Source organism: Castor canadensis, chromosome 9, assembly GCF_047511655.1.
Source record: "Castor canadensis chromosome 9, mCasCan1.hap1v2, whole genome shotgun sequence".
NCBI lineage: Eukaryota > Metazoa > Chordata > Mammalia > Rodentia > Castoridae > Castor > Castor canadensis.
The window spans coordinates 32,331,056-32,402,741 of NC_133394.1; the positions used below are offsets into that span (position 1 = coordinate 32,331,056).

Here is a 71,686-nt window from a genome sequence, read left to right on the forward strand (position 1 = left end):
TGACAGTTTCTTTACTATTTGTATTCCTTTTATTCCTTCTTCTTGCCTAATTGCTCTGGCTAGGAATTCCAGTACTATGTTGAATAGGAGTGGAGATAGTGGGCATCCTTGTCCAGTTCCTGATTTTAGAGGGGAGAGGTTTGTATCAAACGGCAGAGCATTCTCATTTTACACACTGAATAAAGTGCAATAATTTGGTCAATTTTATGCACAACAAATTTACATAAACAAGATTATGTACAATTCAATGTTCAACTTTACAAGCACAGTAAGACAGAGGAACATCATCAAGCTTTTAAAGTGTATACTTTCATCTTTCCTCACCTTGTGAATGGCTTAGGGTGAAAATCCATGTAGGAGGGCCCACTGCCTAAAGGGCATGTATTAAAAAGTGTGTCACAAGCTAACCCTGAATTAGGTGCAGATTTTCATTTCATATTCTGCTTGCCTACGTAACTTCGTCCATTCAGAAATATAGGGCTCAATCTAGGGGAGGGAAGATAGTGAAGAAATGTGAGGGGAAGATCCTTTCTTGTAATACATTATTTAAAAAAATTATGTCCTTGGGAACAAAAGTGAATCTTTACCTAAATATTTAGCTCATAGCAGTAGCCTCAAAGTGTCAGTTGATGGAACATGTATACTCTTTCCTGGAAAGATTCCATAAAAAAGCATGTGTTGCTCAGAGAATCAAGAAGTCAATGATGTGTCTCTCCCCAGACCTCAAAGGCCAGTTTTTCCTAGGGCCAAGGCATCCAGACAAAGGCAAGCATGAGAGTAATGAAGACCTTCCCTTCCTGGAAGTGCCATCTCACAGTTCATATCTCCATTCCTGGTGAAAATAAAACTCTTGATTCATAGGTTCTCCATATCCTAAGGAGGTAGTATATGCAGGTACCTAATACTCATTCAGAATCAGGCTTAGATTGCCTCTGAGGATTGAAGTTAAGACACAAGTCCCTATTAGGAGAATTTGTTTTTCATTCATCTACAGAGAAAATTGCTCTCTTATTTGTATCCCAAGAGCACTTTGGAAAAATAGTTATGTATGTCTACATCTGTGTGTCTTATTAGAAGATGCTCTCTTGAGGTCTGGACTCTCATATCTTCCCCATTGCTGGTTGCAGTCATCATATGGGGCCAGAATAGTCATGACAACATGACCTAGACACACTTGAAATCTTGAGTAAAAAGCTGTAGTATTAAATGGAATCTCTTCTTAGTCTGAAGGGTCTTTGTGATTCTAACCTGTATTCAGTTCTAAATCTACCCCATGGCCAGCTTACTTTCTACATGTGCTTCAGACATACATCTAGAATTGGACTGAAGTTCTCAATGGAGAACTTTTGAATCATCCTTCTTGCCACTTTCTCCCTGAGATATTCCAGTGCTTTTGCACTGATATTTCTCTCTTTGATACAACTGTGTTATTAATTTAGGATATATTTAGGCTAGTACAGAGTTTTCCCTTATTTTATTGTTGTCACTTTTCTTGTATAAGCACACAGTTTATGATTTTTACATTTTTTCATACCCTGAATCAAGCATGAGGAATCCATTAACCTAATTTGCTCTAGACTGTTGAAGACAGGCTGAGTTTCTCTGCAGTTAGGTTGTTTTATCAGCCCAATTTTATAGCAATCACATGCACTTTCATTCATTACAGAAACAATAAGAATTCTCCAATCAATAATATGCATCACAAAAGGCTTATCTAAGTGAAAATATTGAGAAAGTATTGGACTTGGAGTTTACTCTGCTGTCAAGTCTTTCCTCATACTATAACTGCATATTATATCTTTGTTTCAAGGGACAGGGTATTAGTAATATTATTTTTCATATGAAGAATAAGAGAATACATTTGGGTTATTTTAGAAATAATAGCATTGGAGACCCCAGGTAGAGTATAACAATTCAACCTGTGTATTTACATTTATAGTCATCAAATTTTGTATATGTTAACATACACGAATATGCTCCAGGATTTTAGAATGTATGCGCTTTTTTCTTTCCTAACTTTTGAATTGGAGGGGATAAGTATAACAGGCAGAGAGGTGGCAATGTTTGTGCCTGCATGCCATCTGGAGGCTGCTATCTGAAAAGAAGAATAGGGTAGAGCTTGCTTTGCAGGAAGAACACTGCAGTCTCAGCTGCCTTAAACCATCTGAGTTAGGGGTAAACTTAATTTCATCAAGAATACTGTGAACCATGCCTTGTTCTAGGTGTATTGGTAATATCCTTCAAGTTAAACTGATGATTTGAATCAAAAAGAGTCTTGAATAATTTGTCCAGGTAAGTGGCAGAAACAGAAACCCACACTAGCATCACTGATCCAGCCCCACAAGCATTGTCCCCATGTTTTTATACATAGCAGATCCCAGAAAAGCCAAGAAAGCAGCTATTTTCTTTTCATTTATTCATATGTTCATAAAATGTTTGGGTCATTTCTCCCCCTTACCCCTGCCCTCTCCCTTTTCTCCCACCCCCTTCCCTCTTCCCCCCACACCCTCACTTCCAGGCAGAAACTGTTCTGCTCTTTTCTCTAATTTTGTTGAAGAGAGAGTATGAACAATAATGACAAAGCATTTTTGCTAGTTGAGATGAGGATAGCTATACAGGGAGATTCCTAGAATTGCTTCCATGTACGTATGTGTTACATTCTAAGTTGATTCTTCTCAAACTGACCTTTTCTCTAGTTCCTGATCCCCTTTTCCTACTGACCTCTGTCACTGTAAGGTTTCTGCATTAGTTCCTTTGTATTGAGGATATCAAATACTATCATGTGTTTTGGGTTTCTTACCTATCCTCATACTTCCTCATGTGTGCTCTCGCCTTCTCATGTGGCCAAAGTCCAATCACCTTACTGTATTTGCCCTTGATCTAAAGTCTGCATATGAGGGAGAACATATGATTATTGGTCTTCTGAGCCTGGCTAACCTTGAGAGAGCAGCTATTTAAACATATTTGGTCAAATGTCAATCATCTTGCAAATCTTGGCCTATCTGTTATCTTTTAAATATTTGGTATATGTTACTTATTTAATAAAATATGAAGGTACCATGTTTGGAAAATTTTATAGTTAAGCAGTAGAAACATTGGACTGAGGTTTGAAGACACACTTTATGGTGAAGTAGCCAGAGACTTACTGAGAATTGACTCAAGCAGGCTTTGTCATTAAGGGCAGATGCTCTTTTGATGGGGTACAGTTGACCTTGGTTACATGATTTGAAAGTAGATTATGAGACTGCTGAAATTCCATACCAAATAGTTTTAGCTTTCAAAATGGGATATGACATGTTGACTCAGCTGTCATACTTAACTTCCAGGAATCTTTTCCAACAAGGTGTGAATGGTCTGATGATGCAATGTTGCAGGCCAGAGACAAACTCTCTATGATGCATTCACATGGGAAAAACTAAACTGAGTCTGATCAGGCCACTAGCTCTAACCACCAATTAATTGGTTTTGACAAAGAATATAATTACAAGGCAATTAACAAGTTTCAGAATGTGGGACATTTACAGTATAAATGACTTAGTTTCTCTACTATGCAATGCTCCTAGCACATTATAAAATGAAAATGGTGGGAACAAGGTGAAATGAATGAAACAACTAAAGGTTATAATAATCTCTCTTTTTCCTTTGATTCCTGGTCAACCTCAGATAAAAGAAGATGCTCATTCAGGAATTGGACATTTCGCCACCGATCTAGATCCAACCACAGCAACTTGGGTGAATCCCCACCTACCACAAGGACAGGACTACACAGTGGAGTTTCTACTGTGAATATTTGTGAGAATGACAATTCACCATCTCCAATTCTGGGGAAAAGAGCTTATTGCTACATAATACTTTTAAAATTTTATGCTCCCAGGGTGGGAAATTCTATTCATTGCCTAAAGATTTAGTTTAAAAAGCTCAGGGTAAAAGCTCAGGCTGAGGGAATATGTGTACTATTTAACAGAAAGATTCCAAATGTAAGAAAGAAACCTTCACACATGAATAGATAAATGAAGTGTCTAAGAAAAAAATGACCATAACTCATTCAAGCAGTACTGTTTAAGAAAAGTTAGGTTTCTATCACTTTAGCTTCATTTATCACCTCAGATTTTTATGACAAGAACATACACCTCATATATTCATGATGAAATAATACAAATTATTTGATCACATAGGCAACTAGGATTCTTGCATCAAATAAAATGCATCACCAAAAGACCCAGCAGAGTCTCAAAATATATGTTAGAAAGTACCAGACTCCATGATTGTTTGCACAGTGACATTCTTCAATGAATTGCACGACATAGAGGTTTTTTTTTTCTTTTTTCTTTTTTTTTTTAGAGATGTCCTTTTAACATGCAGCTTGGACACAGCTTTGGGTTGGTAGAGAGAATTTTATTTCATTTATTTTTTTAAATTTTTATTGTTTTATTATTCATATGTGCATACAATGATTGGGTCATTTCTCCCCCCTTCCCCACCCCCTCCCTTACCACCCACTCTGCCCTTCCCTCTCCCCTCCACCTCCTCGATAGCCAGCAGAAACTTTTGCCCTTATCTCTAATTTTGTTGAAGAGAGTACAAGCAATAATAGGAAGGAACAAGGGTTTTTGCTAGTTGAGGTAAGGATAGCTATACAGGGAGTTGACTCACATTAATTTCCTGTGCATGTGTGTTACCTTTTAGGTTAATTCTTTTTGATCTAACCTTCTCTCTAGTTCCTGGTCCCCTTTTCCTATTGGCCTCAGTTGCTTTTAAGGTATCTGCTTTAGTTTCTCTGCGTTGAGGGCAACAAATGCTAGCTAATTTTTCAGGTGTCTTACCTATCCCCACACCTCCCTTGTGTGCTCTCACTTTTATCATGTGCTCAAAGTCCAATCCTCTTGTTGTGTTTGCCCTTGATCTAATGTCCACATATGAGGGAGAACATACGATTTTTGGTCTTTTGGGCCAGGCTAACCTCACTCAGAATGATGTTCTCCAATTCCATCCATGTACCAGCAAATGATAACTTTTCGTTCTTCTTCATGGATGCATAAAATTCCACTGTGAATAGATACCACATTTTCTTGATCCATTCATCAGTAGTGGGGCATCTTGGCTGTTTCCATAACTCGGCTATTGTGAATAGTGCCACAATAAACATGGGTGTGCAGGTGCATCTGGAATTACCTGTGTCATAGTCTTTTGGATATATGCCCAAGAGTTGTATTGCTGGATCAAACAGTAGATCAATGTTTAGCTTTTTAAGCAGCCTCCAAATTTTTTTCCAGAGTGGTTGTACTAGTTTACATTCCCACCAACAGTGTAAGAGGGTTCCTTTTTCCCCACATCCTTGCCAACACCCGTTGGTGGTGGTGTTGCTAATGATGGCTATTCTAACAGGAGTGAGGTGGAATCTTAGTGTGGTTTTGATTTGCATTTCCTTTATGGCTAGAGATGGTGAGCATTTTTTCATGTGTTTTTTGGTCATTTGAATTTCTTCTTTGAGAAAGTTCTGTTTAGTTCACTTGCCCATTTCTTTATTGGTTCATTAGTTTTGGGAGAATTTAATTTTTTAAGTTCCCTATATATTCTGGTTATCAGTCCTTTTTCTGATGTCTAGCTGGCAAATATTTTCTCCCACTCTGTGGGTGGTCTCTTCAGTTTAGAGACCATTTCTTTTATTGAGCAGAAGCTTTTTAGTTTTATGAGGTCCCATTTATCTATGCTATCTCTTAGTTGTTGTGCTGCTGGGGTTCCATTGAGAAAGTTTTTACCTATACCTACTAACTCCAGAATATTTCCTACTCTTTCCTTTATCAACTTTAGAGTTTGTGGTCTGATATTAAGATCCTTGATCCATTTTGAGTTAATCTTGGTATAGGGTGATATACATGGATCTAGTTTCAGTTTTTGCAGACTGCTAACCAGTCTTCCCAGCAGTTTTTGTTGAAGAGGCTGCTTTTTCTCCATCATATATTTTAAGCACCTTTGTCAAAGACAAAGTTGGTTATAGTTGTGTGGCTTCATATCTGGGTCCTCTATTCTATTCTGTTCCACTTGTCTTCATGTCTGTTTCTGTGCCAGTACCATCCTGTTTTTATTGTTATTTCTTGGTAATATAGTTTGGAGTCAGGTATCGTGATACCTCCTTTAATGAATGTCATTGGAATTTTGATGGGAATTGCATTAAACATGTAGATTACTTTTGGGAGTATAGACAGTTTTACTATGTTGATTCTACCAATCCATGAGCATGGGAGATCTCTCCACTTTCTATAGTCTTCCTCTTTCTTCAGAAGTTTAGTTTTTCTTGTAAAGGTTATTCACATCTTTTGTTAGATTTACACCTAGGTATTTGATTTTTTTGAGGCTATTGTAAAGGGAATTGTTTTCAAATATTCTTTTTCAGTTTGTTCATTATTAGTGTATAGAAATGCTAATGATTTTTCTATGTTGATTTTATGTCCCGAGTAGAGTTTTTTGGGTCTTTAAGGTATAGGATCATGTCATCTGCAAATAGGGATGTTTTGACAGTTTCTTTACTATTTGTATTCCTTTTATTCCTTCTTCTTGCCTAATTGCTCTGGCTAGGAATTCCAGTACTATGTTGAATAGGAGTGGAGATAGTGGGCATCCTTGTCCAGTTCCTGATTTTAGAGGGGAGAGGTTTGTATCAAACGGCAGAGCATTCTCATTTTACACACTGAATAAAGTGCAATAATTTGGTCAATTTTATGCACAACAAATTTACATAAACAAGATTATGTACAATTCAATGTTCAACTTTACAAGCACAGTAAGACAGAGGAACATCATCAAGCTTTTAAAGTGTATACTTTCATCTTTCCTCACCTTGTGAATGGCTTAGGGTGAAAATCCATGTAGGAGGGCCCACTGCCTAAAGGGCATGTATTAAAAAGTGTGTCACAAGCTAACCCTGAATTAGGTGCAGATTTTCATTTCATATTCTGCTTGCCTACGTAACTTCGTCCATTCAGAAATATAGGGCTCAATCTAGGGGAGGGAAGATAGTGAAGAAATGTGAGGGGAAGATCCTTTCTTGTAATACATTATTTAAAAAAATTATGTCCTTGGGAACAAAAGTGAATCTTTACCTAAATATTTAGCTCATAGCAGTAGCCTCAAAGTGTCAGTTGATGGAACATGTATACTCTTTCCTGGAAAGATTCCATAAAAAAGCATGTGTTGCTCAGAGAATCAAGAAGTCAATGATGTGTCTCTCCCCAGACCTCAAAGGCCAGTTTTTCCTAGGGCCAAGGCATCCAGACAAAGGCAAGCATGAGAGTAATGAAGACCTTCCCTTCCTGGAAGTGCCATCTCACAGTTCATATCTCCATTCCTGGTGAAAATAAAACTCTTGATTCATAGGTTCTCCATATCCTAAGGAGGTAGTATATGCAGGTACCTAATACTCATTCAGAATCAGGCTTAGATTGCCTCTGAGGATTGAAGTTAAGACACAAGTCCCTATTAGGAGAATTTGTTTTTCATTCATCTACAGAGAAAATTGCTCTCTTATTTGTATCCCAAGAGCACTTTGGAAAAATAGTTATGTATGTCTACATCTGTGTGTCTTATTAGAAGATGCTCTCTTGAGGTCTGGACTCTCATATCTTCCCCATTGCTGGTTGCAGTCATCATATGGGGCCAGAATAGTCATGACAACATGACCTAGACACACTTGAAATCTTGAGTAAAAAGCTGTAGTATTAAATGGAATCTCTTCTTAGTCTGAAGGGTCTTTGTGATTCTAACCTGTATTCAGTTCTAAATCTACCCCATGGCCAGCTTACTTTCTACATGTGCTTCAGACATACATCTAGAATTGGACTGAAGTTCTCAATGGAGAACTTTTGAATCATCCTTCTTGCCACTTTCTCCCTGAGATATTCCAGTGCTTTTGCACTGATATTTCTCTCTTTGATACAACTGTGTTATTAATTTAGGATATATTTAGGCTAGTACAGAGTTTTCCCTTATTTTATTGTTGTCACTTTTCTTGTATAAGCACACAGTTTATGATTTTTACATTTTTTCATACCCTGAATCAAGCATGAGGAATCCATTAACCTAATTTGCTCTAGACTGTTGAAGACAGGCTGAGTTTCTCTGCAGTTAGGTTGTTTTATCAGCCCAATTTTATAGCAATCACATGCACTTTCATTCATTACAGAAACAATAAGAATTCTCCAATCAATAATATGCATCACAAAAGGCTTATCTAAGTGAAAATATTGAGAAAGTATTGGACTTGGAGTTTACTCTGCTGTCAAGTCTTTCCTCATACTACAACTGCATATTATATCTTTGTTTCAAGGGACAGGGTATTAGTAATATTATTTTTCATATGAAGAATAAGAGAATACATTTGGGTTATTTTAGAAATAATAGCATTGGAGACCCCAGGTAGAGTATAACAATTCAACCTGTGTATTTACATTTATAGTCATCAAATTTTGTATATGTTAACATACACGAATATGCTCCAGGATTTTAGAATGTATGCGCTTTTTTCTTTCCTAACTTTTGAATTGGAGGGGATAAGTATAACAGGCAGAGAGGTGGCAATGTTTGTGCCTGCATGCCATCTGGAGGCTGCTATCTGAAAAGAAGAATAGGGTAGAGCTTGCTTTGCAGGAAGAACACTGCAGTCTCAGCTGCCTTAAACCATCTGAGTTAGGGGTAAACTTAATTTCATCAAGAATACTGTGAACCATGCCTTGTTCTAGGTGTATTGGTAATATCCTTCAAGTTAAACTGATGATTTGAATCAAAAAGAGTCTTGAATAATTTGTCCAGGTAAGTGGCAGAAACAGAAACCCACACTAGCATCACTGATCCAGCCCCACAAGCATTGTCCCCATGTTTTTATACATAGCAGATCCCAGAAAAGCCAAGAAAGCAGCTATTTTCTTTTCATTTATTCATATGTTCATAAAATGTTTGGGTCATTTCTCCCCCTTACCCCTGCCCTCTCCCTTTTCTCCCACCCCCTTCCCTCTTCCCCCCACACCCTCACTTCCAGGCAGAAACTGTTCTGCTCTTTTCTCTAATTTTGTTGAAGAGAGAGTATGAACAATAATGACAAAGCATTTTTGCTAGTTGAGATGAGGATAGCTATACAGGGAGATTCCTAGAATTGCTTCCATGTACGTATGTGTTACATTCTAAGTTGATTCTTCTCAAACTGACCTTTTCTCTAGTTCCTGATCCCCTTTTCCTACTGACCTCTGTCACTGTAAGGTTTCTGCATTAGTTCCTTTGTATTGAGGATATCAAATACTATCATGTGTTTTGGGTTTCTTACCTATCCTCATACTTCCTCATGTGTGCTCTCGCCTTCTCATGTGGCCAAAGTCCAATCACCTTACTGTATTTGCCCTTGATCTAAAGTCTGCATATGAGGGAGAACATATGATTATTGGTCTTCTGAGCCTGGCTAACCTTGAGAGAGCAGCTATTTAAACATATTTGGTCAAATGTCAATCATCTTGCAAATCTTGGCCTATCTGTTATCTTTTAAATATTTGGTATATGTTACTTATTTAATAAAATATGAAGGTACCATGTTTGGAAAATTTTATAGTTAAGCAGTAGAAACATTGGACTGAGGTTTGAAGACACACTTTATGGTGAAGTAGCCAGAGACTTACTGAGAATTGACTCAAGCAGGCTTTGTCATTAAGGGCAGATGCTCTTTTGATGGGGTACAGTTGACCTTGGTTACATGATTTGAAAGTAGATTATGAGACTGCTGAAATTCCATACCAAATAGTTTTAGCTTTCAAAATGGGATATGACATGTTGACTCAGCTGTCATACTTAACTTCCAGGAATCTTTTCCAACAAGGTGTGAATGGTCTGATGATGCAATGTTGCAGGCCAGAGACAAACTCTCTATGATGCATTCACATGGGAAAAACTAAACTGAGTCTGATCAGGCCACTAGCTCTAACCACCAATTAATTGGTTTTGACAAAGAATATAATTACAAGGCAATTAACAAGTTTCAGAATGTGGGACATTTACAGTATAAATGACTTAGTTTCTCTACTATGCAATGCTCCTAGCACATTATAAAATGAAAATGGTGGGAACAAGGTGAAATGAATGAAACAACTAAAGGTTATAATAATCTCTCTTTTTCCTTTGATTCCTGGTCAACCTCAGATAAAAGAAGATGCTCATTCAGGAATTGGACATTTCGCCACCGATCTAGATCCAACCACAGCAACTTGGGTGAATCCCCACCTACCACAAGGACAGGACTACACAGTGGAGTTTCTACTGTGAATATTTGTGAGAATGACAATTCACCATCTCCAATTCTGGGGAAAAGAGCTTATTGCTACATAATACTTTTAAAATTTTATGCTCCCAGGGTGGGAAATTCTATTCATTGCCTAAAGATTTAGTTTAAAAAGCTCAGGGTAAAAGCTCAGGCTGAGGGAATATGTGTACTATTTAACAGGAAGATTCCAAATGTAAGAAAGAAACCTTCACACATGAATAGATAAATGAAGTGTCTAAGAAAAAAATGACCATAACTCATTCAAGCAGTACTGTTTAAGAAAAGTTAGGTTTCTATCACTTTAGCTTCATTTATCACCTCAGATTTTTATGACAAGAACATACACCTCATATATTCATGATGAAATAATACAAATTATTTGATCACATAGGCAACTAGGATTCTTGCATCAAATAAAATGCATCACCAAAAGACCCAGCAGAGTCTCAAAATATATGTTAGAAAGTACCAGACTCCATGATTGTTTGCACAGTGACATTCTTCAATGAATTGCACGACATAGAGGTTTTTTTTTTCTTTTTTCTTTTTTTTTTTAGAGATGTCCTTTTAACATGCAGCTTGGACACAGCTTTGGGTTGGTAGAGAGAATTTTATTTCATTTATTTTTTTAAATTTTTATTGTTTTATTATTCATATGTGCATACAATGATTGGGTCATTTCTCCCCCCTTCCCCACCCCCTCCCTTACCACCCACTCTGCCCTTCCCTCTCCCCTCCACCTCCTCGATAGCCAGCAGAAACTTTTGCCCTTATCTCTAATTTTGTTGAAGAGAGTACAAGCAATAATAGGAAGGAACAAGGGTTTTTGCTAGTTGAGGTAAGGATAGCTATACAGGGAGTTGACTCACATTAATTTCCTGTGCATGTGTGTTACCTTTTAGGTTAATTCTTTTTGATCTAACCTTCTCTCTAGTTCCTGGTCCCCTTTTCCTATTGGCCTCAGTTGCTTTTAAGGTATCTGCTTTAGTTTCTCTGCGTTGAGGGCAACAAATGCTAGCTAATTTTTCAGGTGTCTTACCTATCCCCACACCTCCCTTGTGTGCTCTCACTTTTATCATGTGCTCAAAGTCCAATCCTCTTGTTGTGTTTGCCCTTGATCTAATGTCCACATATGAGGGAGAACATACGATTTTTGGTCTTTTGGGCCAGGCTAACCTCACTCAGAATGATGTTCTCCAATTCCATCCATGTACCAGCAAATGATAACTTTTCGTTCTTCTTCATGGATGCATAAAATTCCACTGTGAATAGATACCACATTTTCTTGATCCATTCATCAGTAGTGGGGCATCTTGGCTGTTTCCATAACTCGGCTATTGTGAATAGTGCCACAATAAACATGGGTGTGCAGGTGCATCTGGAATTACCTGTGTCATAGTCTTTTGGATATATGCCCAAGAGTTGTATTGCTGGATCAAACAGTAGATCAATGTTTAGCTTTTTAAGCAGCCTCCAAATTTTTTTCCAGAGTGGTTGTACTAGTTTACATTCCCACCAACAGTGTAAGAGGGTTCCTTTTTCCCCACATCCTTGCCAACACCCGTTGGTGGTGGTGTTGCTAATGATGGCTATTCTAACAGGAGTGAGGTGGAATCTTAGTGTGGTTTTGATTTGCATTTCCTTTATGGCTAGAGATGGTGAGCATTTTTTCATGTGTTTTTTGGTCATTTGAATTTCTTCTTTGAGAAAGTTCTGTTTAGTTCACTTGCCCATTTCTTTATTGGTTCATTAGTTTTGGGAGAATTTAATTTTTTAAGTTCCCTATATATTCTGGTTATCAGTCCTTTTTCTGATGTCTAGCTGGCAAATATTTTCTCCCACTCTGTGGGTGGTCTCTTCAGTTTAGAGACCATTTCTTTTATTGAGCAGAAGCTTTTTAGTTTTATGAGGTCCCATTTATCTATGCTATCTCTTAGTTGTTGTGCTGCTGGGGTTCCATTGAGAAAGTTTTTACCTATACCTACTAACTCCAGAATATTTCCTACTCTTTCCTTTATCAACTTTAGAGTTTGTGGTCTGATATTAAGATCCTTGATCCATTTTGAGTTAATCTTGGTATAGGGTGATATACATGGATCTAGTTTCAGTTTTTGCAGACTGCTAACCAGTCTTCCCAGCAGTTTTTGTTGAAGAGGCTGCTTTTTCTCCATCATATATTTTAAGCACCTTTGTCAAAGACAAAGTTGGTTATAGTTGTGTGGCTTCATATCTGGGTCCTCTATTCTATTCTGTTCCACTTGTCTTCATGTCTGTTTCTGTGCCAGTACCATCCTGTTTTTATTGTTATTTCTTGGTAATATAGTTTGGAGTCAGGTATCGTGATACCTCCTTTAATGAATGTCATTGGAATTTTGATGGGAATTGCATTAAACATGTAGATTACTTTTGGGAGTATAGACAGTTTTACTATGTTGATTCTACCAATCCATGAGCATGGGAGATCTCTCCACTTTCTATAGTCTTCCTCTTTCTTCAGAAGTTTAGTTTTTCTTGTAAAGGTTATTCACATCTTTTGTTAGATTTACACCTAGGTATTTGATTTTTTTGAGGCTATTGTAAAGGGAATTGTTTTCAAATATTCTTTTTCAGTTTGTTCATTATTAGTGTATAGAAATGCTAATGATTTTTCTATGTTGATTTTATGTCCCGAGTAGAGTTTTTTGGGTCTTTAAGGTATAGGATCATGTCATCTGCAAATAGGGATGTTTTGACAGTTTCTTTACTATTTGTATTCCTTTTATTCCTTCTTCTTGCCTAATTGCTCTGGCTAGGAATTCCAGTACTATGTTGAATAGGAGTGGAGATAGTGGGCATCCTTGTCCAGTTCCTGATTTTAGAGGGGAGAGGTTTGTATCAAACGGCAGAGCATTCTCATTTTACACACTGAATAAAGTGCAATAATTTGGTCAATTTTATGCACAACAAATTTACATAAACAAGATTATGTACAATTCAATGTTCAACTTTACAAGCACAGTAAGACAGAGGAACATCATCAAGCTTTTAAAGTGTATACTTTCATCTTTCCTCACCTTGTGAATGGCTTAGGGTGAAAATCCATGTAGGAGGGCCCACTGCCTAAAGGGCATGTATTAAAAAGTGTGTCACAAGCTAACCCTGAATTAGGTGCAGATTTTCATTTCATATTCTGCTTGCCTACGTAACTTCGTCCATTCAGAAATATAGGGCTCAATCTAGGGGAGGGAAGATAGTGAAGAAATGTGAGGGGAAGATCCTTTCTTGTAATACATTATTTAAAAAAATTATGTCCTTGGGAACAAAAGTGAATCTTTACCTAAATATTTAGCTCATAGCAGTAGCCTCAAAGTGTCAGTTGATGGAACATGTATACTCTTTCCTGGAAAGATTCCATAAAAAAGCATGTGTTGCTCAGAGAATCAAGAAGTCAATGATGTGTCTCTCCCCAGACCTCAAAGGCCAGTTTTTCCTAGGGCCAAGGCATCCAGACAAAGGCAAGCATGAGAGTAATGAAGACCTTCCCTTCCTGGAAGTGCCATCTCACAGTTCATATCTCCATTCCTGGTGAAAATAAAACTCTTGATTCATAGGTTCTCCATATCCTAAGGAGGTAGTATATGCAGGTACCTAATACTCATTCAGAATCAGGCTTAGATTGCCTCTGAGGATTGAAGTTAAGACACAAGTCCCTATTAGGAGAATTTGTTTTTCATTCATCTACAGAGAAAATTGCTCTCTTATTTGTATCCCAAGAGCACTTTGGAAAAATAGTTATGTATGTCTACATCTGTGTGTCTTATTAGAAGATGCTCTCTTGAGGTCTGGACTCTCATATCTTCCCCATTGCTGGTTGCAGTCATCATATGGGGCCAGAATAGTCATGACAACATGACCTAGACACACTTGAAATCTTGAGTAAAAAGCTGTAGTATTAAATGGAATCTCTTCTTAGTCTGAAGGGTCTTTGTGATTCTAACCTGTATTCAGTTCTAAATCTACCCCATGGCCAGCTTACTTTCTACATGTGCTTCAGACATACATCTAGAATTGGACTGAAGTTCTCAATGGAGAACTTTTGAATCATCCTTCTTGCCACTTTCTCCCTGAGATATTCCAGTGCTTTTGCACTGATATTTCTCTCTTTGATACAACTGTGTTATTAATTTAGGATATATTTAGGCTAGTACAGAGTTTTCCCTTATTTTATTGTTGTCACTTTTCTTGTATAAGCACACAGTTTATGATTTTTACATTTTTTCATACCCTGAATCAAGCATGAGGAATCCATTAACCTAATTTGCTCTAGACTGTTGAAGACAGGCTGAGTTTCTCTGCAGTTAGGTTGTTTTATCAGCCCAATTTTATAGCAATCACATGCACTTTCATTCATTACAGAAACAATAAGAATTCTCCAATCAATAATATGCATCACAAAAGGCTTATCTAAGTGAAAATATTGAGAAAGTATTGGACTTGGAGTTTACTCTGCTGTCAAGTCTTTCCTCATACTATAACTGCATATTATATCTTTGTTTCAAGGGACAGGGTATTAGTAATATTATTTTTCATATGAAGAATAAGAGAATACATTTGGGTTATTTTAGAAATAATAGCATTGGAGACCCCAGGTAGAGTATAACAATTCAACCTGTGTATTTACATTTATAGTCATCAAATTTTGTATATGTTAACATACACGAATATGCTCCAGGATTTTAGAATGTATGCGCTTTTTTCTTTCCTAACTTTTGAATTGGAGGGGATAAGTATAACAGGCAGAGAGGTGGCAATGTTTGTGCCTGCATGCCATCTGGAGGCTGCTATCTGAAAAGAAGAATAGGGTAGAGCTTGCTTTGCAGGAAGAACACTGCAGTCTCAGCTGCCTTAAACCATCTGAGTTAGGGGTAAACTTAATTTCATCAAGAATACTGTGAACCATGCCTTGTTCTAGGTGTATTGGTAATATCCTTCAAGTTAAACTGATGATTTGAATCAAAAAGAGTCTTGAATAATTTGTCCAGGTAAGTGGCAGAAACAGAAACCCACACTAGCATCACTGATCCAGCCCCACAAGCATTGTCCCCATGTTTTTATACATAGCAGATCCCAGAAAAGCCAAGAAAGCAGCTATTTTCTTTTCATTTATTCATATGTTCATAAAATGTTTGGGTCATTTCTCCCCCTTACCCCTGCCCTCTCCCTTTTCTCCCACCCCCTTCCCTCTTCCCCCCACACCCTCACTTCCAGGCAGAAACTGTTCTGCTCTTTTCTCTAATTTTGTTGAAGAGAGAGTATGAACAATAATGACAAAGCATTTTTGCTAGTTGAGATGAGGATAGCTATACAGGGAGATTCCTAGAATTGCTTCCATGTACGTATGTGTTACATTCTAAGTTGATTCTTCTCAAACTGACCTTTTCTCTAGTTCCTGATCCCCTTTTCCTACTGACCTCTGTCACTGTAAGGTTTCTGCATTAGTTCCTTTGTATTGAGGATATCAAATACTATCATGTGTTTTGGGTTTCTTACCTATCCTCATACTTCCTCATGTGTGCTCTCGCCTTCTCATGTGGCCAAAGTCCAATCACCTTACTGTATTTGCCCTTGATCTAAAGTCTGCATATGAGGGAGAATATATGATTATTGGTCTTCTGAGCCTGGCTAACCTTGAGAGAGCAGCTATTTAAACATATTTGGTCAAATGTCAATCATCTTGCAAATCTTGGCCTATCTGTTATCTTTTAAATATTTGGTATATGTTACTTATTTAATAAAATATGAAGGTACCATGTTTGGAAAATTTTATAGTTAAGCAGTAGAAACATTGGACTGAGGTTTGAAGACACACTTTATGGTGAAGTAGCCAGAGACTTACTGAGAATTGACTCAAGCAGGCTTTGTCATTAAGGGCAGATGCTCTTTTGATGGGGTACAGTTGACCTTGGTTACATGATTTGAAAGTAGATTATGAGACTGCTGAAATTCCATACCAAATAGTTTTAGCTTTCAAAATGGGATATGACATGTTGACTCAGCTGTCATACTTAACTTCCAGGAATCTTTTCCAACAAGGTGTGAATGGTCTGATGATGCAATGTTGCAGGCCAGAGACAAACTCTCTATGATGCATTCACATGGGAAAAACTAAACTGAGTCTGATCAGGCCACTAGCTCTAACCACCAATTAATTGGTTTTGACAAAGAATATAATTACAAGGCAATTAACAAGTTTCAGAATGTGGGACATTTACAGTATAAATGACTTAGTTTCTCTACTATGCAATGCTCCTAGCACATTATAAAATGAAAATGGTGGGAACAAGGTGAAATGAATGAAACAACTAAAGGTTATAATAATCTCTCTTTTTCCTTTGATTCCTGGTCAACCTCAGATAAAAGAAGATGCTCATTCAGGAATTGGACATTTCGCCACCGATCTAGATCCAACCACAGCAACTTGGGTGAATCCCCACCTACCACAAGGACAGGACTACACAGTGGAGTTTCTACTGTGAATATTTGTGAGAATGACAATTCACCATCTCCAATTCTGGGGAAAAGAGCTTATTGCTACATAATACTTTTAAAATTTTATGCTCCCAGGGTGGGAAATTCTATTCATTGCCTAAAGATTTAGTTTAAAAAGCTCAGGGTAAAAGCTCAGGCTGAGGGAATATGTGTACTATTTAACAGAAAGATTCCAAATGTAAGAAAGAAACCTTCACACATGAATAGATAAATGAAGTGTCTAAGAAAAAAATGACCATAACTCATTCAAGCAGTACTGTTTAAGAAAAGTTAGGTTTCTATCACTTTAGCTTCATTTATCACCTCAGATTTTTATGACAAGAACATACACCTCATATATTCATGATGAAATAATACAAATTATTTGATCACATAGGCAACTAGGATTCTTGCATCAAATAAAATGCATCACCAAAAGACCCAGCAGAGTCTCAAAATATATGTTAGAAAGTACCAGACTCCATGATTGTTTGCACAGTGACATTCTTCAATGAATTGCACGACATAGAGGTTTTTTTTTTCTTTTTTCTTTTTTTTTTAGAGATGTCCTTTTAACATGCAGCTTGGACACAGCTTTGGGTTGGTAGAGAGAATTTTATTTCATTTATTTTTTTAAATTTTTATTGTTTTATTATTCATATGTGCATACAATGATTGGGTCATTTCTCCCCCCTTCCCCACCCCCTCCCTTACCACCCACTCTGCCCTTCCCTCTCCCCTCCACCTCCTCGATAGCCAGCAGAAACTTTTGCCCTTATCTCTAATTTTGTTGAAGAGAGTACAAGCAATAATAGGAAGGAACAAGGGTTTTTGCTAGTTGAGGTAAGGATAGCTATACAGGGAGTTGACTCACATTAATTTCCTGTGCATGTGTGTTACCTTTTAGGTTAATTCTTTTTGATCTAACCTTCTCTCTAGTTCCTGGTCCCCTTTTCCTATTGGCCTCAGTTGCTTTTAAGGTATCTGCTTTAGTTTCTCTGCGTTGAGGGCAACAAATGCTAGCTAATTTTTCAGGTGTCTTACCTATCCCCACACCTCCCTTGTGTGCTCTCACTTTTATCATGTGCTCAAAGTCCAATCCTCTTGTTGTGTTTGCCCTTGATCTAATGTCCACATATGAGGGAGAACATACGATTTTTGGTCTTTTGGGCCAGGCTAACCTCACTCAGAATGATGTTCTCCAATTCCATCCATGTACCAGCAAATGATAACTTTTCGTTCTTCTTCATGGATGCATAAAATTCCACTGTGAATAGATACCACATTTTCTTGATCCATTCATCAGTAGTGGGGCATCTTGGCTGTTTCCATAACTCGGCTATTGTGAATAGTGCCACAATAAACATGGGTGTGCAGGTGCATCTGGAATTACCTGTGTCATAGTCTTTTGGATATATGCCCAAGAGTTGTATTGCTGGATCAAACAGTAGATCAATGTTTAGCTTTTTAAGCAGCCTCCAAATTTTTTTCCAGAGTGGTTGTACTAGTTTACATTCCCACCAACAGTGTAAGAGGGTTCCTTTTTCCCCACATCCTTGCCAACACCCGTTGGTGGTGGTGTTGCTAATGATGGCTATTCTAACAGGAGTGAGGTGGAATCTTAGTGTGGTTTTGATTTGCATTTCCTTTATGGCTAGAGATGGTGAGCATTTTTTCATGTGTTTTTTGGTCATTTGAATTTCTTCTTTGAGAAAGTTCTGTTTAGTTCACTTGCCCATTTCTTTATTGGTTCATTAGTTTTGGGAGAATTTAATTTTTTAAGTTCCCTATATATTCTGGTTATCAGTCCTTTTTCTGATGTCTAGCTGGCAAATATTTTCTCCCACTCTGTGGGTGGTCTCTTCAGTTTAGAGACCATTTCTTTTATTGAGCAGAAGCTTTTTAGTTTTATGAGGTCCCATTTATCTATGCTATCTCTTAGTTGTTGTGCTGCTGGGGTTCCATTGAGAAAGTTTTTACCTATACCTACTAACTCCAGAATATTTCCTACTCTTTCCTTTATCAACTTTAGAGTTTGTGGTCTGATATTAAGATCCTTGATCCATTTTGAGTTAATCTTGGTATAGGGTGATATACATGGATCTAGTTTCAGTTTTTGCAGACTGCTAACCAGTCTTCCCAGCAGTTTTTGTTGAAGAGGCTGCTTTTTCTCCATCATATATTTTAAGCACCTTTGTCAAAGACAAAGTTGGTTATAGTTGTGTGGCTTCATATCTGGGTCCTCTATTCTATTCTGTTCCACTTGTCTTCATGTCTGTTTCTGTGCCAGTACCATCCTGTTTTTATTGTTATTTCTTGGTAATATAGTTTGGAGTCAGGTATCGTGATACCTCCTTTAATGAATGTCATTGGAATTTTGATGGGAATTGCATTAAACATGTAGATTACTTTTGGGAGTATAGACAGTTTTACTATGTTGATTCTACCAATCCATGAGCATGGGAGATCTCTCCACTTTCTATAGTCTTCCTCTTTCTTCAGAAGTTTAGTTTTTCTTGTAAAGGTTATTCACATCTTTTGTTAGATTTACACCTAGGTATTTGATTTTTTTGAGGCTATTGTAAAGGGAATTGTTTTCAAATATTCTTTTTCAGTTTGTTCATTATTAGTGTATAGAAATGCTAATGATTTTTCTATGTTGATTTTATGTCCCGAGTAGAGTTTTTTGGGTCTTTAAGGTATAGGATCATGTCATCTGCAAATAGGGATGTTTTGACAGTTTCTTTACTATTTGTATTCCTTTTATTCCTTCTTCTTGCCTAATTGCTCTGGCTAGGAATTCCAGTACTATGTTGAATAGGAGTGGAGATAGTGGGCATCCTTGTCCAGTTCCTGATTTTAGAGGGGAGAGGTTTGTATCAAACGGCAGAGCATTCTCATTTTACACACTGAATAAAGTGCAATAATTTGGTCAATTTTATGCACAACAAATTTACATAAACAAGATTATGTACAATTCAATGTTCAACTTTACAAGCACAGTAAGACAGAGGAACATCATCAAGCTTTTAAAGTGTATACTTTCATCTTTCCTCACCTTGTGAATGGCTTAGGGTGAAAATCCATGTAGGAGGGCCCACTGCCTAAAGGGCATGTATTAAAAAGTGTGTCACAAGCTAACCCTGAATTAGGTGCAGATTTTCATTTCATATTCTGCTTGCCTACGTAACTTCGTCCATTCAGAAATATAGGGCTCAATCTAGGGGAGGGAAGATAGTGAAGAAATGTGAGGGGAAGATCCTTTCTTGTAATACATTATTTAAAAAAATTATGTCCTTGGGAACAAAAGTGAATCTTTACCTAAATATTTAGCTCATAGCAGTAGCCTCAAAGTGTCAGTTGATGGAACATGTATACTCTTTCCTGGAAAGATTCCATAAAAAAGCATGTGTTGCTCAGAGAATCAAGAAGTCAATGATGTGTCTCTGTAATGTGAAGTCTACCACATTCTAAAGAGATTTCTTTTACTTCAAAAGAGAGGTCAACAATATTATTCCCTGGCACTCAAGAGTAATAAGGACATTAAGGAATACACCAGTGGATTTGAAGGGAAACTATTTTAGAATGTGCTGGCAACATGAATTGCCCAAGTGATTATGTCCACTGATGTGAGTGGGGATACATGACCCTGGGTGTATATTAGAAGGCCCCAGATAGCCTCCAGTGGAAACTCAACAAAAGTCATCATTGTCCAGTGCACTAACAGATCTTTGCATTCCATCCAGGCAGTGAAATATTTAAGAATTTTTTTCTTTGTATTTGTTGAGTCCCTAATTTTTCTCCCCTCTTTCAGCCAGTCATCTGCAGGGATGTCTCAGGAGGCTCAAATGGGGACATGGCCTTTGGCCTTCCAGAAGCTCCAGGAGAACCATACTGACACAAGAATGTTCACACAAGCACAGGAAATTAGAATTTACCACATCCCTCACCATCAGGCTGAATCTGCATTTAAATTTTTCTCCACATAGGTGAAGACAGTTCAAAAGTCAAGGAAATGATCCACATGGATGTGACCAATTCACAGGACTCAATGGAGTTAACATCTGCACCCAACTTCAGTGATTCCATCCAGGAACAAAAGGTGTCCCTTGATGAGCAGGGCCAGTTAATTACAATACCAGGACCTTCACCCAAAGGCAAGCTGTAGAGCATTCTTTTCAATGACCCATCCCAGATCACACCTCTATTCCTATCAAGAAAATGATGACATAGCTATTCTCCATGAAACAGGTGTGTGTGCTATAGGCAGAATCCCAACACTCACCCACAATCACACTATGAATCAACTCTAAAGTCTGAAGAAGGACCAAAACCCTTGTAGGAGCATTTTTTTTTCATTCATCTGGGAAAGAGATGCTGTCTTCTCTGTATGACAGAGCACGTAGATACATAGTATTGTGTGAACTTATCTAATCTATCTGCATGCCTCATTAGAGTGAGGTTTCTGAAATTCAGGTCTCCTCTGTCTTCCCAACTGTGTGCATTCCCTGGGAATCTGGTGACAGAGCAGGAAGGGATCAAGTGAATGCATGATTTAGATGCATTTACCATGGAGATTCTTGATGAAACAGATATGGCATGAGCTGGAAACTATTCTCAGTTCAAAGTGAACTTGGCCTTCTAACCAGTTCATATTTAATTGCAAACTATACTTCTCCATCTATTTCACACCTTCGTCTAGATTTGATCCTGTGTAGCATTTTCACCTTCAGGGACTTTGTAGCTTTGCTTCCTGCCATTTTTTCCCCATCCTGTGCCAGGATTCTCCTCTGGAATTCTCTCTCTGTTAGATATTTACTGTTAATTTTGGAGTGTTGAGACTAGAGGGGAATTGCTAACTAAAATACTGTTATGATTGATGGTCTAGAAACTATGTTAACTAGTATGTCAAATGTATGGATTTGATTTATAATGACCCTAGTTTGAAGGTTGGGAACTATACACTCAAATTGATAGAGGCAGTTTAAAAGTGGGTTTCTCTGCATTTCACTAGTATTCTCACCTCATCTTTCCATAGCAAAAATATACACTTTCATGGGTCACACTGACAACATTGCCTCTCACATCAAATAACATATCTCAGAAAAAGCCTAGCTTAGTCACCAGATGTGGTTTAGACATTTAGAATTGACATTAAATGTCAAAATTCACAGTCCACATCAAAATTGAGTACATACAGGTTGTACTAAGAGTAAAAAGTATATTAATTTTCACACTGAAAAGCATTGAGAATAACTAGAAATTTCAACCAGAACAAAATCAGGTCACAAGATTGTCTGCAATTCAACCTTCAAGTTTGCATGCTGTGAAATGCAACCTTTTTCCATATTGACAGAGAACATGTTTCTGGTTTTAGGAAACTGTATACTTTCCTCTTTCTTCACATTTTGAATGGCTTAGGAAAATTGCCTAAAGGACATGTATTAAAAAGTGTGGAACAAACTATGATTGAGTTACATAAAGATTTTCATTTATATTTTGCTTTCTTACACCTTGCATGCATTCAGAAATGTAGATCCTTGACCCTTCAGAGAAGAGGTGATAGTGAAGAAATGTTAGGGGAAGATCCTTTGTTGTTACCTATTATTTAAAAAATTTACTCTCCTCAGGAGAGAAATGTAATTCCTTACTTAAATATTTAGCTGAAAAACCACATTGTAGGAGGCGAAAATCAACAGTTTTGGGGGATATATGTACTCTTTCCTGGAAAGAGCATGTATTCCTGAGAGAATGAAAAGGTCAATGATATGTCTCCATGGTATTGAGTCTACCACATTCAAAAGAGATTTCTTTTACTTCAAACAAGTGGTCAGCAAAGTTATTCCCTTCCATCCAAGAATAATGACATTGTGAGAACACCAGTGGATTTGAAAGAGACCTTATTTAGAATGTGCTGAGCACATGAATTACTGAAGTGATTGTGCTCACTGATCTCAATGGGGATACATGAGCATGGGTGGATGTTTGAAGGCCCCATATAGTATTCAGTGGGAATTCAACAAAACCCATAATTTTCCAGTGCATTAAAATGATGAAGACATTTCTCTGTATTTGTTGAAGCACAGATTTTTTTTGTAACTGTTTTGAGCCAGTGCTCCACACAGGTACTTTTCATGAGGCTCAGTCTGGGCCATAGTCTTTGGCCTTCCAGAAGCTCCAGGAGAAACATGCTAACATTAGCCGGTGCACACAGGCATGGGAATTAAGGATTAATCACACCACTCTCCATCGGGCTGAATGTGTATTTAAATTTTTCTCCACATAGGTGAAGAGAGTTCAGACATCCATCAAATGATCCATGTGGATGTGACTAATTCACAGGACTCAACAGAGTCCACATCCACACTCAACCTCTGCAATTCTGTCCAGGAACAAAAGGTGTCTCTTCATGAGCAGGACAAGTCAGTTGCTCTGCCAGGACCTTCATCCAAAGGTAGGAAGTAGAGCATTCCTTAAACTGACTCATCTTAGATCACACCTCTATTCCTATGAAGAAAACCATGACACAGCTATTCTGCATGCAGCAGGCCACATTCAAAAGCAGGTTCGGCTTCCTCCAAAATTGAGCTCGCAACGTACTCCCAGGCATCCAAGAGGGATAAGCACATTAAAGACAGCACCAGTAGATTTAAGGAGACCTGAGTTATGGGGTGCCGAGCACGAGATTTACCCCATCAGCGATTATGTCCACTGATTTCAGGGTGGGTACGTGACCCCTGGCCTCAGATCGTCTCCGAGGTGGAACACAGGAAAAGCCATCCTCGTCCGATGCACTTATGACCCTCGGAATTCCGTCCGGATGTTGAAATGTTTATGATTTTCCTCTCCGTGTTTACTGACTCCCTGATTTCTCATCCCTGTTTCAGCCAGTCCTCCGCAGAAATTTTTCAGGAGGCTCAATCCTGGGACACGGCCTTTGGACCTCCAGCCCTTGGAAGAGAACCACGCTGACAGCAACCTGTGCACACAGGCAGAGGAATTTAGGATTCATCACATCCCTCACCATCAGGCTGAATCTATATTTAAATTTTTGTCCACTTAGGTGAAGAGTCTCCACCCGTCACCGACATGACCCACGTGAATGGGACCAATTCAAGGGACTCAGCGGAGACCATACGCGCCCCCCCACTCCTCGGTTGCAACCAGGATGCGAAGGTGTCCCTTGAGGAGCAGGACCTTTCGATTACTCTGCCAGGACCTTCACCCACAGGCAAGCACTACAACATCCCTTCCAAACACCCGCCTCAGATCACGCCTCTGTTCCTCCCAGGACAATCATGGCACAGCTATTCTGCATGCAGCAGGCATTTGTGGCCTAGGCAGAAGCGCAACCCTCACCCAGAATCAGGCTGAGAATCAAACTCTTATGCCTTAAGCAGGCTCAAAACCGTTCTGGGGGAATCTTTTTTCTTTGTTTGAACTCCTCTAGGAAAGTAGGTGTTGTCTTCTTTGTATGCCCAGTGTTCTTCACTATGTCTTTTTGTGCACACCAATCTATCTATCTGTATGTCTCCTTGGGGTAAGGTTTCCTACTTTTACCTCTCCCCAGTCTTCCCCATTGTGGCATCCCCTGGCAATCTAGGGACGGAACAGGAAGGGATGATGTGTTTGCGTGACTTAGACGCATTTACCACGTAGGTCTTGACTAAAGCGGTATGGCATGGGATGCAATGTATTCTCATTTCCAAAGTAAGCTTGACCTGCTAACCTTCATTCAGTTCATACCCAGTGCCACGGGAAGTTTCCTTTCTCCCTCCATTTCACACCTCCTTCTTGAATCGAGCCTGCACGCTGCAAGGCATGTTCACCCTCCTGGACTAGTAGCTTTAATCTTGCCATTGTTTCCTCTCCCATGCCAGGATTCCTCCCTGTGCAGTTCTCTCTCTGTCCGACCTCTGCTGTTAATTTTGAGTTGTTGGCTCTTCCTGAAGCTCCAGGAGAACCATGCTGTCAGCAGCCTCTGCACACAGGGCACAGGGAGTTAGGGTGGATCACACCGCTCCCCATCGGGTGGAATGTGTATTTAAATTTTCCTCCTCATAGGTGAATGCAGTCCGCAAGCCACTGAAATAGTCCACGTGGATGTGCCCGACACACGGGACTCAGCAGGGTCCACATCCCCTCTCAACTTCTGCGATCCTGTCCGGGAACAGAAGGTGTCCCTTGATGAGCAGGACCGGCCAGTTGCTCTGCCGGGACCTTCACCCAGAGGTACGCCGTAGAGCATTCCTTCAAATGACCCGTCTCAGATCATACCTCTCCTCCTATGAAGAAAATCATGATGCAGTTATTCTACATGCATCGGGCACCTGTGCTGTAGGCCGAATCCCAAAACACGCACCCACAATCGGAATAGGACTCAACACTCATGTCTCAAGAAGGTCCACAGCCCTTCTTGGAGAATTTTTTTTTCCCCTTTGCCATAGGGAAATCCATGCTGTCTTCTCCGAATGGCCAGATCGTTTCAGTCCATAGTTTGTGTGCACCTACCTGTCTGCAAGTCTCCTTAGGGTAAAGTTTCCAAAGATCAGGTCACCCCTGTCTTCCCCATGGTGTGCTTTCCCTGAAGTGTGGTGAGAGAGCAGAGAGGGATCAAACGAATGCAGGAGTCTGACACCCTGATCACGGAGGTCCTGTGGAAAGAGATATGTCAGGGGTCTGAGTCTCTACTCAGTCCAACTTCACCTTGGCCTTCTATCCTTCGTTCAGTTCATCCTCGGCCACACCGAAACCTTCCTTTCTCCATGCACTTCCAGCTCCTTCTTCCGTTGATACTGCACTCTGCCCCACAGCTTCACCCTCAGGGCCTCGTAGCTTTCTTCTTTCCACTTTTTTTCTCCTGGGCTGCCAGGATTGCCCCTCTGGACTTCTAGCACTGTCTGTCATTGGGTGTTCACTTTGGGAGCGTTGGCCTTGAGGGGTGTTTCTCATCAAACCACCGTTGTTAGCTTGATAGTCTAGAAACATGAGCATTGTGTGAAACGTATGCATTAAAGTTTGCATAATCCTGCCTTGAACTTCGGGAACTGCGAAGCGACATGCCTGGAGGCAGCTTAAGTGTGTGGGTTTCTTGATGTTTCCCTGGTATCCTCAACTTATATTTCTGTGGGCAAAACGTACACTTTCTCTGCCTACATTGACTTACTTCCTGGGCTCTGGCATCAAATGTCACACACCAGGAAAGGCCTCTCTAAGTCTCCAGATGTAGTTTGGACAATATCAGACTTGGTAACAGTAACCCTTCTCCTTCAGAACCCTCAAGGAACTGGAGTCCATACAGGTTGAGGGAAGGGTCAAAGCATCTTAATTTTCACACTTAGAAACGTTGAGAATAGCTGCAGCAATTTTGCCCGTGAGAAAATCGGGCCTATAAATTGTGTGCAATTCAACCTTCAGGCTGGCATGCCGGAAAAGGAAATCTTTTTCCATCGTGACACGGGAACATCCTGCCTGCCGGTTTTCAGAACCTATCTTCTTTCTTCTCTCCTATGCTCTTGAAGGCTTCGGGTGAAAATACGTGTAGGATGGGCACACTGCCTAAAGGACACTTGTTGAATAGTGTGGCACAAGCAGTGTTTGAGATAGGTGCAGATTTGGTTGTCATATTCTGCTCCCCCACACCGTTCTCCCTCTCAGGAATGTAGGGCCTTGATGCTTCAGGGGACAGGTGATAGTGAAGACATGTGAGGGGAAATCCTTGGTGGTGACATAACGTTCTTTTACAACTTCACTCTCATCGGGATCCAAAAGCGATTGCTTACCTAAATGTTTAGCTGCCAAACCTCATTGTAGCGGCCTTAAAGAGTGAGGGTTGTGGGACCGGTGTGGACTGTTTCCTGGAAAGATGCTTCCAAAAGGAAGCATGTATTTGTCGCAGAGTCAAGAGGTCAGTGATGTGTGTCCGTAGCACGGAGGGTGCCACATTCAAAAGGAGGTTTGCCTTCCTCCAAAATTGAGCTCGCAACGTATTCCCAGGCATCCAAGAGGGATAAGCACATTAAAGACAGCACCAGTAGATTTAAGGAGACCTGTGTTACGGGGTGCCGAGCACGAGATTTACCCCATCAGCGATTATGTCCACTGATTTCAGGGTGGGTACGTGACCCCTGGCCTCAGATCGTCTCCGAGGTGGAACACAGGAAAAGCCATCCTCGTCCGATGCACTTATGACCCTCGGAATTCCGTCCGGATGTTGAAATGTTTATGATTTTCCTCTCCGTGTTTACTGACTCCCTGATTTCTCATCCCTGTTTCAGCCAGTCCTCCGCAGAAATTTTTCAGGAGGCTCAATCCTGGGACACGGCCTTTGGACCTCCAGCCCTTGGAAGAGAACCACGCTGACAGCAACCTGTGCACACAGGCAGAGGAATTTAGGATTCATCACATCCCTCACCATCAGGCTGAATCTATATTTAAATTTTTGTCCACTTAGGTGAAGAGTCTCCACCCGTCACCGACATGACCCACGTGAATGGGACCAATTCAAGGGACTCAGCGGAGACCATACGCGCCCCCCCACTCCTCGGTTGCAACCAGGATGCGAAGGTGTCCCTTGAGGAGCAGGACCTTTCGATTACTCTGCCAGGACCTTCACCCACAGGCAAGCACTACAACATCCCTTCCAAACACCCGCCTCAGATCACGCCTCTGTTCCTCCCAGGACAATCATGGCACAGCTATTCTGCATGCAGCAGGCATTTGTGGCCTAGGCAGAAGCGCAACCCTCACCCAGAATCAGGCTGAGAATCAAACTCTTATGCCTTAAGCAGGCTCAAAACCGTTCTGGGGGAATCTTTTTTCTTTGTTTGAACTCCTCTAGGAAAGTAGGTGTTGTCTTCTTTGTATGCCCAGTGTTCTTCACTATGTCTTTTTGTGCACACCAATCTATCTATCTGTATGTCTCCTTGGGGTAAGGTTTCCTACTTTCACCTCTCCCCAGTCTTCCCCATTGTGGCATCCCCTGGCAATCTAGGGACGGAACAGGAAGGGATGATGTGTTTGCATGACTTAGACGCATTTACCACGTAGGTCTTGACTAAAGCGGTATGGCATGGGATGCAATGTATTCTCATTTCCAAAGTAAGCTTGACCTGCTAACCTTCATTCAGTTCATACCCAGTGCCACGGGAAGTTTCCTTTCTCCCTCCATTTCACACCTCCTTCTTGAATCGAGCCTGCACGCTGCAAGGCATGTTCACCCTCCTGGACTAGTAGCTTTAATCTTGCCATTGTTTCCTCTCCCATGCCAGGATTCCTCCCTGTGCAGTTCTCTCTCTGTCCGACCTCTGCTGTTAATTTTGAGTTGTTGGCTCTTCCTGAAGCTCCAGGAGAACCATGCTGTCAGCAGCCTCTGCACACAGGGCACAGGGAGTTAGGGTGGATCACACCGCTCCCCATCGGGCGGAATGTGTATTTAAATTTTCCTCCTCATAGGTGAATGCAGTCCGCAAGCCACTGAAATAGTCCACGTGGATGTGCACGGCGCACGGGACTCAGCAGAGCCCACATCCCCTCTCAACTTCTGCGATCCTGTCCGGGAACAGAAGGTGTCCCTTGATGAGCAGGACCGGCCAGTTGCTCTGCCGGGACCTTCACCCAGAGGTACGCCGTAGAGCATTCCTTCAAATGACCCGTCTCAGATCATACCTTTCCTCCTAGGAAGAAAATCATGATGCAGTTATTCTACATGCATCGGGCACCTGTGCTGTAGGCCGAATCCCAAAACACGCACCCACAATAAGAATAGGACTCAACACTCATGTCTCAAGAAGGTCCACAGCCCTTCTCGGAGAATTTTTTTTTCCCCTTTGCCATAGGGAAATCCATGCTGTCTTCTCCGAATGGCCAGATCGTTTCAGTCCATAGTTTGTGTGCACCTACCTGTCTGCAAGTCTCCTTAGGGTAAAGTTTCCAAAGATCAGGTCACCCCTGTCTTCCCCATGGTGTGCTTTCCCTGAAGTGTGGTGAGAGAGCAGAGAGGGATCAAACGAATGCAGGAGTCTGACACCCTGATCACGGAGGTCCTGTGGAAAGAGATATGTCAGGGGTCTGAGTCTCTACTCAGTCCAACTTCACCTTGGCCTTCTATCCTTCGTTCAGTTCATCCTCGGCCACACCGAAACCTTCCTTTCTCCATGCACTTCCAGCTCCTTCTTCCGTTGATACTGCACTCTGCCCCACAGCTTCACCCTCAGGGCCTCGTAGCTTTCTTCTTTCCACTTTTTTTCTCCTGGGCTGCCAGGATTGCCCCTCTGGACTTCTAGCACTGTCTGTCATTGGGTGTTCACTTTGGGAGCGTTGGCCTTGAGGGGTGTTTCTCATCAAACCACCGTTGTTAGCTTGATAGTCTAGAAACATGAGCATTGTGTGAAACGTATGCATTAAAGTTTGCATAATCCTGCCTTGAGCTTCGGGAACTGTGAAGCGACATGCCTGGAGGCAGCTTAAGTGTGTGGGTTTCTTGATGTTTCCCTGGTATCCTCAACTTATATTTCTGTGGGCAAAACGTACACTTTCTCTGCCTACATTGACTTACTTCCTGGGCTCTGGCATCAAATGTCACACACCAGGAAAGGCCTCTCTAAGTCTCCAGATGTAGTTTGGACAATATCAGACTTGGTAACAGTAACCCTTCTCCTTCAGAACCCTCAAGGAACTGGAGTCCATACAGGTTGAGGGAAGGGTCAAAGCATCTTAATTTTCACACTTAGAAACGTTGAGAATAGCTGCAGCAATTTTGCCCGTGAGAAAATCGGGCCTATAAATTGTGTGCAATTCAACCTTCAGGCTGGCATGCCGGAAAAGGAAATCTTTTTCCATCGTGACACGGGAACATCCTGCCTGCCGGTTTTCAGAACCTATCTTCTTTCTTCTCTCCTATGCTCTTGAAGGCTTCGGGTGAAAATACGTGTAGGATGGGCACACTGCCTAAAGGACACTTGTTGAATAGTGTGGCACAAGCAGTGTTTGAGATAGGTGCAGATTTGGTTGTCATATTCTGCTCCCCCACACCGTTCTCCCTCTCAGGAATGTAGGGCCTTGATGCTTCAGGGGACAGGTGATAGTGAAGACATGTGAGGGGAAATCCTTGGTGGTGACATAACGTTCTTTTACAACTTCACTCTCATCGGGATCCAAAAGCGATTGCTTACCTAAATGTTTAGCTGCCAAACCTCATTGTAGCGGCCTTAAAGAGTGAGGGTTGTGGGACCGGTGTGGACTGTTTCCTGGAAAGATGCTTCCAAAAGGAAGCATGTATTTGTCGCAGAGTCAAGAGGTCAGTGATGTGTGTCCGTAGCACGGAGGGTGCCACATTCAAAAGGAGGTTTGCCTTCCTCCAAAATTGAGCTCGCAACGTATTCCCAGGCATCCAAGAGGGATAAGCACATTAAAGACAGCACCAGTAGATTTAAGGAGACCTGTGTTACGGGGTGCCGAGCACGAGATTTACCCCATCAGCGATTATGTCCACTGATTTCAGGGTGGGTACGTGACCCCTGGCCTCAGATCGTCTCCGAGGTGGAACACAGGAAAAGCCATCCTCGTCCGATGCACTTATGACCCTCGGAATTCCGTCCGGATGTTGAAATGTTTATGATTTTCCTCTCCGTGTTTACTGACTCCCTGATTTCTCATCCCTGTTTCAGCCAGTCCTCCGCAGAAATTTTTCAGGAGGCTCAATCCTGGGACACGGCCTTTGGACCTCCAGCCCTTGGAAGAGAACCACGCTGACAGCAACCTGTGCACACAGGCAGAGGAATTTAGGATTCATCACATCCCTCACCATCAGGCTGAATCTATATTTAAATTTTTGTCCACTTAGGTGAAGAGTCTCCACCCGTCACCGACATGACCCACGTGAATGGGACCAATTCAAGGGACTCAGCGGAGACCATACGCGCCCCCCCACTCCTCGGTTGCAACCAGGATGCGAAGGTGTCCCTTGAGGAGCAGGACCTTTCGATTACTCTGCCAGGACCTTCACCCACAGGCAAGCACTACAACATCCCTTCCAAACACCCGCCTCAGATCACGCCTCTGTTCCTCCCAGGACAATCATGGCACAGCTATTCTGCATGCAGCAGGCATTTGTGGCCTAGGCAGAAGTGCAACCCTCACCCAGAATCAGGCTAAGAATCAAACTCTTATGCCTTAAGCAGGCTCAAAACCGTTCTGGGGGAATCTTTTTTCTTTGTTTGAACTCCTCTAGGAAAGTAGGTGTTGTCTTCTTTGTATGCCCAGTGTTCTTCACTATGTCTTTTTGTGCACACCAATCTATCTGTATGTCTCCTTGGGGTAAGGTTTCCTACTTTCACCTCTCCCCAGTCTTCCCCATTGTGGCATCCCCTGGCAATCTAGGGACGGAACAGGAAGGGATGATGTGTTTGCGTGACTTAGACGCATTTACCACGTAGGTCTTGACTAAAGCGGTATGGCATGGGATGCAATGTATTCTCATTTCCAAAGTAAGCTTGACCTGCTAACCTTCATTCAGTTCATACCCAGTGCCACGGGAAGTTTCCTTTCTCCCTCCATTTCACACCTCCTTCTTGAATCGAGCCTGCACGCTGCAAGGCATGTTCACCCTCCTGGACTAGTAGCTTTAATCTTGCCATTGTTTCCTCTCCCATGCCAGGATTCCTCCCTGTGCAGTTCTCTCTCTGTCCGACCTCTGCTGTTAATTTTGAGTTGTTGGCTCTTCCTGAAGCTCCAGGAGAACCATGCTGTCAGCAGCCTCTGCACACAGGGCACAGGGAGTTAGGGTGGATCACACCGCTCCCCATCGGGCGGAATGTGTATTTAAATTTTCCTCCTCATAGGTGAATGCAGTCCGCAAGCCACTGAAATAGTCCACGTGGATGTGCCCGACGCACGGGACTCAGCAGAGTCCACATCCCCTCTCAACTTCTGCGATCCTGTCCGGGAACAGAAGGTGTCCCTTGATGAGCAGGACCGGCCAGTTGCTCTGCCGGGACCTTCACCCAGAGGTACGCCGTAGAGCATTCCTTCAAATGACCCGTCTCAGATCATACCTCTCCTCCTATGAAGAAAATCATGATGCAGTTATTCTACATGCATCGGGCACCTGTGCTGTAGGCCGAATCCCAAAACACGCACCCACAATCGGAATAGGACTCAACACTCATGTCTCAAGAAGGTCCACAGCCCTTCTTGGAGAATTTTTTTTTCCCCTTTGCCATAGGGAAATCCATGCTGTCTTCTCCGAATGGCCAGATCGTTTCAGTCCATAGTTTGTGTGCACCTACCTGTCTGCAAGTCTCCTTAGTGTAAAGTTTCCAAAGATCAGGTCACCCCTGTCTTCCCCATGGTGTGCTTTCCCTGAAGTGTGGTGAGAGAGCAGAGAGGGATCAAACGAATGCAGGAGTCTGACACCCTGATCACGGAGGTCCTGTGGAAAGAGATATGTCAGGGGTCTGAGTCTCTACTCAGTCCAACTTCACCTTGGCCTTCTATCCTTCATTCAGTTCATCCTCGGCCACACCGAAACCTTCCTTTCTCCATGCACTTCCAGCTCCTTCTTCCGTTGATACTGCACTCTGCCCCACAGCTTCACCCTCAGGGCCTCGTAGCTTTCTTCTTTCCACTTTTTTTCTCCTGGGCTGCCAGGATTGCCCCTCTGGACTTCTAGCACTGTCTGTCATTGGGTGTTCACTTTGGGAGCGTTGGCCTTGAGGGGTGTTTCTCATCAAACCACCGTTGTTAGCTTGATAGTCTAGAAACATGAGCATTGTGTGAAACGTATGCATTAAAGTTTGCATAATCCTGCCTTGAACTTCGGGAACTGCGAAGCGACATGCCTGGAGGCAGCTTAAGTGTGTGGGTTTCTTGATGTTTCCCTGGTATCCTCAACTTATATTTCTGTGGGCAAAACGTACACTTTCTCTGCCTACATTGACTTACTTCCTGGGCTCTGGCATCAAATGTCACACACCAGGAAAGGCCTCTCTAAGTCTCCAGATGTAGTTTGGACAATATCAGACTTGGTAACAGTAACCCTTCTCCTTCAGAACCCTCAAGGAACTGGAGTCCATACAGGTTGAGGGAAGGGTCAAAGCATCTTAATTTTCACACTTAGAAACGTTGAGAATAGCTGCAGCAATTTTGCCCGTGAGAAAATCGGGCCTATAAATTGTGTGCAATTCAACCTTCAGGCTGGCATGCCGGAAAAGGAAATCTTTTTCCATCGTGACACGGGAACATCCTGCCTGCCGGTTTTCAGAACCTATCTTCTTTCTTCTCTCCTATGCTCTTGAAGGCTTCGGGTGAAAATACGTGTAGGATGGGCACACTGCCTAAAGGACACTTGTTGAATAGTGTGGCACAAGCAGTGTTTGAGATAGGTGCAGATTTGGTTGTCATATTCTGCTCCCCCACACCGTTCTCCCTCTCAGGAATGTAGGGCCTTGATGCTTCAGGGGACAGGTGATAGTGAAGACATGTGAGGGGAAATCCTTGGTGGTGACATAACGTTCTTTTACAACTTCACTCTCATCGGGATCCAAAAGCGATTGCTTACCTAAATGTTTAGCTGCCAAACCTCATTGTAGCGGCCTTAAAGAGTGAGGGTTGTGGGACCGGTGTGGACTGTTTCCTGGAAAGATGCTTCCAAAAGGAAGCATGTATTTGTCGCAGAGTCAAGAGGTCAGTGATGTGTGTCCGTAGCACGGAGGGTGCCACATTCAAAAGGAGGTTTGCCTTCCTCCAAAATTGAGCTCGCAACGTATTCCCAGGCATCCAAGAGGGATAAGCACATTAAAGACAGCACCAGTAGATTTAAGGAGACCTGTGTTACGGGGTGCCGAGCACGAGATTTACCCCATCAGCGATTATGTCCACTGATTTCAGGGTGGGTACGTGACCCCTGGCCTCAGATCGTCTCCGAGGTGGAACACAGGAAAAGCCATCCTCGTCCGATGCACTTATGACCCTCGGAATTCCGTCCGGATGTTGAAATGTTTATGATTTTCCTCTCCGTGTTTACTGACTCCCTGATTTCTCATCCCTGTTTCAGCCAGTCCTCCGCAGAAATTTTTCAGGAGGCTCAATCCTGGGACACGGCCTTTGGACCTCCAGCCCTTGGAAGAGAACCACGCTGACAGCAACCTGTGCACACAGGCAGAGGAATTTAGGATTCATCACATCCCTCACCATCAGGCTGAATCTATATTTAAATTTTTGTCCACTTAGGTGAAGAGTCTCCACCCGTCACCGACATGACCCACGTGAATGGGACCAATTCAAGGGACTCAGCGGAGACCATACGCGCCCCCCCACTCCTCGGTTGCAACCAGGATGCGAAGGTGTCCCTTGAGGAGCAGGACCTTTCGATTACTCTGCCAGGACCTTCACCCACAGGCAAGCACTACAACATCCCTTCCAAACACCCGCCTCAGATCACGCCTCTGTTCCTCCCAGGACAATCATGGCACAGCTATTCTGCATGCAGCAGGCATTTGTGGCCTAGGCAGAAGTGCAACCCTCACCCAGAATCAGGCTAAGAATCAAACTCTTATGCCTTAAGCAGGCTCAAAACCGTTCTGGGGGAATCTTTTTTCTTTGTTTGAACTCCTCTAGGAAAGTAGGTGTTGTCTTCTTTGTATGCCCAGTGTTCTTCACTATGTCTTTTTGTGCACACCAATCTATCTGTATGTCTCCTTGGGGTAAGGTTTCCTACTTTCACCTCTCCCCAGTCTTCCCCATTGTGGCATCCCCTGGCAATCTAGGGACGGAACAGGAAGGGATGATGTGTTTGCGTGACTTAGACGCATTTACCACGTAGGTCTTGACTAAAGCGGTATGGCATGGGATGCAATGTATTCTCATTTCCAAAGTAAGCTTGACCTGCTAACCTTCATTCAGTTCATACCCAGTGCCACGGGAAGTTTCCTTTCTCCCTCCATTTCACACCTCCTTCTTGAATCGAGCCTGCACGCTGCAAGGCATGTTCACCCTCCTGGACTAGTAGCTTTAATCTTGCCATTGTTTCCTCTCCCATGCCAGGATTCCTCCCTGTGCAGTTCTCTCTCTGTCCGACCTCTGCTGTTAATTTTGAGTTGTTGGCTCTTCCTGAAGCTCCAGGAGAACCATGCTGTCAGCAGCCTCTGCACACAGGGCACAGGGAGTTAGGGTGGATCACACCGCTCCCCATCGGGCGGAATGTGTATTTAAATTTTCCTCCTCATAGGTGAATGCAGTCCGCAAGCCACTGAAATAGTCCACGTGGATGTGCCCGACGCACGGGACTCAGCAGAGTCCACATCCCCTCTCAACTTCTGCGATCCTGTCCGGGAACAGAAGGTGTCCCTTGATGAGCAGGACCGGCCAGTTGCTCTGCCGGGACCTTCACCCAGAGGTACGCCGTAGAGCATTCCTTCAAATGACCCGTCTCAGATCATACCTCTCCTCCTATGAAGAAAATCATGATGCAGTTATTCTACATGCATCGGGCACCTGTGCTGTAGGCCGAATCCCAAAACACGCACCCACAATCGGAATAGGACTCAACACTCATGTCTCAAGAAGGTCCACAGCCCTTCTTGGAGAATTTTTTTTTCCCCTTTGCCATAGGGAAATCCATGCTGTCTTCTCCGAATGGCCAGATCGTTTCAGTCCATAGTTTGTGTGCACCTACCTGTCTGCAAGTCTCCTTAGTGTAAAGTTTCCAAAGATCAGGTCACCCCTGTCTTCCCCATGGTGTGCTTTCCCTGAAGTGTGGTGAGAGAGCAGAGAGGGATCAAACGAATGCAGGAGTCTGACACCCTGATCACGGAGGTCCTGTGGAAAGAGATATGTCAGGGGTCTGAGTCTCTACTCAGTCCAACTTCACCTTGGCCTTCTATCCTTCATTCAGTTCATCCTCGGCCACACCGAAACCTTCCTTTCTCCATGCACTTCCAGCTCCTTCTTCCGTTGATACTGCACTCTGCCCCACAGCTTCACCCTCAGGGCCTCGTAGCTTTCTTCTTTCCACTTTTTTTCTCCTGGGCTGCCAGGATTGCCCCTCTGGACTTCTAGCACTGTCTGTCATTGGGTGTTCACTTTGGGAGCGTTGGCCTTGAGGGGTGTTTCTCATCAAACCACCGTTGTTAGCTTGATAGTCTAGAAACATGAGCATTGTGTGAAACGTATGCATTAAAGTTTGCATAATCCTGCCTTGAACTTCGGGAACTGCGAAGCGACATGCCTGGAGGCAGCTTAAGTGTGTGGGTTTCTTGATGTTTCCCTGGTATCCTCAACTTATATTTCTGTGGGCAAAACGTACACTTTCTCTGCCTACATTGACTTACTTCCTGGGCTCTGGCATCAAATGTCACACACCAGGAAAGGCCTCTCTAAGTCTCCAGATGTAGTTTGGACAATATCAGACTTGGTAACAGTAACCCTTCTCCTTCAGAACCCTCAAGGAACTGGAGTCCATACAGGTTGAGGGAAGGGTCAAAGCATCTTAATTTTCACACTTAGAAACGTTGAGAATAGCTGCAGCAATTTTGCCCGTGAGAAAATCGGGCCTATAAATTGTGTGCAATTCAACCTTCAGGCTGGCATGCCGGAAAAGGAAATCTTTTTCCATCGTGACACGGGAACATCCTGCCTGCCGGTTTTCAGAACCTATCTTCTTTCTTCTCTCCTATGCTCTTGAAGGCTTCGGGTGAAAATACGTGTAGGATGGGCACACTGCCTAAAGGACACTTGTTGAATAGTGTGGCACAAGCAGTGTTTGAGATAGGTGCAGATTTGGTTGTCATATTCTGCTCCCCCACACCGTTCTCCCTCTCAGGAATGTAGGGCCTTGATGCTTCAGGGGACAGGTGATAGTGAAGACATGTGAGGGGAAATCCTTGGTGGTGACATAACGTTCTTTTACAACTTCACTCTCATCGGGATCCAAAAGCGATTGCTTACCTAAATGTTTAGCTGCCAAACCTCATTGTAGCGGCCTTAAAGAGTGAGGGTTGTGGGACCGGTGTGGACTGTTTCCTGGAAAGATGCTTCCAAAAGGAAGCATGTATTTGTCGCAGAGTCAAGAGGTCAGTGATGTGTGTCCGTAGCACGGAGGGTGCCACATTCAAAAGGAGGTTTGCCTTCCTCCAAAATTGAGCTCGCAACGTATTCCCAGGCATCCAAGAGGGATAAGCACATTAAAGACAGCACCAGTAGATTTAAGGAGACCTGTGTTACGGGGTGCCGAGCACGAGATTTACCCCATCAGCGATTATGTCCACTGATTTCAGGGTGGGTACGTGACCCCTGGCCTCAGATCGTCTCCGAGGTGGAACACAGGAAAAGCCATCCTCGTCCGATGCACTTATGACCCTCGGAATTCCGTCCGGATGTTGAAATGTTTATGATTTTCCTCTCCGTGTTTACTGACTCCCTGATTTCTCATCCCTGTTTCAGCCAGTCCTCCGCAGAAATTTTTCAGGAGGCTCAATCCTGGGACACGGCCTTTGGACCTCCAGCCCTTGGAAGAGAACCACGCTGACAGCAACCTGTGCACACAGGCAGAGGAATTTAGGATTCATCACATCCCTCACCATCAGGCTGAATCTATATTTAAATTTTTGTCCACTTAGGTGAAGAGTCTCCACCCGTCACCGACATGACCCACGTGAATGGGACCAATTCAAGGGACTCAGCGGAGACCATACGCGCCCCCCCACTCCTCGGTTGCAACCAGGATGCGAAGGTGTCCCTTGAGGAGCAGGACCTTTCGATTACTCTGCCAGGACCTTCACCCACAGGCAAGCACTACAACATCCCTTCCAAACACCCGCCTCAGATCACGCCTCTGTTCCTCCCAGGACAATCATGGCACAGCTATTCTGCATGCAGCAGGCATTTGTGGCCTAGGCAGAAGTGCAACCCTCACCCAGAATCAGGCTAAGAATCAAACTCTTATGCCTTAAGCAGGCTCAAAACCGTTCTGGGGGAATCTTTTTTCTTTGTTTGAACTCCTCTAGGAAAGTAGGTGTTGTCTTCTTTGTATGCCCAGTGTTCTTCACTATGTCTTTTTGTGCACACCAATCTATCTGTATGTCTCCTTGGGGTAAGGTTTCCTACTTTCACCTCTCCCCAGTCTTCCCCATTGTGGCATCCCCTGGCAATCTAGGGACGGAACAGGAAGGGATGATGTGTTTGCGTGACTTAGACGCATTTACCACGTAGGTCTTGACTAAAGCGGTATGGCATGGGATGCAATGTATTCTCATTTCCAAAGTAAGCTTGACCTGCTAACCTTCATTCAGTTCATACCCAGTGCCACGGGAAGTTTCCTTTCTCCCTCCATTTCACACCTCCTTCTTGAATCGAGCCTGCACGCTGCAAGGCATGTTCACCCTCCTGGACTAGTAGCTTTAATCTTGCCATTGTTTCCTCTCCCATGCCAGGATTCCTCCCTGTGCAGTTCTCTCTCTGTCCGACCTCTGCTGTTAATTTTGAGTTGTTGGCTCTTCCTGAAGCTCCAGGAGAACCATGCTGTCAGCAGCCTCTGCACACAGGGCACAGGGAGTTAGGGTGGATCACACCGCTCCCCATCGGGCGGAATGTGTATTTAAATTTTCCTCCTCATAGGTGAATGCAGTCCGCAAGCCACTGAAATAGTCCACGTGGATGTGCCCGACGCACGGGACTCAGCAGAGTCCACATCCCCTCTCAACTTCTGCGATCCTGTCCGGGAACAGAAGGTGTCCCTTGATGAGCAGGACCGGCCAGTTGCTCTGCCGGGACCTTCACCCAGAGGTACGCCGTAGAGCATTCCTTCAAATGACCCGTCTCAGATCATACCTCTCCTCCTATGAAGAAAATCATGATGCAGTTATTCTACATGCATCGGGCACCTGTGCTGTAGGCCGAATCCCAAAACACGCACCCACAATCGGAATAGGACTCAACACTCATGTCTCAAGAAGGTCCACAGCCCTTCTTGGAGAATTTTTTTTTCCCCTTTGCCATAGGGAAATCCATGCTGTCTTCTCCGAATGGCCAGATCGTTTCAGTCCATAGTTTGTGTGCACCTACCTGTCTGCAAGTCTCCTTAGTGTAAAGTTTCCAAAGATCAGGTCACCCCTGTCTTCCCCATGGTGTGCTTTCCCTGAAGTGTGGTGAGAGAGCAGAGAGGGATCAAACGAATGCAGGAGTCTGACACCCTGATCACGGAGGTCCTGTGGAAAGAGATATGTCAGGGGTCTGAGTCTCTACTCAGTCCAACTTCACCTTGGCCTTCTATCCTTCATTCAGTTCATCCTCGGCCACACCGAAACCTTCCTTTCTCCATGCACTTCCAGCTCCTTCTTCCGTTGATACTGCACTCTGCCCCACAGCTTCACCCTCAGGGCCTCGTAGCTTTCTTCTTTCCACTTTTTTTCTCCTGGGCTGCCAGGATTGCCCCTCTGGACTTCTAGCACTGTCTGTCATTGGGTGTTCACTTTGGGAGCGTTGGCCTTGAGGGGTGTTTCTCATCAAACCACCGTTGTTAGCTTGATAGTCTAGAAACATGAGCATTGTGTGAAACGTATGCATTAAAGTTTGCATAATCCTGCCTTGAACTTCGGGAACTGCGAAGCGACATGCCTGGAGGCAGCTTAAGTGTGTGGGTTTCTTGATGTTTCCCTGGTATCCTCAACTTATATTTCTGTGGGCAAAACGTACACTTTCTCTGCCTACATTGACTTACTTCCTGGGCTCTGGCATCAAATGTCACACACCAGGAAAGGCCTCTCTAAGTCTCCAGATGTAGTTTGGACAATATCAGACTTGGTAACAGTAACCCTTCTCCTTCAGAACCCTCAAGGAACTGGAGTCCATACAGGTTGAGGGAAGGGTCAAAGCATCTTAATTTTCACACTTAGAAACGTTGAGAATAGCTGCAGCAATTTTGCCCGTGAGAAAATCGGGCCTATAAATTGTGTGCAATTCAACCTTCAGGCTGGCATGCCGGAAAAGGAAATCTTTTTCCATCGTGACACGGGAACATCCTGCCTGCCGGTTTTCAGAACCTATCTTCTTTCTTCTCTCCTATGCTCTTGAAGGCTTCGGGTGAAAATACGTGTAGGATGGGCACACTGCCTAAAGGACACTTGTTGAATAGTGTGGCACAAGCAGTGTTTGAGATAGGTGCAGATTTGGTTGTCATATTCTGCTCCCCCACACCGTTCTCCCTCTCAGGAATGTAGGGCCTTGATGCTTCAGGGGACAGGTGATAGTGAAGACATGTGAGGGGAAATCCTTGGTGGTGACATAACGTTCTTTTACAACTTCACTCTCATCGGGATCCAAAAGCGATTGCTTACCTAAATGTTTAGCTGCCAAACCTCATTGTAGCGGCCTTAAAGAGTGAGGGTTGTGGGACCGGTGTGGACTGTTTCCTGGAAAGATGCTTCCAAAAGGAAGCATGTATTTGTCGCAGAGTCAAGAGGTCAGTGATGTGTGTCCGTAGCACGGAGGGTGCCACATTCAAAAGGAGGTTTGCCTTCCTCCAAAATTGAGCTCGCAACGTATTCCCAGGCATCCAAGAGGGATAAGCACATTAAAGACAGCACCAGTAGATTTAAGGAGACCTGTGTTACGGGGTGCCGAGCACGAGATTTACCCCATCAGCGATTATGTCCACTGATTTCAGGGTGAGTACGTGACCCCTGGCCTCAGATCGTCTCCGAGGTGGAACACAGGAAAAGCCATCCTCGTCCGATGCACTTATGACCCTCGGAATTCCGTCCGGATGTTGAAATGTTTATGATTTTCCTCTCCGTGTTTACTGACTCCCTGATTTCTCATCCCTGTTTCAGCCAGTCCTCCGCAGAAATTTTTCAGGAGGCTCAATCCTGGGACACGGCCTTTGGACCTCCAGCCCTTGGAAGAGAACCACGCTGACAGCAACCTGTGCACACAGGCAGAGGAATTTAGGATTCATCACATCCCTCACCATCAGGCTGAATCTATATTTAAATTTTTGTCCACTTAGGTGAAGAGTCTCCACCCGTCACCGACATGACCCACGTGAATGGGACCAATTCAAGGGACTCAGCGGAGACCATACGCGCCCCCCCACTCCTCGGTTGCAACCAGGATGCGAAGGTGTCCCTTGAGGAGCAGGACCTTTCGATTACTCTGCCAGGACCTTCACCCACAGGCAAGCACTACAACATCCCTTCCAAACACCCGCCTCAGATCACGCCTCTGTTCCTCCCAGGACAATCATGGCACAGCTATTCTGCATGCAGCAGGCATTTGTGGCCTAGGCAGAAGCGCAACCCTCACCCAGAATCAGGCTAAGAATCAAACTCTTATGCCTTAAGCAGGCTCAAAACCGTTCTGGGGGAATCTTTTTTCTTTGTTTGAACTCCTCTAGGAAAGTAGGTGTTGTCTTCTTTGTATGCCCAGTGTTCTTCACTATGTCTTTTTGTGCACACCAATCTATCTATCTGTATGTCTCCTTGGGGTAAGGTTTCCTACTTTCACCTCTCCCCAGTCTTCCCCATTGTGGCATCCCCTGGCAATCTAGGGACGGAACAGGAAGGGATGATGTGTTTGCGTGACTTAGACGCATTTACCACGTAGGTCTTGACTAAAGCGGTATGGCATGGGATGCAATGTATTCTCATTTCCAAAGTAAGCTTGACCTGCTAACCTTCATTCAGTTCATACCCAGTGCCACGGGAAGTTTCCTTTCTCCCTCCATTTCACACCTCCTTCTTGAATCGAGCCTGCACGCTGCAAGGCATGTTCACCCTCCTGGACTAGTAGCTTTAATCTTGCCATTGTTTCCTCTCCCATGCCAGGATTCCTCCCTGTGCAGTTCTCTCTCTGTCCGACCTCTGCTGTTAATTTTGAGTTGTTGGCTCTTCCTGAAGCTCCAGGAGAACCATGCTGTCAGCAGCCTCTGCACACAGGGCACAGGGAGTTAGGGTGGATCACACCGCTCCCCATCGGGCGGAATGTGTATTTAAATTTTCCTCCTCATAGGTGAATGCAGTCCGCAAGCCACTGAAATAGTCCACGTGGATGTGCACGGCGCACGGGACTCAGCAGAGCCCACATCCCCTCTCAACTTCTGCGATCCTGTCCGGGAACAGAAGGTGTCCCTTGATGAGCAGGACCGGCCAGTTGCTCTGCCGGGACCTTCACCCAGAGGTACGCCGTAGAGCATTCCTTCAAATGACCCGTCTCAGATCATACCTTTCCTCCTAGGAAGAAAATCATGATGCAGTTATTCTACATGCATCGGGCACCTGTGCTGTAGGCCGAATCCCAAAACACGCACCCACAATAGGAATAGGACTCAACACTCATGTCTCAAGAAGGTCCACAGCCCTTCTCGGAGAATTTTTTTTTCCCCTTTGCCATAGGGAAATCCATGCTGTCTTCTCCGAATGGCCAGATCGTTTCAGTCCATAGTTTGTGTGCACCTACCTGTCTGCAAGTCTCCTTAGGGTAAAGTTTCCAAAGATCAGGTCACCCCTGTCTTCCCCATGGTGTGCTTTCCCTGAAGTGTGGTGAGAGAGCAGAGAGGGATCAAACGAATGCAGGAGTCTGACACCCTGATCACGGAGGTCCTGTGGAAAGAGATATGTCAGGGGTCTGAGTCTCTACTCAGTCCAACTTCACCTTGGCCTTCTATCCTTCGTTCAGTTCATCCTCGGCCACACCGAAACCTTCCTTTCTCCATGCACTTCCAGCTCCTTCTTCCGTTGATACTGCACTCTGCCCCACAGCTTCACCCTCAGGGCCTCGTAGCTTTCTTCTTTCCACTTTTTTTCTCCTGGGCTGCCAGGATTGCCCCTCTGGACTTCTAGCACTGTCTGTCATTGGGTGTTCACTTTGGGAGCGTTGGCCTTGAGGGGTGTTTCTCATCAAACCACCGTTGTTAGCTTGATAGTCTAGAAACATGAGCATTGTGTGAAACGTATGCATTAAAGTTTGCATAATCCTGCCTTGAGCTTCGGGAACTGTGAAGCGACATGCCTGGAGGCAGCTTAAGTGTGTGGGTTTCTTGATGTTTCCCTGGTATCCTCAACTTATATTTCTGTGGGCAAAACGTACACTTTCTCTGCCTACATTGACTTACTTCCTGGGCTCTGGCATCAAATGTCACACACCAGGAAAGGCCTCTCTAAGTCTCCAGATGTAGTTTGGACAATATCAGACTTGGTAACAGTAACCCTTCTCCTTCAGAACCCTCAAGGAACTGGAGTCCATACAGGTTGAGGGAAGGGTCAAAGCATCTTAATTTTCACACTTAGAAACGTTGAGAATAGCTGCAGCAATTTTGCCCGTGAGAAAATCGGGCCTATAAATTGTGTGCAATTCAACCTTCAGGCTGGCATGCCGGAAAAGGAAATCTTTTTCCATCGTGACACGGGAACATCCTGCCTGCCGGTTTTCAGAACCTATCTTCTTTCTTCTCTCCTATGCTCTTGAAGGCTTCGGGTGAAAATACGTGTAGGATGGGCACACTGCCTAAAGGACACTTGTTGAATAGTGTGGCACAAGCAGTGTTTGAGATAGGTGCAGATTTGGTTGTCATATTCTGCTCCCCCACACCGTTCTCCCTCTCAGGAATGTAGGGCCTTGATGCTTCAGGGGACAGGTGATAGTGAAGACATGTGAGGGGAAATCCTTGGTGGTGACATAACGTTCTTTTACAACTTCACTCTCATCGGGATCCAAAAGCGATTGCTTACCTAAATGTTTAGCTGCCAAACCTCATTGTAGCGGCCTTAAAGAGTGAGGGTTGTGGGACCGGTGTGGACTGTTTCCTGGAAAGATGCTTCCAAAAGGAAGCATGTATTTGTCGCAGAGTCAAGAGGTCAGTGATGTGTGTCCGTAGCACGGAGGGTGCCACATTCAAAAGGAGGTTTGCCTTCCTCCAAAATTGAGCTCGCAACGTATTCCCAGGCATCCAAGAGGGATAAGCACATTAAAGACAGCACCAGTAGATTTAAGGAGACCTGTGTTACGGGGTGCCGAGCACGAGATTTACCCCATCAGCGATTATGTCCACTGATTTCAGGGTGGGTACGTGACCCCTGGCCTCAGATCGTCTCCGAGGTGGAACACAGGAAAAGCCATCCTCGTCCGATGCACTTATGACCCTCGGAATTCCGTCCGGATGTTGAAATGTTTATGATTTTCCTCTCCGTGTTTACTGACTCCCTGATTTCTCATCCCTGTTTCAGCCAGTCCTCCGCAGAAATTTTTCAGGAGGCTCAATCCTGGGACACGGCCTTTGGACCTCCAGCCCTTGGAAGAGAACCACGCTGACAGCAACCTGTGCACACAGGCAGAGGAATTTAGGATTCATCACATCCCTCACCATCAGGCTGAATCTATATTTAAATTTTTGTCCACTTAGGTGAAGAGTCTCCACCCGTCACCGACATGACCCACGTGAATGGGACCAATTCAAGGGACTCAGCGGAGACCATACGCGCCCCCCCACTCCTCGGTTGCAACCAGGATGCGAAGGTGTCCCTTGAGGAGCAGGACCTTTCGATTACTCTGCCAGGACCTTCACCCACAGGCAAGCACTACAACATCCCTTCCAAACACCCGCCTCAGATCACGCCTCTGTTCCTCCCAGGACAATCATGGCACAGCTATTCTGCATGCAGCAGGCATTTGTGGCCTAGGCAGAAGTGCAACCCTCACCCAGAATCAGGCTAAGAATCAAACTCTTATGCCTTAAGCAGGCTCAAAACCGTTCTGGGGGAATCTTTTTTCTTTGTTTGAACTCCTCTAGGAAAGTAGGTGTTGTCTTCTTTGTATGCCCAGTGTTCTTCACTATGTCTTTTTGTGCACACCAATCTATCTGTATGTCTCCTTGGGGTAAGGTTTCCTACTTTCACCTCTCCCCAGTCTTCCCCATTGTGGCATCCCCTGGCAATCTAGGGACGGAACAGGAAGGGATGATGTGTTTGCGTGACTTAGACGCATTTACCACGTAGGTCTTGACTAAAGCGGTATGGCATGGGATGCAATGTATTCTCATTTCCAAAGTAAGCTTGACCTGCTAACCTTCATTCAGTTCATACCCAGTGCCACGGGAAGTTTCCTTTCTCCCTCCATTTCACACCTCCTTCTTGAATCGAGCCTGCACGCTGCAAGGCATGTTCACCCTCCTGGACTAGTAGCTTTAATCTTGCCATTGTTTCCTCTCCCATGCCAGGATTCCTCCCTGTGCAGTTCTCTCTCTGTCCGACCTCTGCTGTTAATTTTGAGTTGTTGGCTCTTCCTGAAGCTCCAGGAGAACCATGCTGTCAGCAGCCTCTGCACACAGGGCACAGGGAGTTAGGGTGGATCACACCGCTCCCCATCGGGCGGAATGTGTATTTAAATTTTCCTCCTCATAGGTGAATGCAGTCCGCAAGCCACTGAAATAGTCCACGTGGATGTGCCCGACGCACGGGACTCAGCAGAGTCCACATCCCCTCTCAACTTCTGCGATCCTGTCCGGGAACAGAAGGTGTCCCTTGATGAGCAGGACCGGCCAGTTGCTCTGCCGGGACCTTCACCCAGAGGTACGCCGTAGAGCATTCCTTCAAATGACCCGTCTCAGATCATACCTCTCCTCCTATGAAGAAAATCATGATGCAGTTATTCTACATGCATCGGGCACCTGTGCTGTAGGCCGAATCCCAAAACACGCACCCACAATCGGAATAGGACTCAACACTCATGTCTCAAGAAGGTCCACAGCCCTTCTTGGAGAATTTTTTTTTCCCCTTTGCCATAGGGAAATCCATGCTGTCTTCTCCGAATGGCCAGATCGTTTCAGTCCATAGTTTGTGTGCACCTACCTGTCTGCAAGTCTCCTTAGTGTAAAGTTTCCAAAGATCAGGTCACCCCTGTCTTCCCCATGGTGTGCTTTCCCTGAAGTGTGGTGAGAGAGCAGAGAGGGATCAAACGAATGCAGGAGTCTGACACCCTGATCACGGAGGTCCTGTGGAAAGAGATATGTCAGGGGTCTGAGTCTCTACTCAGTCCAACTTCACCTTGGCCTTCTATCCTTCATTCAGTTCATCCTCGGCCACACCGAAACCTTCCTTTCTCCATGCACTTCCAGCTCCTTCTTCCGTTGATACTGCACTCTGCCCCACAGCTTCACCCTCAGGGCCTCGTAGCTTTCTTCTTTCCACTTTTTTTCTCCTGGGCTGCCAGGATTGCCCCTCTGGACTTCTAGCACTGTCTGTCATTGGGTGTTCACTTTGGGAGCGTTGGCCTTGAGGGGTGTTTCTCATCAAACCACCGTTGTTAGCTTGATAGTCTAGAAACATGAGCATTGTGTGAAACGTATGCATTAAAGTTTGCATAATCCTGCCTTGAACTTCGGGAACTGCGAAGCGACATGCCTGGAGGCAGCTTAAGTGTGTGGGTTTCTTGATGTTTCCCTGGTATCCTCAACTTATATTTCTGTGGGCAAAACGTACACTTTCTCTGCCTACATTGACTTACTTCCTGGGCTCTGGCATCAAATGTCACACACCAGGAAAGGCCTCTCTAAGTCTCCAGATGTAGTTTGGACAATATCAGACTTGGTAACAGTAACCCTTCTCCTTCAGAACCCTCAAGGAACTGGAGTCCATACAGGTTGAGGGAAGGGTCAAAGCATCTTAATTTTCACACTTAGAAACGTTGAGAATAGCTGCAGCAATTTTGCCCGTGAGAAAATCGGGCCTATAAATTGTGTGCAATTCAACCTTCAGGCTGGCATGCCGGAAAAGGAAATCTTTTTCCATCGTGACACGGGAACATCCTGCCTGCCGGTTTTCAGAACCTATCTTCTTTCTTCTCTCCTATGCTCTTGAAGGCTTCGGGTGAAAATACGTGTAGGATGGGCACACTGCCTAAAGGACACTTGTTGAATAGTGTGGCACAAGCAGTGTTTGAGATAGGTGCAGATTTGGTTGTCATATTCTGCTCCCCCACACCGTTCTCCCTCTCAGGAATGTAGGGCCTTGATGCTTCAGGGGACAGGTGATAGTGAAGACATGTGAGGGGAAATCCTTGGTGGTGACATAACGTTCTTTTACAACTTCACTCTCATCGGGATCCAAAAGCAATTGCTTACCTAAATGTTTAGCTGCCAAACCTCATTGTAGCGGCCTTAAAGAGTGAGGGTTGTGGGACCGGTGTGGACTGTTTCCTGGAAAGATGCTTCCAAAAGGAAGCATGTATTTGTCGCAGAGTCAAGAGGTCAGTGATGTGTGTCCGTAGCATGGAGGGTGCCACATTCAAAAGGAGGTTTGCCTTCCTCCAAAATTGAGCTCGCAACGTATTCCCAGGCATCCAAGAGGGATAAGCACATTAAAGACAGCACCAGTAGATTTAAGGAGACCTGTGTTACGGGGTGCCGAGCACGAGATTTACCCCATCAGCGATTATGTCCACTGATTTCAGGGTGAGTACGTGACCCCTGGCCTCAGATCGTCTCCGAGGTGGAACACAGGAAAAGCCATCCTCGTCCGATGCACTTATGACCCTCGGAATTCCGTCCGGATGTTGAAATGTTTATGATTTTCCTCTCCGTGTTTACTGACTCCCTGATTTCTCATCCCTGTTTCAGCCAGTCCTCCGCAGAAATTTTTCAGGAGGCTCAATCCTGGGACACGGCCTTTGGACCTCCAGCCCTTGGAAGAGAACCACGCTGACAGCAACCTGTGCACACAGGCAGAGGAATTTAGGATTCATCACATCCCTCACCATCAGGCTGAATCTATATTTAAATTTTTGTCCACTTAGGTGAAGAGTCTCCACCCGTCACCGACATGACCCACGTGAATGGGACCAATTCAAGGGACTCAGCGGAGACCATACGCGCCCCCCCACTCCTCGGTTGCAACCAGGATGCGAAGGTGTCCCTTGAGGAGCAGGACCTTTCGATTACTCTGCCAGGACCTTCACCCACAGGCAAGCACTACAACATCCCTTCCAAACACCCGCCTCAGATCACGCCTCTGTTCCTCCCAGGACAATCATGGCACAGCTATTCTGCATGCAGCAGGCATTTGTGGCCTAGGCAGAAGCGCAACCCTCACCCAGAATCAGGCTAAGAATCAAACTCTTATGCCTTAAGCAGGCTCAAAACCGTTCTGGGGGAATCTTTTTTCTTTGTTTGAACTCCTCTAGGAAAGTAGGTGTTGTCTTCTTTGTATGCCCAGTGTTCTTCACTATGTCTTTTTGTGCACACCAATCTATCTATCTGTATGTCTCCTTGGGGTAAGGTTTCCTACTTTCACCTCTCCCCAGTCTTCCCCATTGTGGCATCCCCTGGCAATCTAGGGACGGAACAGGAAGGGATGATGTGTTTGCGTGACTTAGACGCATTTACCACGTAGGTCTTGACTAAAGCGGTATGGCATGGGATGCAATGTATTCTCATTTCCAAAGTAAGCTTGACCTGCTAACCTTCATTCAGTTCATACCCAGTGCCACGGGAAGTTTCCTTTCTCCCTCCATTTCACACCTCCTTCTTGAATCGAGCCTGCACGCTGCAAGGCATGTTCACCCTCCTGGACTAGTAGCTTTAATCTTGCCATTGTTTCCTCTCCCATGCCAGGATTCCTCCCTGTGCAGTTCTCTCTCTGTCCGACCTCTGCTGTTAATTTTGAGTTGTTGGCTCTTCCTGAAGCTCCAGGAGAACCATGCTGTCAGCAGCCTCTGCACACAGGGCACAGGGAGTTAGGGTGGATCACACCGCTCCCCATCGGGCGGAATGTGTATTTAAATTTTCCTCCTCATAGGTGAATGCAGTCCGCAAGCCACTGAAATAGTCCACGTGGATGTGCCCGACGCACGGGACTCAGCAGAGTCCACATCCCCTCTCAACTTCTGCGATCCTGTCCGGGAACAGAAGGTGTCCCTTGATGAGCAGGACCGGCCAGTTGCTCTGCCGGGACCTTCACCCAGAGGTACGCCGTAGAGCATTCCTTCAAATGACCCGTCTCAGATCATACCTCTCCTCCTATGAAGAAAATCATGATGCAGTTATTCTACATGCATCGGGCACCTGTGCTGTAGGCCGAATCCCAAAACACGCACCCACAATCGGAATAGGACTCAACACTCATGTCTCAAGAAGGTCCACAGCCCTTCTTGGAGAATTTTTTTTTCCCCTTTGCCATAGGGAAATCCATGCTGTCTTCTCCGAATGGCCAGATCGTTTCAGTCCATAGTTTGTGTGCAAACTTGGTAACAGGAACCCTTCTGTGCCTTCCCCACCTGTGTTGGACTGTGCTAATCACAAGAATTATTCAGGTGATTATGTTCACTGACACGAGGGATTTTAGGAGGCACCACAAATTCTTCCTGCGGAACTCTGGCACAGCCGTCATTGTCCAGTGCATTAAGAGATCTTTGATTTCTATGCAGTCATTGATGTATTGAAGACACCTTTTTCTCCGTATTCATTGAATGCCTGCTTTTTGCCACATGTTCCCAGTGGGTATGCTCCAGTTCCTTTTCCTGAGTCTTCATCTGTGGCATGGCCTTTGGCCTTCTGGAAGCTCCTGGCTAGCCATGCTGTCAGCAGCCTCTGCACACAGGCACAGTGAGTTAGGATGGATCACACCACTCACCATTGGGTGAATGTATATTTAATTTTTTCTCCACGTAGTCAAAGACAGTCCACAATCCAACAAAATGGTTCACTTGGATGTGTCTGATGCATGGGACTCAACAGAGTCTACATCCACACTCAACTTCCGTGATTCTGTCCAGGATCAAAAGGTGTCCCTAGATGAGCAGTACCAGTCAGTTGCTCTGCCAGGAGCTTCACCCAAAGGTATGCCATAAAGCATTCCTTCCAATGACCCATGTCAGGTCACACCTCTATTCCTATGAAGCAAATCATGACAGCTATTCTGCATGCAGTGGGCACATATGGCATAGGCAGAATCCCAACACTCACCCTGAATTAGGCTAAGAATCTACTCTTATGTGTGTTGAAGGCATAAATCCTTTTTTGGAGAACAGTTTTCCTCTTCCTAGGCAAACAGTTGCTGCCCTTTCTGCTTACCAAGAACACTTAAAGGCATTTTTTTTGTTTCCATCTGTCTATCTGTGTGTCATTTTTGGGTAAGGTTTCTGAAGTTCAAGTTTCTCCTGTCATCACCATTGTGATTTTTCACTAGCAATATCATTACAATGCCTGACTCATATGCATTTAATATTGTGGTTCTTAACTACAGCAATGTGTTATTGGGATGAATCTATTCTCAGTCCAATTTGACCTTGGCCTTCTAAGCTTCATTCATTCAAATTGGCCCAACTCTAATATTTGTTTGTGCTTCTCTTTCACACCTATTTCTAGAGTTGTTCCTCCACATATGTTCACCTTCAGTGGCTTTGTAGCCTTGTTTCTTTCTATTAGTTTCCCTCCATGTCAGAATTCCCCTCTTGAAATTTCTTTTTGAGACATTTACCATTAACTCTAGTAGTGTTTGGATCTCAATTGGAATTTCTAATTAAATTATTGTTGTTATGGTTGATAGTCTAGAAACATAAGTGTTAAACTTATGTGAAAATTTAATTTTTAGTAATCCTCATATGAGCCTTGAGTACTGGGTACTGACATTTTTCCAGAGACTTTTAGAGTGGGATTCTCTACCTTTTGTTTTATCCTCACTTCATCTTTCTGTGGTAAAAACATATTTTATTGACAACATTGACTCTTACATCAAATAACATACATCACAAAAGGCCTAAGTCTCTAGTTGTAGTTTAGAAATTAGTTATCTGTCTTCATTCACACCCCTCATTGAATCATGTTCATACACTTTTCAAGTTGAAGAGCATATCTTTGAGTTAGGTCCAGATATTCTTTTCAAATTCTGTTTTCTTGCCTTCAGAATAGTATTTCCTTTTTCAACAAACTGGTGATATTGAAGAAATAGATAGGAAGTTCCCTTATTATTATATGTAATTTTTTAAGATATTCTCCTAGGAAAGAACTACCATTCTTGGCCTAAAGATTTATTATGAAATATCTCATGGCATATACCTGGAAGTATTATATTTATGGACATGTGTACTATTTTCTTTAAAAAAACAAATTTTGCTCACTGTATGTAGAAATAATGATGTTTCTAAGACAGATCCAGCCCTGCACATTTATACAGTTTTTTTAACCTCAGTTAGACATCAGTATGGTGTTATATGTGGGGTTTTTGCTTGCTCAAGCAGTGGAGTTTTCCTGTGTCTTATCCTTCGTTGGTGACTAGCCTTTGTTCTTTCCCAGAGTCAGACCTCCTGTTTCTCCAGGAAGACCTGCACAAAAATGTGGAGGAACGTGACATGATTGATGACAGCGCAGCATGTGATGTGTTTATTTTAGCCCATGAGTTCATCTCAGAAGATGAAGTGTTGGCACTCCGGGAAGACCTGCCAGAAAATGTGGATGACCTGGGCATAGATGCTGATAGCTCAGTGTCTGATGTATTTTTTTTAGCACTGGAGTTTATCTCAGAAAATGAATCGTGTATACCACTGGGGAGATTTGACAAGTATGCTGCAAGTAAGGACATATTTGAGAGAGAAATGGCTGCCAGGAGTTTAATGGATACATTGAGGGCAGTATCTGCCAGTGAAAGTGCTTGTATTTCTGTTTTGGAAAGAATTAGTAGTTTAGCTGAGGATCCAGAACCAATTGTGACAGCAGAGCTAATGGAACAGGTGCCTCACATTGCATTATTTTTTCAAGAAAACTGGCCTTCCGAATCCTATGCTTTTTCAAATTTCTTACTACCTATTGTGACTAGATATCTCACAGATGAGAATCATGAGGTATGGAAAATAAGTCAAGAATCTTTGCTGCCTCTGCTGAAGCAGGAACTGATTGAGGCATTTGACTTGAAGACACAAGTATGCCCTGTGCTCCTAGAGCTGACTGCCCCAGACAGGGATGAATATATAAAAGCAAAAACTTTGGCTACAATGTGCAAAGTGGCTCCTATGGTTGGCAAGGATATTACAGAATGCCTCATCCTCCCTAGGTTTTGTGATATGTGCTATGATTGGAGAAATCTTCATATTCGAAAGATCTGTGTTAACTATTTTAGTGATATTTGCAGTGTAGTGGGTCAGCAAGTTACTGAGGAAATGTTGATTCCATGTTTTGTTCAGTTATGTTCTGATAAGGAATGGAGAATCAGAAAGGCTTGTGTTAAGTGCTTTGTGAAAGTTTCATATGCAACCAGTCTTGAAATCCGATGGTCCAAACTATCAGCCCTATTTATCAACTTGATCAGTGATTGCTCATTGTCAGTTTGCCAAAAAGCATTTAAGTCTCTGGGACTTTTCATATGTTCTTTTGCTAATCCATCTTGTTCAGGTCACCATTTTAAAGCAGAAATCAAAAGTTCACAAGACTTGCCAGAAGATAAAAATAGGATTAGAGATCAAAAAGTCTCTGAGGAGGTAAGGAGGTCTGAAGTGCAAGATGTTGTACCCCAGGCTTTATTAGATCAGTACTTCACAATGACTGATCCCTATCTCATAAAAACCATTGATACCAAAATTGTTAAGCATTGTGCATACAGTTTCCCAGGTGTTGCTCTGACTCTGGGTCAGAAATATTGGCACTGTCTCAAAGAATTGTATGAGTCTCTGGTGTCAGATGAAGATTGGGAGGTTCGAAGAACTTTGGTGTTCTCCATCCATGAACTTGCACTTATCCTTGGAGAACAGTTGACATCTACAGACCTGGTTCCAATTTTTAATGGATTTTTAAACAACATTGATCAGGTCAGGTTAGGTATTCTTTTACACTTACATGATTTTCTGAAGAGTCTTCCTATTGACAAAAGAAGAGAATATCTTTATCGACTTCAGGAGTTTTTAGTGACAGATAACAATATAAATTGGAGAACTCGAAATGATCTGTCTGAGCAACTGATTTTACTTCTAGAATTATATAGTCCCAGAGATGTTTATGACTATTTACGTCCCATTGCCATGAATCTCTGTAGAGACAAAGTGTCTTCTGTTCGTTGGGTTTCCTACAAGCTGGTCAGCAAGATGCTGAAGAAGTTGCACATGGAGACACCCGAGACCTTTGGAGTAAGTCTCATCAATGAGCTGGTGGAGGATTTTTGCAAGTGCACCAAGTGGTCTGGTCGGCAATCCTTTGTCTACATCTGTGACATTATCATTGAAAATGATTGCCTCCCAATGGACAGGTTTTCTACCCATCTAATGCCACAACTGCTGACCTTGGTGAATGACAGAGTTCCAACTATTAGAATGGCACTTGCAAAAACATTAACACAAACTCTCCTAGAAAAAGAATGTTTCTTAGCCTCTACCCGCTATCATCAAGATGCTGTAGAGCTTACCATCATGACACTTCAGATGGACCAAGACCATACTGTCAAGTATTTTGCAAGCAAACATCCTGCCAGTACCAAAATCGCTGAAGATGCCATGAGCGTACCTTCCTTGACCTACTAGAACCTCAATGTCCTTCATTTTCCATGACAGCCAAGTTTCAACCTCCCCTTAAGTGTCTGGGACAGCTGTGGGTGGGAAGTAGTGACCTTTCCCTAACTCCTTGCAGGTGCCAGTTGCCTACAACAGTACAATTTCAAGAGTCAAGAGAAACTACAAGAGTCTTTATTCATGTTGTTAGACTTGTCATGGTACAAATTTTCCTATCTAAGTACAATTTATTAATAAAACAATTGGAGAGATGGATTATTTTCTAGATGTTTATTAATGTAATTTGTGAGGAAATACAATTTGTGACCTGTGTTAATGATTTAGTATAAATGGAGAAACTAGATAAAAATATTTCTTTTAAAAAATAGAATTCAGCATTATTACCATACCTCCAAGAGTGATACTAGAAATAAAAAGGCTTTGAAAAACACGTATCTTAGGAAAAGCTCTACACATCAATTACCCAGTATTTTAAAAAGTAGAAAATCTCAACTAATGCCAGTTTGCATATATAAAATCCAAGCAGAAACTAAAAGGTCCTGAATAGTCTCAGGTGGGAATATAGAAAAAGTCATAATTTTAAGAATCATACAATGAACTAACAGAGCTATGCAAGCAAGGCAATACATTTAGTTTATTTCTTGTTATTTTTTAAGCCCTTGTTCTTGTACACCTGTTTTCTGCAAAGCCTCCGCAGTGAATGCTCATGATGTTCACTCAAGTACATGGTATTTTCTGATCTAGAAGCTTCAGAACAACCATGGTCACACCAGTGTGTACACACAGTCATACTAAATTATGACTTCTCACCTTAGTGAGCATTAGCCTGAATTTATACTTAAATTTTTCTTTCCACATAGGGAGGATGATAATCCCCAAAGAAATGAAATGAGCCACCTTAGATATACTGTGTTCCTGTCAGAGGAAGCAGGAGGCTCAAGTGTCCCCTGACAAGCAAGACCTATTCATCATGAAGCCAGGACATTTAGTCAAAGGGAAACAGGAACAGTGTATCCTGTCCCCAATTCTTGAGTTCCTTCACTAAATTCACACCTGTGTTTCTGACAAGAAACTCATGACAGAGCTAGTCTCCATGCTGTCGGAAAGGCTAAAGGCAAGATCTCAATATTCATCCAGAATCAGGTTTAGAGTAAACTCTAAAATCTGAAAAAGACCTGACTTCCTTGTAGGAGGACATTTTTTCATTCCTCCAAGGAGATAGTTGCTTTCTTCTATGTATGCCCAGAGCACTTTAGACATATACTTATATATGAACAGATCTCTGTGTATCATTACAGTGAGGTTTCTTAAAGTCTGGGATTCCATGTCTTTCCCATCACCACCATTTTTTTTCATTGTGCTCGGTGTGTGTGTGTCTATATTGTGGCATTTACAAAAGTTCTTACAATGCATCAAATACATCATACTTGGATTCACTTCTTTTTCATCAGTTCTTTCTCTGTCCCATGGTAAGCTTACTTTCTATGTCTGCTTCAGACCTAGGTCTTGACTAGACCTGGAGTGAAATATTCACAGTTGGAGTCTTTTTAATCTCCCTTCTTGCCTTTTTCTCCTGCCATTCTAGAATTTTCCCACTGATATTTCTTTCTATAATATGTGTGCCATTACCTTTGGATATAATTTGGCTCAAAGACTTTCTTATTTTGTTATTACTGCCAATAATAATAAAACTTATATTTTATGTAACAAAGTTTATAGTTTTTATATTTGATTATTCATATTCTTATTCAAGTGGGAGGAAATTGCTATGTGAATATTTTTAGGACTATTTAAGACTAGAGGGTTTCTGCAGTTATCTTGCATAAACAACCTATACTTTTTTAGTCACTGAGACAATATAAACTCTCACATCAAATAACTTACATAAGGAAAACAAAACTCTGCTAATTCTAAAAGTATTTTTGAGAAAGAAATGAACTATTTACTTGGGTTTCAGTCTTTCCTCATAGAATAGCTGCATATGTAGTTTTTTATCAAGCATTTTTAAGATATTTATTTTTCCTCTTTGGGGGTGGGGAACTGGGTTTGAGCCAAGCTCAGTGCTGCTACTTGGATGCTCTACAGCTTGAGCCACACACCAACATTTTTCCTTTATTTCTCAAATAGGGTCTCTTGTTTTTCTCTGAGGTCAGACTCAGTCCATGATCCTTCACATCCTTCCCTTTAGCTGGGATCTCAGGTGCACATCACCCCACCCTGCATTTTGTTTTTGAGGCTGCCCTCAAACCATGATCATCCTAATGTCCACCTCATGTGGTGGGATAACAGGCATGAAACAGCATATCTGAAAAAGTTTCTCATATCAAAGTAAATAAATGGATGGGTTTTCATAATCTTACAAATAAAAATCAGAGAAACCCAAAGTAATACAACATTTCAACTTCTGTATTTGCATGAATAGTCCTCAAACACTTGCATATATTGACATAGAGGAACATCCCTGAGGGTTTAAGAAGGTGTATCCTTCATTCTCACCATTTTCTTACTGCGGTGTGAATGCCAGCCAGAAAGCTGGCATTGCTATAGGACTGCATATCTTCTGGAGGCTGCTAACTCGAAGGATGAGATAGAGTGTACTTTGTGGGGAGAATACTGATGTCTGTCTTTTACATCTGAGTGAGGGATAAGCCTGTTTTTATCAAAAGTGCTATGAACTATGCCTTGTGCTGTGGAGTGCATTTATCCAATGAGGGATAAGTAGCAAGCTTATGTTAAACTAATGAAATAAGCTCAAAATGTTTTGGTTAACTTGTCCAACAAAGTATCAGAGCCTGGAACCCACACTGACATCCCTTATCCCACCTCACAAGCATTATATGTATATATATATATATAAGTTAGCAAACAAAATATGCCTATAAGAAGAAAAATGTGGAATGGAAATTGATAGCTCTTTGAAGTAATACTTCTTGTTAACATCAAATTTATTATAATTTTTCTACTTATTTTACAATTATGTCAAAACTATATACATATATAATTCTATATGTTCATTACACTTAGTTATAATTACCCTTGCTAATTCTAATGTAACAGAAATGTGCACATACAGTTGAAACCAGATTTTGGACAGTCATAGAACAATGAAATATTCATGCTTACAAAACTGAAGGATATCTCTTCTATGAGCATAAAAATAGCCTCAAGGGTTTTGGTAAAATGGAGATTTGGCACAGTGGAGATTCAAGTCCTCTCAGAAGGTGTGTAGCTAGAGCTTCAGTAAGACAGTGCTGCCTAAAAAGCTGTCATTACTGAACACACTGTTGGGTAAACCCTTGACAATGAAGGGACTAGCATTCCTCTTCAATTCTTTATGCTGACACCTGTTTACTGGGAGTGTCAGAGTTAGTTCAAGTGGTTCAGCAACTTGGCTTTATGTGGGGCCACTTATCAATCCCTCACTCCTTCCACAGACAACTTTAATCAAGAAACAAATTTCAAAGTATATCTAATGCTTTATTGGGAAAGGCTGACTAATCATGGGATCAGGGTTCCCAGAATACAGGCAAAAGTTTCATTTCTGGCTCTCCTGTTCACTTGTGCAAGGTTCTTCATTTTCCAAAGCCTCTGTAACAGACATTATAAGCTGAAGGAAAGTAAAAGATTCATCTCATAAGGTTATTTTGAGGATTAACTTCAGTAAAGCAAGAGATGTTCTGTGAGGCATCTGGCATGCAATAAACCCTTAGTCAGCCTGGTACAAATGACAAAGTTCTCTCCTTTGACCTTTTCCATAGCATTATGGATCCCTTCAATCTTTCCTCATGTGTTTGAAGCATTCTCTCTCTCTCTCTCTCTCTCTCTCTCATCTCTCTCCCTCACTCAAATCTATCTCCCTTTCCCTAACTAAAGAGAAGCTCTTCATTCAAGCACAACTCCTTTGCACAAACAACTCCTTTGCCTCAAACTCAGCTTTGCAGCTTTTCATGATAATATTCTTTATGTTTGTTGTACTTTAGCAACATCTACTGAGTAACATGTCTTAATCTATTTGTAGCCACTGACTGTTCCTCCTTGACAACTTTACATTTTGCCTCTGTCAAACATTTTTCCAAACAAAAAATCTGAACTCAACCTGTTTATATTTTTACGTATGTAAAATATATATTTAAAAAGATATATAAGTTCAGTGATACAAAAAGAGCACAAGACTCTTAGACTCATTCACCTGTGTATAAAAAAATGATTTACTTCTTTGGAAGCCATCTTTGGACTAATAATTATGCTCAAAATTATTAATATTGTTGCAGGAGGGCTCAGATGGACAGAGAGGGCACCAAAGCAAGTTTATTTAGCAAGCTGGCAGCAACTCAACAGACTTTAGTCCAAAGGCTGAACCCCAAGAACAAGGGGACTCTAACCTCTGGGGTGAGATGACCTATCTCTGGTCTCCAGCTAACAAGCCCCAACTCCAGTTTTGTTGTACTGTAGCACTCATTAACTCTCATTATCATTTATTATCACCCTTCCCCCTCCCTACCTTTCTGCCACATTTCCTCCCTTTGATACTCAGACTCACTTTTGGGTCAAAAAGCATCATTTGGATCTAAGGGTTTGTATTTCCATAGCACCATTACATGAGCAACTGTCTTTCTACAGTGGTTTCCATAACAGTCCTGAAGGACTGCAGTACCAGGGGCTTTAGGCAGGGTAGTATCAGGCATGCATCTAAGACAAGAAACACTGTCCCTATTAAGGTCTTGACCCCACCTAGGTTTCAACATCAGCCCCCAAATAGGTCACTGGGACTCCATCCCTTCCAGGTCTGCACAGGGACATGGGCAAGCTTTTTCATCTTCTTTCATCTTCTCAGTAATCTCCTTAATTACCTTTTCCTCATCATTAATCTGTAAACAGCAGTTACTAAGATTGAGATTATTTCAGACTATTGCAAATTTAGGGAAGTTATCCATCATGTAAGGTTGGAGCTTCATGTGATTGGGAATCCCCCACCACTGAGTTTCCTCAGTAGCATCATGGTAAAACTTTTGTACCAAGCAGACCAATTCCCCTACTGGGTGGAGAATTGGCCTTTTGGATGAGAGATACAGTAATTTTCAATAATAGAGGTTTTAAGGAGCCAAATGCTCTCCCTGAGGCTAGGGAGAGTGGTTTCATTAAAGGGCTCTTGTGGGTTTGGCTCTTTCACTTCCCATGGCTAATGGTCTCCCGCTTTCATTTCCCCCAAAAAATAACATGAAGTTACACTCAGAATTTGTGTTCTGGACTCAATTAGTGAGAGGAACAGGTTTTTGGTTGTAACTGAGATGGGAAGCTCCCTTTGTATCTCCTCGTAAAAGGAGAGAAAGACCTGGTATGAGGAGCTCTCATAAGTGACCCTGATGAGTTGAAAATGTAGCAAAGTACCAGGATCTGGTTCCTTTTATAGATTAAAATGTCAAACCTTTTACCAACTTTCCAGACTGCTTCATTGAGTTTGAAAATAGCGAAGTTTACAGGCTTACAGGCACCAAGAATGGAGGTTCTTGGTGAGGTTGCTTTCCTTTTTTGTAAAATAGAGGCAGTTTCATGTTAGGTGTGGACTTCCCCTTCAAGCCAAGTTGTCCACCTTTCACAACCCCAATAAGGATGGTAGAGTCATTCATAGTATGCACAACCGGATGTTCCACTGTCATCTTTTGGGCAGATATACTTGTCATTTAACCTAGAGGTCCTTTCTCAGGCTGGCTCCCCACAGTTGTCCCAAGGCCTGATATTTTTAACTATTGTGGCACACATATCAAAGTATATGGACACGGGTCTGTTGAGTCATTAACCTGGGTGCAGTTAATGAGCTTTCCAGTGCTGGTGAAGCTTTAAACCTCTAACCATTGCTCCCTAGGGGGATAGATGAGGTTAAAACAGTTATAGTGACCAACATGAAAGGACACTGAGTAGGTAGTTTTGTTGTGGGTGCATGACCCAACAATGGTGCCCACACAGGAATAATAAGTATGGAAAACCAGAGTTTTGATAACAGCACACCCTACTTGGGTAGTGTACATACATGAGTCACAGTCCAAATCCTGGGCATCCCCAGGTAGAGAGCTGACCAAGATTAGCAAAAAGAGAACATGGAGGGATTCATCCTCAAAGGTGAGATGGATGACTCCTCAAGCTTAGACCATGCATAGACTAGTCAGCTTCCAGAGTGACTACAGCAGGGCTGACATCTTGTCTTCCATGGTTTCCTGTTGACTCCTGGAAAGCAGGGTCTTGTTGGGGAAGGGTACAGGTGTTGTACAGTGAGGCTGGTTCAGGGATGCACTCCCAATAGAGGGAAGCTGGCTTCACTTAGCAGTAGTGGATTCAGGGAACAATCTCTCTACTTTAACTGCAGTGGGAGTGGAGAAAACAACAACAAAAGGGCCCCTCTAGTGGGGCTTTAGCAGTTGACTATTCTATTTCTTTATCCAAACAGAATCCCCTTGTTTATAAGTGTGTATGGGAGTCTCTCTCTCACCCTGTCATTGATTTTTGAGAGAGTCAACACAAGGGCCTGTATCTGTTGTCTTAAGGTGAGGTCACCTAGTTTCTTAAGGGCCCCTTGCAGGCCCTTGACAAAAGGGGATGGATACCCAAAAATAATTTCAAAAGGGGAGAGACCCATTTGTTTGGTGGGGCTTAACCTAATCCTGAGCAAGGCCATGGGCAGTAGTTGATTCCATTCTAGGTGGGTTTCCTGGCATAGTTTTCCCAATTGCAATTTTAGAGCCAGTTCATATGTTCTAGTTTCCCTGAACTGTGGGACAGTATGCTGTGTGTAGCTTTTAATTTATTTTTAATCCCTTAGCCATCAATTATACCACCTCAGTCACAAAGGTCAGTCCATTGTCTGAACCAATAGATGATTTCCTTTAACAGGCACCTGGCCACATCTCAGGCTTTCTCAGTCCAAGTGGGGAAGGCTTTCATCCATCGTGAGAAAGTGTAGACAAACACCAGCAAATATTTATATCATGGCCCTTGTAAGTGATTGTTTCTGGCACACAGACTGTAGATTTCACATATTGTCTTATTTATGTTGGAGATCTTGGGGACATAAAAATGCTGGGACAAGATGATCTCAAGAGCTGTCTGCCCTAAGTGAGTTCTTTCATGGAACTGCTTGACAAATGTGGGAGCCAGTGACTCAGTTATGGCAAAGTAGCCATCAGTAAGTTTCCACCATCCACCCAGTAGAAAATTTTCTCCTTCAGTCTCAAACCAAGCTTGTTCTTTTGAAGTATGCCATGGGTCCCATTAAGATAAGGGGCATGAGAACAAAACAGTTGTCAGTGAGGCCAAGGTTTGTCCTCCTGTGAGTGCTGCTAGCTTATCTTCCCTATCAGCCTTTTGGTTTTTCTAAACAGCTGTTGTCTCCTCCTTCTGGAGCCCTCAGCAGTACATGGCCACTACTCACATAGGAGCCCATACAGCTTTTGGTAATTTGAGAATTCGTTGTCCATATTTAACACTTTTTCTCCTGAGTTAGAGATCCTGACTGGCAGTGGCCATGCTTCAATGACAGTTTCCAGAGTCATTATTGTGCATCAGCAAAACATGTGCCATACCAGACAAAGCTGCTGCCATCCATGAAATACTCAATATCCAGATGACTAATAGGCTTGTCGGTCAAGTCTGGCTGGCTGGAGATCACCTCATCCATAATCTCTAAACAGTCATGATCCAGTGGGCCTGAATAATAAGGTGGCTGAGTTTAGAGTCTTAACAACCTTGAGCCAGACACATGGGTTTACACATAACATTCTTTGATATGTGACCATTCAGGACTATGTTAATCAATGATTTTCTTTATATTCCATGAGAGTCAAAACAGACTGGGTACCTTGGACTGTGAGTTCTTGTCCTAAAGTGAGTTTATCTGTTTTAGCTACCAAGATGGCAGTGGCTTCTAGCCACAGGAAACTGCATCAAGTTCCTTTGATAAGCCACTGTGTGGTGGCAGGAAGCTAGCACCTGGGTCAAATCTCCTACACTGTCACCTGTGTTTCTAGGAAGAAGGGCTTCATCACATCTGGCAAGCCCAAATAGGAGAAGGGGACCAGGAACTACAGAAAAGGTTATATCAAGAAGAATTAACCTAGAAGGTAACACACATGCACAGGAAATAAATGTGAGTCAACTCCCTGTGTAGCTATCCTTCCTGTTATTGCTTGTACTCTCTCTTCAACAAAATTAGAGATAAGGACAAAATAGTTTCTGCTGGGTACCAAGGGGGGAGTGGTAGGTGGTAAAGGAGGGGGTGAGGGGAGGGGGGAGAAATGATTCAAACATTGTATGCACATATAAATTTAAAAAATAAAAAAATAAAGAAGAGTTAATGCAAAAAAAAAAAAATCTGGCAAGCCCAGAGCAGGGGCATTTGTGAGTGCCCTCTTAATTTCCTTAAAGACCTTTTCTTTCTCCTTTCCCTATACCATGGTTTTCTGTCCCCCACCACCCCCCACTTTGTGGCTTCATAGCAAGGTTTTGCTGAGAGAGTAATTGGGGATCCAGATACAGCAGAAACCTGCAACTCCTACAAATTCTTTAATCTGTACAGTGGCCCATAAGGGGGGTAGGGACTCCTCAGGGTCCCCCACTAATATGCTTTTCTCTGGCTTTTTAAATTTTCCCCTGTACTTGGAAGCTGCTGCTTTCCCGGTTACCATAACCCTTCATGCTTTCTCTAGGTAGGGCTTTAGCCATGTGGGCTAACTGAGGACTGCATCCTGCCAGCAGTCAATATAAGGAACCATCTGGGTGTTCCAGGCTTGGCTACAACTACTTTAAAAACTCTGTTGATTAAGACCTTGTCTAATAACCCCTCCAAGGGCCATCCTACACTGAAAGTAGGCTGGTCTATTTCACAGAAGATCTGAAGCTTTCCAGGAGTCAGCTTGATGTTGTAATCTTCATTAAATCCCCTCTTAAAGTTCTTAAGCATGCACTGTAGGGGGTGATCTTACACTGACCTCCTCCCATTCCTCCCATTTGCTAGATATCAAGACAGAGACAAAGACGTAAAGGATGAGGGCTATGGAGAAGAGTAAGTGTTCCTCCTCTCTGGCACATAGGAAAACAAATAACACCACTCATTTTGTCCATTCTTGGCCACTCCCCTCATGGGTATCTAGATGTTTTGATAGCCATAGTGAGTCCACATAAGCCCTGTTAGGGCTCACTCTAGACCATATGAGTTTGCCATGAACCCACAGATTGGAAATCCACACTTGCTTCATAACTAGGCTACGTGTCAGGCTCACACTTTCACACTCACAGAGCACAGTACTTACACCCTGCTCCCTGAACTGGAAAAACACAGTTTCATCCCTAAAGGCAGTTACTAGGGTGTCTTTGGGAGTTGATCAGACTCCCTGTCTGCCTCCTAAGGCAGGCCTGAATTTGAACCCAGATTCTTAACAGTCTGATGAGCAAGGCTCCCAGGTTGGTTCCTGAGCCTTTCCAGGTTCCTTTATACAAACAGAACTTACTTCCTCAGCTTGCCAGAAGAGAGGCTCCCTCTCCTGGATCAACACAGTCCAGTGGCACCTGGCAGGAGCAGCCTTCCTGGTGTTCCGGGGACATTAAGCCAGTGACAAGGAGGTGAAAACACCACCCTCCAAATCCCAGATGAACCCCAGGAAAGGTTGCAGGAGGGCTCAGACAGAGACTGAGAGGGCAACAGAGCTTTTGGGAAGCAGGTTTATTAAGCAAGCCAGCAGTAACTCAGAGGACTCATGTCCAAAGGCCTAGCCCTGAGAACAAAGGGGGCTTTCCTTATATACCTTTGTGCAACTGGAACAACAGGTCGGGGATGCTGAGCCAGTGACAAGGAGGTGAAAACAGTAGGCCCCCAGAAATGTTGCAGGAAGGATCAGACAGAGACAGAGAGGGCACCAAAGCTTTCAGGAAGCAAGTTTATTAAGCAAACTGGTAGCAACTCAGCATACTTGAGTCCAAAGGCTGAGCCCCAAGAACAATGGGGGCCTTATTATATACCATTTAGAGCAAGTTACAGAAGTGGGGAGGAGGTACATTTTGTCCTATTCAGAATCATATGTCATTTTATTGGCCACTCTAACCTCTGGGGTGAGGTGACCCTTCTCTGGTCTCAAGGTAAAATTCCCCAACTCTGGTTTTTCTTTATTTTACTGTAGCACTCACTAACTCTCATTATCATTTATTGTCTTCCTTCCCCCTCTCTGCCTTCCTGCAGCAATATTTATTTCACCTTGGTATCCAGTGTGAAGTAGGTCTAAGGCTCCAAACCCTGGCATTTTCCCATAGGCCTGCCAGGCTGGACATATCCTGTAATACAAAGGCTCAATTAGATTCCAGGGAGACAGTTGTAATGAGAAGCCACAGAACTCTTACTTCTGAGGTCTCTAAAACTATTGCTTGGTTTGCACTCTTCCTTTGACTTGCTTGTTCAGTTCTCCCTTGCATTATCACATTGGTAAGTCCTGATCATAAATTTCTTTAGCAGGCTTAAGGAAACAGAAATGGATATCTGTTTCCATTTGGGTTCCATCTGAACCCAAAGAATCCTGACATGGTTTGAATGAAAAACTTAGTTTTAGTTCTTTATTAGTCTTTTTTATATGTCTAAGTATATTAAACATAGGATTAGGAAATTGGTAAAAACATTTTCACTTTAAACTTCATTGTTTCAATATCTAACAGGTACAGTTGATCAATTCTTTTAAATTATCATTAATGAACTGGGCATTGTAGCTCATCCCCATATTCACAACTACTTGAGATTCTGAGATTGGGAGGATTGTGGTTCTATGCCAGCCCAGGAAAATAGTTTGCAAGACCCCACCTCATAGATAATCAAAGTAAAATGGACTGGAAGTGTGGTTCAAGTAGTAAAGCACCTGCTTTGTAAGCACAAATCCCTGAATTCAACCCCAGTTCCACCAAAAAAAAATCAGTAATGAAATATAATTTCATTCAGTGAATACCCAGAAGTAATATGAATATTGACACATGCACATAGGGTTCTGAGTTCTTCATTTTATGCTCACTAAAGCTTTTTGTTTTATTGCTGTTTGGTGGTACTGGAGAAGGAACTTTGGGTCTTGGGCTTGTTAGGCAAGTACTCTACCACTTACCCACTCACCCATATCTAACACTGACTTCTTATTATGATCTTTTAAAAGAGGAGTCTCATGAGTATTGAACAGATAGTAATGTATGTCATCTATAGAATATAAAGTAGTCACATGATGTACTTTAGTAAATGAGTATTGTTAAGCACACATGTAGAGCAAGTTGATGTACTAGGAATTCATAGTAGCTATTTTTGTCTTTCTTATATATGCCATGAATTTTATCCCCAAAGTACTGTCTTAGTTTCCTGAATCATTACACATACCCTTCAAAGCAGTACAATTGAGTCTTGAAAGATACAATCCCAACCGCCATAAGTCTGAATACTCAAATCCCAAATATCTAAATCAAAATACCTAAAGTCTAAAATCCATAATCCCAAAACATTAAAATCCCAAATGTCAAAATTCATAAAACCAGATTCAGAAAACTTCAATTATCATTGGAGAAAAAGATTATTTAAGAGAGGTAGGAAAAATTCAGGGGAAGGGCTCAGTGAATTTTCAGGTATACACACTAGAGTGCTAATGAATTAAAGCCATGTCTGCCTGAAGAAGCTAATAAAGCTACCGAGATGTTCAAAAACAACTGTGTTCCCAATAGGATAAGAAGACATGCAGTGGTGTGGTTATTCCATAACCAGCAGTGTTTCTGCCAAATCTCTATGAGTGCATTTAGACTGGATTTCCACACATCCAAAAAAACACTGACCCATGGGGCAGGAGATGGAAAATGCTTATGTCTGTATATATTGCAATCACAGAAATTTTTCAAAAAGAACATAACCATGTTGCCAATGCATATGAATATATTCTCTCACTAGGGCCATATTTGAAGTTGAATAAAAAAGTAGTTCAACATGCTATAGCTAATAATTGTGAAAGTTGGGTGACTTTCAGTGAACTACCTTAATGCACTTAATGCATACTCATCCCTGTAATGCTCTTTTTCTTTTTTCTTTTTTACACTTTGTTTTTTACTTATTTGCTTGTTATAGTTATACTGGGGTACAATGTGACATTAACAACATGCTTACAACATATCTAGTTAGATTCACCCACTCCATCTTTCTCCTTTATCTACCCTAACCTACTTCTTAGAAAAGTTTCCACGGTTTCATCATTCTATTTTCTTACATTAATACATAATACTTCCATCATATTCCCCCCTTTACCCTTGAGGTCTCTCCCCTCCCATTGGCACCAACCCCCAGCTAGGATTTGTTTTACCTTCCTGTCCATTTTTTAAGTCATTCTAGCACTAGGGTGCTAGTGTCAAGGATTGCAGAATTATAGAAAGAATGGAAATAATAGAAAAGGTGGTATAATAAACCACTCCTTGAGTGGTTTGTAAAGAAAAGAGAGGGAAAGTCAGGGAGAGAAGAAAGAGAAGAAGAAAAGGAAAAGGAAAAAGTAGGAGAATTATAAAAGTAAGGAGAAGATTTTTGGTGTAAAAGGATAGACAAATTGAACATTAACAACATAGAAAAAAATTTTTAAGTCAAAATTTCTTCCTTTTTGTGAAGCGGAGTGGGGAGGAGTGGGTTTCCTCAGTGTTCAGTGAGTACACTGGACACACTCTTCCAATTTCTGGACCTCAGTTTTTAGTCTGCAGTTCTTACATGTCCCATCTGAGGGGATCCCCTTTAATGCCATGGATATCTGCATCCCTATTGGCAGAGGTTTGCTCTCAGGTCCTGACTCTCCTTAGGATAGACATGCTGGACTGAGTGGTAGGAGGTGGTGTTTCTTGTCTACTGGGCAGGTTTTGGGGGTGGGTTCCACTCTGGCTGTCTAGCCAAAGGCTCCTCTTAGGAGAGGTAGTCAAATTTGGCTTGCTTAGCTAGGACAGCTCTCAGAGGTGGTTGTGGGGGGTCTCAGAAGGCTGTGGGGGCTCACCATGGAGCAGCCAGCCCCCTTTGTAAAGCAAGATTAAGAGCTGTAGCTCATGCTGTTTGGACAATAGCTCTTCTTGGGAAGCAAAGGGCAGTCAGACTTAGTATGCTACCAGGCTTCATGAAGGTGCTTGAATGAGTTATAATTTACCACAAGCTGAGCTCAGGCTTGGATTGTCCTCACTGTCTTCCTTTGTATAGCTGCTCATAGGCTGAGCTGTATGTTGCCATGCCCTTCCCCTACCAGGTAGAGTGGGAGATTTCACTCAATTTATTATGCCAAAGGCTTTCTCCTGGAGAGGGTCAGTCAGATGCCTATAAGCTGAGAAGGTCTGTGGGGTAACTCTCAGGAATAAAAGTGAGTACCTTACCTGAATCAATCATAGATTCCTCTTTCTGGTGTCAGAGAACTACCCAGGCTAGCAATTTTTCCCTGTATTCATAGTCTGTAACTCCGTCTCTGCAAGGTTCACAGCCATTTGTGTCAATTTTTAGCACTTTGTGATACTCGTGGACTGGAAACAGGAAGGAAGGAAAAAAGGAAAAAAATCACACAGAACACCCTCCAACAAAACCCAAGTGGTGCTGGTACAGTATGTGCCTGGAGATGCCCGTGCATATGGGGTCAACTTCCACTTTAAAATTCTTACTTACAGGTTGGTCATTGTAGATATTGTCTGTCTATATGTTGGTTACCTCTTACTTAGCAATCTCACCCTTGATTCTAAGAACCTAAGATTATCTTTCAGGTTTGTGAGAATTCCATGATCCACCTGCTTTCTTCGAACTGCCCCTGAAGAGGCTTTTAGAGGGTAAGGAGGAGTAACAGACAGGGTTAGACTGACTATAGTGCAATATATTGACAAGTAAAATACAAAGGCAAAACCCCACTGAACAATGAACATTTCAACAATAAAGAACAGGAATATAAAACATGTCATGAGAAGGGGACAGTATTTGTGGGAGGGAAACAGAGGGTGAACATGGCAGATATATTTTCTATAGTAGCATGAATGTGGAGCACTGACACCTTTTAAAATTGTTTTAAGAAAGTGAAGGGGGTAGAGACAGAATTATGCAAGAGATCAACCGACCAAGGACAAATTGTATGCATATATGAAAATGTCACATTGAAACCCCCTGTACATGCAATATATCCTGATAAAAACATTTTAATGGCTTTAAAAATACAGCTTTCAGTTTCATAACATTTCTTAGAATTCCAAATTTCATCACATTCTTCTGGATGAAAATCTCTGTCTTAATGAAGAAGAAACTGCCCACATAATCTCAAGTTCAGACAATGAAAGCTCTAACAAAATAGAATGACGTTTTAAGTTATTGTAGTGGATTCAGAAAACCAATGGTAACTCTACAAAGCTTTGTAGCAAAATCAGTTTTTATCACTTGATATTTATTGCAATTAGAGGCAATGCCTAGTCACTGAGACACAATGTGTTTCCAAATATTTCAAGAAGGATGTAGAGCTGGGTGCTGGTGGCTCACACTTGTAATACTAGCTTTTTCAGAGGGTAAAATCAGGAGGGTCATGGTTTGAGGCTAGCATAGGCAAGTTGTTTGTGCTATCCTATCTCCAAAACAACTAGAGCAAAAAGTGGACAGTGGGTAGAGTGCCTGCTTGGCAAGTGTGAAATCCTGAGATCAAGACTCAGTTCCACCAAAAAAATGATACAAAAGAAATGTATATGGAAACTTCCAAGAATCTTAATTGAAATGCAATTCCATATGTAGAAAGAATTGCATATGACCATTTTGTAGTTACCATATCAATCTGCCATATGATACAGTGTTGAGTTTCAATAAATTTCCAGCAGTGTCTAGCTACATCTTATACAACAATTATCCACCAAAAATCATATGTTCTCCCTCATATGCGGACATTAGATCAAGGGCGAACACAACAATGGGATTGGACTTTGATCACAAGATAAAAGCGAGAGCACACAAGGGAGGTGTGAGGATAGGTAAGACACCTTAAAAATTAGCTAGCATTTGTTGCCCTTAATGCAGAGAATCTAAAGCAGATACCTTAAAAGCAACTGAGGCCAATAGGAAAAGGGGACCAGGAACTAGAGAAAACGTTAGATCAAAAAGAATTAACCTAGAAGGTAACACACACACAGGAAATTAATGTGAATCAACTCCCTGTATAGCTATCCTTATCTCAACTAGCAAAAACCCTTGTTCCTTCCTATTATTGCTTATACTCTCTCTTCAACAAAATTAGAGATAAGGGCAAAATAGTGTCTGCTGGGTATTGAGGGTGTGGGGGGGAGAGGGAGGGGGTGGGGGCAGGGGGCAGAATTGACCCAAGCATTGTATGCACATATGAATAATAAAACAATAAAAAGTAAAAAACAAAAAAAAAAACCCAATTATGCAACAATGACTTATTTATAAACCACTATTTTATCCTCTCAGATAAAAGGACTTGTTTTCCTGTGTTCCAAGACTTTGAGTTTTAATTTCATTTTAGAACAAGTATTTATCATTCCCAAAGAGAATCTGCTCTATAATAAGACAGGGCTTGCTTAAAAAGAATATTAAATCTGACTGAAACATATTTTCATGTACAGATACAACATTACATTACATGAAAATGATTAAACGTAAATTACAATCCAGTTTCTCTAATTCTTGGAGTGTTAAATTAAGATTTGCAAAAATGACAATTTCTAACTACAAAAGTTATAATAATTATTCATAAAGTGTAGAACCACTTTGAGACTATTACAACCCTCAGTTTTCCCATATACCTATATTTCATTAACGATTTAATGACATTCCATCCTGTGCTACTCCTAATTTTGCCTTAAAAAGAACACGCCCCTCTAAACTCACACAACTTCATGGGTTTTTTTTTAGTATTCAGTCAGTTCAACAAAATAAATATTCCTCCTTCCCTTCCTACCTTTGTTTTCATCCTTCTCATATTGCTCCCACAACCTTAATTATAATGTCATATTATTCCCAACAAAGCTCTGTTGTTTTGGAGTGGTATATCAAATACCAGCACAACTTGATTGCTTTTGACCAATATAGAAGCTATGGCAAATGTGTAAGCTGAACACCAATCAAGGGTGTATTTTGGCAGTGACTTCAATGGGTACTGGTGAGAAATGAAATTATAACCATTAGTAGCTCATATTAAGACCCTAAAACTTGGAGAACATATTCTTAAGTGATGTTAGAGAGGTTCAGAAAGATAGAGGTCACATGTTTTCTCTCATATGTGGAAGATAGATCCAAAACAAGTACAAGCATTGTCATATATACATACAAATAGATTCAGTGTATATCTCCAAAGGTGGGACTGTTAGAAGAGACTAAAGAAGGAAAAAAAGAAGAAAAGAATGACAGAGTAAAAAATAAAGAAATACATCACATCTGTGTAGAACAAGACAATGAAACAGAGTGAATACTTTTAAACAATACAGGATAAGGGGAAAGGCATGAGGAGGAGTAGTAGAGGGGGTTAAACTAATTTAAACATAAAATATTTACAGGTAAAATACCAAAGCAAAATCTTCAGTGAACAAAAAATGGACACAAAAACAAAGAAGGGCAGGGATGTAAATCAGGTCATATTAAGGGGAGAGGACTCGTTAAGTGAAGAGGGAAAAGGAGGGGGGATATGATTGATGTATACTTTCTATACAGGTATGAATTACGGGACATTGAAACTTGTTGAACTCACTTAAAGAAGGGCAATGGAGTAGGAGGTGGAATAAGGAAGGGATGTAACAAACTGTGGTATAATACATGTTTGTAGCAACATGTCACAACAAAATCCCCTGTATAACTATCATATACTAATATAAATAATTTTTTAAACCCTAAAATTTTTTGTTCTTTCTGTTTTCTCTTTCCCCAGAGTATAAGCTTTAGAAGGAAAGTATAGGAATTTTCCCTTGTTTCCCCCTTCTGACTTTCTCCACTTCACAGCAGTTTTTCATGCCCTCAGTTTTGCAATGGACCATTCCTTGTCCATTCTTATTTTTATAATAGTCCCTGTATACTTCTTTAACCTCATGTCGTAACTCTTTATTCTCCACCGTGCTCCCATTTTGGGCTAAAGAAGCATTTCAAGCTTTGATAAGGGGTTGGCATAACTACCAGGAATTACATTGTAGAAAAGGAAACATTTTATTTCACTTGTACATTAAAAAAGGCTAAGCCTTTAGTTAGTGGTTTTAAGCAGTGGATGAATCAGACTCATAGATTGTTGGATCTGTTTTGTTCCTTCCTTCCCCTCATGGAAACCTCCTCCAAGCATTATTTGCAACTATTTCTCCTCTCATCTAGTTACCTATCTAGTTTTTTTGTTGAAGATATACCCCTCCTTCAATGATTGTTGCATACCTCTAGGTACCAAGTTTCATGTTTTCCTTCAGCTTCTTTTGTCCTCAATTCCTGCGTAGAACTCTATGATTCTGTGTTACTTATTTTCAGTGTAATTTTCAAAGTGCTGTTACCAACTTCTGTTTTTACTGTCAGTTTTCTTGAACACTGGTCTGTCTAGAAATTCTCTCTCAAGGAATCAATTCATACTGATGTTAGGAGTAGGATGATAGATTATAAACTTCCTCTGCATGTCTCTGTGAGGTAAAAGAGTCATGGCAGCAAAAGAGAAGCTATATTTCAAGGAGATAAAGAGAGAAAGAATATTGGGAACCAAGAAAGAGGTGGCAGGAATTCTAAAATTTATAGAGAAACACAGAGACAACTCAGGGAGACAGGGAGCAAGGCCACAGCACAGGTGGAGACCCCAAATGAAGGCTACTCATCACTCCTTCATGTACAAGTGGAAGAGGTATTCATCCTAAAAGATGGACAAATATCAACATAGAAACACAAAAAAATATGAAAAATGAAGAAATATGATTCTTCTGAAAGTTCATAACTCTTTAATAACTCAATCTGAAGATTTTTGAGTGAATGAATTTCAAAGAACCAAAAGGCTATTTTTAAAATTGATCATGGACTACAAAAAAGGATACAAATAAACAGTTGAATGAAATAAAGGAAGACAGTACAGAATGTGAAAGAAGGAGTCAATAAGAGATACAAATTATGAAAAGAACCTAATGCAAATCTTGGAAACTAACAGCTTGATAAATCAAACAAAAAAATCTAGATTGAAAGTCTCATTAGTAGAAAAGATTAAACAGAAGAAATACTGTTATGGCTTGAAAACAGTGTTGATGCATTAGCACTTTCAGACAGTAATGATTAAGGAAATAATAACAAATTCTACACAAAATTTCAAGACCTTTAGAGCATAATTGAAGCACAAATTCAAGAATTATAATTTTAGTAAGAAAAATAGAGATAGAGGAAAAAGGCACAGTATATCTATTCAATGAAATAATGGC

At 42.4% G+C, this 71,686-nt stretch overlaps 3 protein-coding genes and 1 pseudogene across 3 annotated transcripts; all 4 read left to right on the top strand.

The window, feature by feature from the left end:
* Window positions 1-23,116: 23,116 nt before the first annotated feature.
* Window positions 23,117-27,568, top strand: LOC141410790 (uncharacterized). The gene is made up of 4 exons (XM_074041106.1): window positions 23,117-23,258; window positions 23,868-23,960; window positions 24,869-25,036; window positions 27,258-27,568. The coding sequence occupies exons 1-4, from the start codon at window positions 23,117-23,119 to the stop codon at window positions 27,566-27,568; spliced, it is 714 nt and encodes a 237-aa protein (XP_073897207.1).
* A 558-nt stretch (window positions 27,569-28,126) lies between these two features.
* Window positions 28,127-41,116, top strand: LOC141410791 (uncharacterized). The gene is made up of 8 exons (XM_074041108.1): window positions 28,127-28,426; window positions 30,648-30,815; window positions 31,645-31,812; window positions 34,034-34,201; window positions 35,031-35,198; window positions 37,420-37,587; window positions 38,417-38,584; window positions 40,806-41,116. Exons 2-8 carry the CDS (start codon window positions 30,674-30,676, stop codon window positions 41,114-41,116), a joined length of 1,293 nt encoding a protein of 430 aa, XP_073897209.1. The 5' UTR covers window positions 28,127-28,426; window positions 30,648-30,673.
* Window positions 41,117-41,418: 302 nt separating this feature from the next.
* LOC141410792 (uncharacterized) lies at window positions 41,419-48,905 on the top strand. The gene is made up of 6 exons (XM_074041109.1): window positions 41,419-41,452; window positions 41,807-41,974; window positions 44,196-44,363; window positions 45,193-45,360; window positions 47,582-47,749; window positions 48,583-48,905. The coding sequence occupies exons 1-6, from the start codon at window positions 41,419-41,421 to the stop codon at window positions 48,759-48,761; spliced, it is 885 nt and encodes a 294-aa protein (XP_073897210.1). The 3' UTR covers window positions 48,762-48,905.
* Window positions 48,906-51,265: 2,360 nt separating this feature from the next.
* Window positions 51,266-53,792, top strand: LOC109678822 (serine/threonine-protein phosphatase 4 regulatory subunit 1 pseudogene; annotated as a pseudogene).
* The last annotated feature ends 17,894 nt before the right edge of the window (window positions 53,793-71,686 follow it).

Coding starts and splice junctions, on each gene's coding strand:
- LOC141410790 (XM_074041106.1), top strand. CDS start 23,117: ATGATCCATGTGGATGTGACTAATTCACAGGACTCAACAGAGTCCACA. Junction 23,259..23,867: donor GCCAGGACCTTCATCCAAAG/GTAGGAAGTAGA, acceptor TTGTCCACTTAG/GTGAAGAGTCTCCACCCGTC. Junction 23,961..24,868: donor ACGCGCCCCCCCACTCCTCG/GTTGCAACCAGG, acceptor TCCTCCTCATAG/GTGAATGCAGTCCGCAAGCC.
- LOC141410791 (XM_074041108.1), top strand. CDS start 30,674: ATGACCCACGTGAATGGGACCAATTCAAGGGACTCAGCGGAGACCATA. Junction 30,816..31,644: donor GCCAGGACCTTCACCCACAG/GCAAGCACTACA, acceptor TCCTCCTCATAG/GTGAATGCAGTCCGCAAGCC. Junction 34,202..35,030: donor GCCAGGACCTTCACCCACAG/GCAAGCACTACA, acceptor TCCTCCTCATAG/GTGAATGCAGTCCGCAAGCC.
- LOC141410792 (XM_074041109.1), top strand. CDS start 41,419: ATGGCATGGGATGCAATGTATTCTCATTTCCAAA. Junction 44,364..45,192: donor GCCAGGACCTTCACCCACAG/GCAAGCACTACA, acceptor TCCTCCTCATAG/GTGAATGCAGTCCGCAAGCC. Junction 45,361..47,581: donor GCCGGGACCTTCACCCAGAG/GTACGCCGTAGA, acceptor TTGTCCACTTAG/GTGAAGAGTCTCCACCCGTC.